Source organism: Lytechinus pictus, unplaced genomic scaffold (genome assembly GCF_037042905.1).
Source record: "Lytechinus pictus isolate F3 Inbred unplaced genomic scaffold, Lp3.0 scaffold_26, whole genome shotgun sequence".
Classification (NCBI taxonomy): domain Eukaryota; kingdom Metazoa; phylum Echinodermata; class Echinoidea; order Temnopleuroida; family Toxopneustidae; genus Lytechinus; species Lytechinus pictus.
In genome coordinates this window covers 353837-425925 of record NW_026974146.1, presented here as the reverse complement: position 1 = coordinate 425925, position 72089 = coordinate 353837, and the positions used below count along the sequence as shown (strand labels likewise).

Genomic DNA, 72089 nt, shown 5'->3' with positions numbered 1-72089 from the left:
CACTGTACATACTCCATGAATTGACCAGCATGACATATGACAAGTCCTGTGTATACCGGTAATGTCATAGAAATGAGGATCTGAGCTTTAGAATTAGATTGTGAATTGTGAATTTGATTGCTTGTCAGCTATACATGTAAATATACATGATGAAACCAGATGTAATGTAAATTGCTCATAAATATCACTTGCATATGTATGTACATCACATTTTTAGCCATATCTTCTTCATTAACCGACCCACTGTATGTTTTAAATGGGGTCAGGTAACTACCATGGTAATGCTGATCAACGGCCAATTTTAGAATAAAGGATTCCATGCAAGTTACCATTGGATGGCAAAGTTAACGTAATGGTAAATTTTTATGCAACGGGCCGAAATAGCTACAGTGTAAATGCCATAATGCGGGGTTGACTATAATCTATTGTTTATTATATTTTCCTCTCTCTGCCCCCTGAATTAGCATATTTGACAAAACATGTCTTCAATTTCTGAGGCAAAACATATCTTCAATTTCTGAGGCATTTAGAGCTCATTTCTATGATACTTTAGTTTATATACAGGCCTTGTTATATGTCATGGTGGTCAATGCATGGACATATGTATGCAATGTAGTATGTGTAGTACTTTGTATACTGTATAACCCCAATGGATAATTGACATTTTTTTTGTTTAATAAGATATTTTGCAAATATCTGAAACCCAAAGTATAGGAATAAAAACAATATACATGTAGCTACATGTACATGAAGCTGCTTGCTATTGTTGAATTTGTATCATCATTATATCCAAGAACTCCAGGACAATGAAACCTACTTAATTTTGCCTGAAAAAAGGCTTTAAAAATTGTCAAATTTAGGTAAAATTATCTTTTAGATCTACAATGGTTTAAAAGTACTAAGTATAGGAAAAACGAATTGTCTGCCCCCCCCCAAAAAAACCCAACATATTAATAGACACCAAAACCATAGAAAAAAGACCACCAAATAAAGAAGTTGTGGCCAAAACAGTGATTTTGGGGGGTTTTCGCTGCAATTTTGGCCCGGCACACTTTTTCTCGGACCCGAGACAAAAATTATTGTCATTTTTATGTTGAGATACATGACAAGGAATTAAAAAAAAACTGTTGCCATATTGAAATGACAAAAAAATAGGTTTGACCCATGTATAGCCCGCTCCTATTGGTATTATATTATTACCCTGGCTGAAGCTAAGCCGCCTATTTTAAACTAAACTTGACATACCAGAGGACCTTTATTTATCAAAATTTACTGTTGTCTTTCAAAGTTCTTTCTATTAAGCGTACATTCATACAAAATTATCTTCCAACTCCTTTTTAGAAAATACAAATTTTTCATTGTTAATGTCACAATCTTCATCTTATACAGATTTACTAGATGTACTAGATCTGTCTTATACTAAAATATCTTAAACCAAAATCTGAAAGAAAAACGAAATATCGTTATTATTTTCTCCATCTTTATGTTATGGGGGGGGGGGGTATATTTTTCAAAAATTCTATCATAATCATCATCAGATATTTTATCAAAAACGTAGCAGAAAAAAATCTGGTAACAAAATAAATTTTATTATGTACATGTATTTTATTGATTTTTTTTTTAATTTCTAAAGTATTTCTTTTTAAAAACCTTTTTGTTACAATTTCTGGAAAAATCATTGGGTACATTATTTCTCTTATAAATAGCGTCAAATTAAATGACTGTTGTCAATGAAAATGAGAATAACTGAAGATACATCTTGAGCAATTTGGTCTGACAAGAAGTTAATGTTGCATAATTTATTTTGTTACCGCATGCCCGCGCATCACAAATTTGGTCTACATGTATAAATCTGTGCGAGACTTAAAATTAAATAGTCGGTGAGCGGCATGGTAAAAATTTGTGCAGCTGATATAGCTCGAACAATTTTGAGGGTGCCTGAAAGCCCCCCCCCCCCTGCAGATAAGTTAGGGTTAAAAGGAGCACCAAACCTCATTCCTGCAGTGACATCATCAACTAAATGTTATAGAGTTAACAAAGGGACAGGGGTATTTAGATTTCTTAGAGCTGACCTGTATTATTAACAAAATATCAATGATGAACTAAGGAAATGTAAAGGAATTGAATGAAAGCAGATAATTTTATTGTCTGCAACCGCTTGGTTACATACCATTGTTGTCTCGCCTGCGTAGCGGAGCGAGACATACTGTAGGTATCACTATTTCCGGCGTCGTCGTCGTCAACAATTGTGTTGTACACCCAATAACTTTCTATAGCTTCGAGGTGGGATCACGAAATTCATACCAGAGGTCCATCTAGGGAAGGCACAGGTCAAGTTCGAATATGAGTCGAAATGTGAATAAGGTCAAAGGTCAATGAACTTTCCATGACTGGCACTATGCTACGTTGTACACCCAATAACTTTCTATAGCTTTGAGATGGGATCACCAAATTCATACCAGAGGTCCATCTCGGGAAGGCACATGTCAAGTTCGAATATGATTTGAAACGTGAATAAGGTCAAAGGTCAATGAACTTTCCATGACTGGCACTGTGCTACGTTGTACACCCAATAACTTTCTATAGCTTTGAGGTGGGATCACCAAATTCATACCAGAGGTCCATCTCCTGAAGGCACAGGTCAAGTTCGAATATGAGTCGAAATGTGAATAAGGTCAAAGGTCAATGAACTTTCCATGACTGGCACTGTGCTATGTTGTCCACATAATAACTTTCTATATCTTCGAGGTGGGATCGCCAAATTCATACCAGAGGTCCATCTCCTGAAGGCACAGGTCAAGTTCGAATATTAGTCGAATGTGAATAAGGTCAAAGGTCAATGAACTTTCCATGACTGGCACTGTGCTGTGTTGTACACACAATAACTTTCTATAGCTTCCAGGTGAGATTGCCAAATTCATAACAGAGGTCCATCTCTTGAAGGTGCAGGTCAAGTTCAAATGTGAGCCGAATTTGAATAAGGTCAAAGGTCAATGAACTTTCCATGACTGGCACTGTGCTGTGCTGTACACACAATAACTTTCTATATCTTCGAGGTAGGATTGCCAAATTCATACAAGAGGTCCATCTTTTGAAGGTGCAGGTCAAGTTCTAATGTGAGTTGAATTTGATTAAGGTCAAAGGTCAATGAACTTTCCATGACTGGCACTGTGCTGTGTTGTACACATAATAACTTTTTATATCTTCGAGGTAGGATTGCCAAATTCATACAAGAGGTCCATCTCTCGAAGGTGCAGATCAAGTTCGAATATGAGTCGAAATGTGAATAAGGTCAAAGGTCAATGAACTTTCCATGACTGGCACTGTGCTATTTTGTACACACAGTAACTTTCTATAGCTTCGAGGTGGGATCGCCAAACTCGTAACAGAGGTCCATCTCTTGAAGGTGCAGGTCAGGTTCGAATGTGAGTTAAATTTGATTAAGGTCAAAGGTCAATGAACTTTCACACTACTTTGTTCCTCTAGTGACATGAACTTTATGATTTTATACTTTTTAACACTAACATTTTACTTCAGAACTCAGTACTCTCTATACCTGAACCAGATTTTGTATTTTACTTGTTTATTCTTTAAAAACTGTTGTTATTTATTTAATGAGCTATAGTTCTTGGCACCATTTATAATATTCACACAAATTTGCCAATGGTACAATAGAAAAGCTGTCAAAGTTTCTTAAATGTTACGCTTCAGATTTGACATGCAGTCTCTTCATGACTGCAAGATGCAGGCGAGACAACGCTTGGCGTTTGCCTTGTCTATTTTAAAATACAGTCCGACCTCTCTTATCCGGACACGTTGGGACCAGCACCAATCCGGATAAGGGATTTATCCGGATCTGGGAGACCCAATATTAAATACATGCAGCTGCCTCCGCAATAGAAGCTACACGTAGTCTATTTAGTGGGCATACACAGACAGTATTCACTGCAGTGTCAGTGCAAATTATAGGCGGTATTTTTACGGAAATAAAATCGATTGCAGTGTCAGTGCAAATTATAGGCGGTATTTTTACGGAAATAAAATCGATTGGTGGCCAAAACTGTTGGATAATTTACCTGCTCAAATGATTGAGGTATAAATCGAGCATACTTCGAAAGAAAGAGAATGAAGGACTCGATGAAACTAAGTTTTACAAGAAGATCATCGCGGCGGCTATCGCAGCTTTGCAATGTCAGCCATTGTTACACTGACTGTAGGCTTAAACATGATAGATGGCGCTGTCCGTATTGAGGCCTAGCGTTAGCTAGTGAGACATGTGTTGTTTTTCCCGGGAAACAAAAAGAGAACGTGATGAAATGTTTACATTGCGCCCCATTTTCCTGGAAAATTATCCTGCCTAAGTTCTTTCTGTGATTTGGGTGAGATATTTTCATGAAAAATAATGTTGTTTTAGGTAGACTATATTGAAAAATATATGTAATCAAAGGGAGTTTGCCTATAGGATTGAGTTAAGATTGCCATCTCAATTTACTCACGTACTAAATCTCGGCAAATGTGCGTCCGGATAATAGAGAGATCCGGATAAGGGGAGGCCGGATAAGAGAGGTCGGACTGTACAGTACAAGTGACGCCGACTCAATTGATGATGTTACATCCAGCATGTGATCTCGAGCCTATTGGAGGGAATTGGGTCAAGTTTATTTGGCTGTCTGATACTATACTTTAAAAGTTATGATTATTTTTTTAAACAAAACATTTTGATATGTTTAGATACTATTATATTGAACTTGTATTGCAGGGGTCCACTAATAAGACGAGGGATCTGACCCCCCACCTACATTTTTTGTGATAATTCTGTAACGCAAAAATTCGGTGCTGCACCGTGTCATGCCTATTTTTTAAGCCTTGCTAAACTTTTGAGAATATTTGCGTCTCTTTCTGCACCCGCCTTAATCTATTACTGTGGTCTGGCATGATATTCCCCTATCCAGTCTATTACTGTCGTCTGGCATGATATTCCCTTATCCAATCATTACATGTAATACAAAGCTTGTCACAGCCTGATAAGCAGAGTAGAGAGGCAGTTACCACCCCCCCCCCAAAAAAAAAAAGAGAAATTAAATAAAATATTTATACTGAAAAATATTCACAAAATTAACCATAAGTGTGCACAAAATCCTTCAATTTCACTTTAGAAAATGCAAAAGCGCTCCAATGGCAAACTTGGTTAATTTGCTCCCTCGCTTTTGAGTTTCATCAGAAATGTTTACGCCCCCCCCCCTCCAGAAAAATTCTGTTTACGATCTTGTTCATCCCCTTCACATAAATCGACACCCATGGTAGTAGAAGTAGCAGAAGAAGAATGTTACCTGGAAATTATATTGGGCACTCAAACTACTGGAAAACAGAACAAGTCCCCCGACAGAGCCTTGGGGTACTCCACATTCAAGTGGCCTTCTCAAAATGGTTTTGCAGGAGTGACCGGAGAAGAATTGGAAATTTTCATTTAGTTTTCTCACCCACATTTTCATGCCTTTTTCTCATTTAATCTGCTTTTAATTGAAAAAAATCAGGCAAAAATCACCAAGTACCATGACGGAGACCTTAACAGAGGAAAAACTCATCGACCTAGCAGAGGCTGTGGGTGACCATAAGAACGTATTTAAGTTCGGGTTGAAACTGGGATTCAAGAAGTCCGAAGTCAGTACATACATCAGTACAAATAGACGAAATGACAGTTCCGAAGGAACCACCTCCATGCTCTTCGACTGGAAAAGAAAGACACGGAGAGCAAACCAAATACCTGATATCATCAAGGCACTTGAAGACGCTGGATTTGCGGAATTAGTAGATGATTTCTTCCCATCTGGAGAGGGTAAGGTGGCCTTACATATTCCTTTTAAAAATACATAAAAGCGAGATCCCCTTTAAAATGATGTAATATAATGAATTTTATTATAATAAAAATTCCTTGAACTGCTCTTTGCGAGTGGGTATGTCTCTTCGGGAGAGGGAAGGGTGATGTTCTCCTTTTTAAATATATATTCTTTATGGGCCTTCTCATTTAATTCTAATTTTAACTTCAAATATTTACGTACAACGTAATACTGGTACATGTAGTGTTCGATAATAAAAAATATCTAAAAATTAAAGATAACTTAGAAATTATCCTTTCGTTTAGTATAACGAAAATAGACCACAAGGGATCCCAAAATTTCAAACCATGCTAAGAGGTTCTATTAATTTTGTAAAAAATAGTTATTACACCAGTTTTTCATGTTACTTGATACGTTCTTTACTTCTTGATGAATCCTTTGAAGTCTTTGGGTAGACCTTTAAGAGCTTACAAATCATTTTGCACTATTTCATATTTTTCATTAATATTTGCTTTAGTTTCATTGTAAAATTAACTGTGCTATACATGTACTCTCCAAATGCGTTAGATAAAATATCAGTGTAAGCACATAATGTTATATGGACCAAACCAAGGTTAGATTAATAATTTGCAAACAATAACTTTGATTTCCCTTCTGTAAAATTTTTAACACATACATATTTTGGTTTTGTCCCTATAATTGCTCTCAAATTATTTGAGAGTATAGGTATATATTTTGACAGATTTCCTGCATTTCCTAAGCAAATGAAGTCAAATAAAAGTGAATAATCAATAAATCGTTAAAGGGATACTCCGGGCTGAAGATATTCATATCTAGATAAATGTAGTAGAATGCACACAGCAAAATGTTCAAAATTTCATCAAAATCTGAAGTTATTGAATTTTAAAGTTAAGCAATATTTTTTTTGTAAAGAGTTATATGTGTGGTAATATATTTGTTCATGTCTTTGGTTAAAGTGATCATTTCACTTTGTTCTGATTTAAAAAATTCTCCTTTTGGTTCCTGAAAATGGGCTAAACATTAGGCTTATAGTGTAAAAATACGTTCCCAAAAGTTTCAAAGTATTATATTAACAGGATCAATTTTAAAACATTGGAGATGTAAACCAAAGTTTGAAATAATTGAGAGTTGGTTTCAATGACTATGTGTATACAGGGAATCTGTGCACCACAACACATTAATCCTAGATGAACACAGCATGACCTACATACAGTGTGTACAAGGTATACACTGAATGTACAGTGCAGCTAATAGTGTGTGTATAGGAGATACACACAACAGAAGGCAGTCAAAATAGCCAACGGACTTTTTGAATTGGAGAAAACTGGTCATAAGCTGAACCCGTCTACTAGACGGTTCTCAAAATCAGGCTAATAAATTGCTACTTGTATCTAAATTAGAGTTTTCATCCTATAATTGCGGTCTGTTTCAGGGTTTTTGAGGACAAATACAGGCACTCATACGCACGTTTCAACTCAGTTTGAGAATTTTTTAAATCAGCTGCTTACAAAGTTAAACGATCCCTTTAAATGAAATCTATTAAACCTGTTTGAGATTAGTTTGTTAATGGCTTTGCTTGCAGAATGCCTTCCTGAGTGTTGTACATTAGGAATTCTCAGTGGTAGTACAGTATATAATTGATAAAGGTAAAGTCCTCCATAAGAACAAATTAATTTGAATAAAAAGATTCAAACAAGCATAATGCTGAAATGTTCTCAAAATTGAACAAGATGAGAAAGTTGTGATGCTTTTTTCAGTTATTCACATTTCAGTGTTTTGCAATGAGAGAGTTTATGGCTGATGTAGCTCACTCACTATTCATTTTTTTCAATTTTTAAAAATTTCAGTTGTTAAACATATGAGAATACAGATTTAACCACCAAAGGGTTAATTAAATGGCAATGCCAATAATAGAAAGAGTAAAACTTTCACATTACAATGAGGAAACAGTTTTGATATGTTATATTTCGTATTAAAAATAACATTTTTGATATATTATATTTCGTATAACATACAAAAGAAATCATGAGTGGGTGATCCCGATGGTTCCCTTACTTGCATACCAGGAGGCCCATTGCATAAAAGTAAATCAATCATAACTTGCATGGAATCCTTGATTCTGATTGGCTGTTGAGCAGTGTTACCATGGTAGTTATCATTAGATAGAAAAGTTTAAAACCACAATAGTATACGATGGGGTCCAGGATGTGAAATGATTCAACAGTTTTGCATTAATCCTCATTTGACCCAATCAACAAATTTCGTCACTATGCCGTCACGCGGAATTTTTTGACTGCGCCGTTCACTGACTTTTTACTTTCAAGTCTTGCGCATCTTTTGAGACCAAATTTGCGACGCCCGGATATGTGGTTTCGAAATTATGCAAAGTGCATGTCAGGCCCCAAATAGCTCAAAAACGTGATTCCGTGTACAAAAGTCAATGCAAGTTGTGTTTTTAAACCAAAAATTATATTTATAAATGTATGATTGTTTTTACTTTTGTTGGTTCATGATATTCATGACTTTTGGCAGCTTTTGTCTGTTAGAAATGTAAAAATTAATACTCTCTCAAAAAATAAGCATTCTACTAGCTATATTAAAAAGGCAAAAACCTACAATAAACAAATTTCGGGGAAATTTCATATAGATGCTTATTTGCATAATTAGATGATAAGAAATATAGACAATCAATATTTGGAAAATTTTACTAGATAGTCTTATAGTTTACATCTGGCTTTATGCACGTGTAAAATTACACGGTGATCGCGCAATCAGCGGCCAAGATCTGAACAGGGGTCAAATTGATCCCCCTCCCACCCCCACCCCCGTCTGAAATAACTCAGTTAAAATAGGGTTAATTGAAATATAATAATGTGATGCATTTACAATGTATTTTCCATTAAATATTTTCCTCTTTAAATTCAAATATTTTTTCCAGGGGGAGGGGGGAGGCAACTTCCAATTTCACATTGGTCATTGAACTGAGACTAAGAGGTTAACATATATTCAAATACAAGTATTTCTTTGTCATTATTTGATATCTAATGAAATAATAATAATGATAATATGGTGAAATTATATAGCATTTTATATTACCATATTTTGTCCCATTTTTTTCTTTCTTTAAAATGATAAAGATGTCTCACAAGAAACTGCATCTTCAAGAGCATCAACTTCAACAGGAGCAGCAGACATGTCAGTACCACCACAGTATGTAAACAAATCATTACTTAGTTTCTTTACAAATTGGGGGTGTGACCATATCGTTTGTATCTTTAAAGATCTCTCTGTCTTTAGTCTGCTTGAAAATAATGGATATAGAAAATATAAACCTATATCATCAGATATCATACTCTTGAATATTAAGATAAAGACATTTTGGTTTGTATTTTTTATATTTAAAAATTCAGTGGGAAAGGTCATTTAGCAAAAGATATATTTTTAGTAAAAGGGCAATTCCATAAAATAATCAACCTTTTTGTACCTCCGACCCCATTTTTCTCAAGTTTTACTTCACTTCATAAACTGACCAAGCCATGGTTATTTGAGAGCATTACAGACTGTCATAAGAACAAGAAATCAGAGACAGAAAATGCCATGAAGGTCCCACATACATGGTCGGGTGTATATATTTTATGGAAAAGAAACAAAGACACACTCTATAAAGTGTTGTACTTGTAGGGAATTATAGGCCAGGGAAGACTGTGAGAGTCATAGTAACACAGATTCCTATATTGCTGCATATTTCTGAAAAGATGGGAATACTAGTTTTCATTTGTGTTTTGCTACTTTGGTTAACAGTTTATGCTGCACCGTACCAAAAATTTTCTTCCACCTGTTCTAGTCTATTAATCCTGTCATGTAGTCCCTCTTTGTTCCCCATTTGTTTTGATAAACTGTGAAGATAGTGATGAACGATGCATGTCATGCATGAAAAATGTTTTTCTGACCTTTGGTCAGGTGCTGTATGCATACATGTATTGCCAGTAGTTAAACTAATGTGATTATTATAAACATTTTTAGAAGGGATTTTGTTAGACTTTGTGTCACTTAAGAGGGGATGAAACGATTTCTTCCATAAAGTTGTTAAATAATAATTAGAAAATTAAGGGATGGGGACTCGTCCCCCTTCCCATGGTATCACCACCCAGAGGAAGAAAAAAAATACATTTCAAATTGTATTATGGCTAAAGAGTCATGATGTAATACAATGCTGCCTGACAGTTTACCTCCAAGTGAAGTAAACTGGACAGTATTTGGAATAGGTGATTATAATATACTCATACTTGATGCTGAATAATGGTTCACAATAATTTTAACTCTTGATATTCATCATTCATTTTACAGTACCGTCAGTGAGGAAGAACTTTTGATGTTGTCAATGGAAATTGGATCTACTTACTACCAGAGGATTGGCGTTAACCTGAATATCTCGTTTGTGACTCTTGATAAAATAAAGAAAGACACACAAGATACTACTGATGCTTTGATGACAGTATTCACAAGATGGAGAGATAAACAGCTTCCAGACACAAACATCAGGGTTCTTCTTGCAGAGGCTTTACAAAAGAGTGGTCTGGTGTCGCTGTCTCAGAAACTGATTACTGGAAATCTATTGACAGAGTCGACAGGTAAGGGTAAGAAGGAAGCTAAGATGGCTGCCTTCAATAAATCAGATAAATTAGTTATTCTTAAAACAAAATGATACGTACCTTTTCAACTAGTGGCTCTATTTCATTGACCTGCTTGACCGGGTTCACATTTATTTATTTTATTAATCAAATATTGACAATAATACTTGCTTTTTATAGAGGTAGGCTATAAATGGTGATGTTTCAGTTTGCTTGAACATTTTGATACCTCATCAAAATCTTTCCTAAATTGATTTGGTGCTGCCCAGAAAATAGATTTTTGTCCCATGGGACTGTGCCCGATTGAAAATGCATGCATTATACAAATAAACTGACATTAATTGACCATGAATTTTTTTTTTTTAAATTTATGACTGAAATAATATCACCCACGATTTCCATCAAAAAATGAAGAAAAAAAGAAAACCAAAAGCCAATAAACAAAGAAATACATAATTTTTATGTACATGTCTATATGGACATCTGGTGATCTCTCACAGCTACCCTTTTCATGCTAAGGGGGGATGGGCTCCGATTTGACCGGAGCAAAGTTTGAGTTGTTGTGGATCACATTTGACACATTTACAACTATGCTCTACAACAATGAGCTGTTTAAGTTTCGAGGTCACATGACCTGTTGGCCTAGTAAATGACAAATTGATAAAAAGTGTACAATTTTCCTCAAAAGATCAAATCTGGCATTGATTTTATTGAATTACTTGTATTCAAAGTCAATTAATTACTAAAATGCACTCAGACACGCTCTTGTATGGTCTATTTAGGGCCACAGCCACTCAAATAACATTTTCAGGAGGCACGGTCAAATCTCAATAAAAACTGGTCTAAAATGCTATGGAGAAGACACTGCTTGAAATTTCCTGAGGTCACTTCGTGATTTTGACAAGAAACTGAATTACATGTATTGTTTACAGGCTCATGTTAATGTGTTGTTTTGCGATATCAGTACCGAATTAAAAAAGGGTGATGATTGTCGCTGAATTTCCATGAACTTCAGTTAATGCTTTGAAGCATACTTTTCTATTGAAAAGTTAAAGAGAATGAAATTAATTTTGGACGATAGAACCTTGTGCTTACAGAAATATGTCTATAATTGTTTCATGTGACTTTAAAGTTTAAGGATGTGACATTTTTTTCCTAGGTGCACCTGTGACAATTCCAGTATCAGAGACCAAACCACTTACCCCTGACCTGATTAAGAGATGTAAAGATGAGCTTCAATTCAAGTACAGGACTGATTTCTGTATGATAAGAGCTGATCCACTAGATCCTGATTCTATTGTGCCATTCCAAGATATGTACACAAACCTTTTCTTGGAAAAAGAAAAACGAAGGAAAAGGAGTCAACATGGTGTTTACTGTAAAACCTTTCAATATAGGAGTCAACTTGAGTATAAGGATCTCTTTAATCTCAAAGTCAACGGCATCTTCCCCAAACGGATAATGATCCAAGGAGAGGCAGGGGCTGGAAAGACCACATTCTTGGCTAAGATTGCATGGGATTGGATAAACGATAGTCCAGATCTCTCAAAGTTTGTGTGGGTACTCATTATCCCTCTGCGTGAAGCCAAGCGATACACAATTGGTCAGATTGTTAAGTCATATCTCTCAAAGGACAACCCAGCAAAAGCCTGTCAGATCACAGAGTACATCCGTTCAAATCCAGAAAAGGTATTCATTGCCTGTGATGGATTAGATGAGTTTAGTGGCAAGGTTGTACAGCATACTGAAAGCAAGCAAGGTTCAGAAGGTGCTCAGTCAGAGTTCAAAGTTGGATCAGAAACAAGTCCAGCAAGTGCATCTATGCACCAAAGAACTAACACCCAACCCAATGTAAGTTCTTTGGAGAGAGGTGATATCACAGTTGAAGATATTCTTGGCTCAGATGAACTTCGTACTTGCCCAGTAATGGTGACAAGCCGTCCATGGAAGGCCAATGAAATAAGATGGAATGATAGTTTAAGAAGACTATACACCTTCATCCACGTAAAAGGCTTTAGCAGGGAGAATGCAATGGTTTACATTCGCAATTACTTCAAAGACACTGAGGCTACAGCAGATGAATTCATCCAATTGTTTGAAAACAATGATATCATATCAGAGAATATGGTGCCATATCCTATCTACATATCTATGCTCTGTCACATGTGGATAAAACTTGATGACAACAAGAAAGAAGAGTTGAAGTCTTTTCAAACATTCTCTGAAATATTCAGTGAAGTGTTTGAATTCCTAAAGGTGCGTTATGTCCAGAAAGAGATCCAAGATTTAAGTAGCCCATTATTCAATACCTATCGCTCTGAAATTGAGAAAGCCCTGGAACCAATTGCCAAGGGTGCTTTTACTGGACTACAATCAAACAACCTTATTTTCAATGAGGAAGATCTTAAACAGTACTCAGACTCTGTGAAAACAGCATGCAAAGTAGGGGTGTTGTCACAGGAGAATAAGCTCTCATCCATTCATGATAAGAGCAGTCCATACCTGCAGTCAACATTCTTCTTTCCTCATAAACTATTCCAGGAGTACATGGCTGCAGTCTATCTTGCTTCTTTCTTTGATACAGATTGCACTAAATTTAAGAGGCTGATTGAGGAAGTAGTTATCCCTAGGAAGGAAGAGTTTAGGTATCTTCTGTACTTCACTGTGTCGCAGAACAAAAATATTGCTAAGTATATCACAAAATGTCTGTTACAACAGTACACCCAAAGCAAAGACTATGATGCACAAAAGAAGATGGATTTCTTGGTTGATGTAACCTTTGAGGGTCAAGATGAAGATACCAACGCCATGCTCAGGAATTCAGTGTCATCTCTGTCCATCATTCTTACAAACACACACACTATAGCTGGTTATGCATCCACTGGGATATATTCAAAGGCGGTAAGTTGGATATGCAGTATTTAAGTTAAGAAAGAAAAAGCACCCTGATATCATGCATGTATCTATTTTTTCAATACAGTAGCACACCTTCAGGAGTATAGCTGAAGTCATCCGAAAGATCTTATTAGTCTTTAAATGGAATTATGCATAAAAACAAAAACCATAAACCATTCAAACATCCAACTTTCAGTTTGTTTTTCATTTACTGAGTAAAATATCAGTAATACATATGGAATATTGTTCATCTTATGCATGCATTTTATTATTATTGTTATACTGGGTGAGTTCAATAAAAACTTAACATCTCAAATCCCAATTTATGGAAAAATATATCACAAACACATGATTATTAAAAATGGCATGAAAGAGGTTGTTCTTCCAAATAATTTGATACCATATCTATGGGGTATGTGTTAACGTTTGGATGATCAGTAGGTATTCTTTGCACTGATATAAATTTTTATCTGCGCCAAAGTAAAGCATGACTGCAATGAATGAATCCGGATGTCAATGATGTAATAATCCTACAAGGGTTACATTAAAATCAATTTAAAAACATGTTTTCAATAATTTTCATAATAATTGTTTAATAAACAATTTTAGTATCAATTCTCAAGTTAATTTCATTGACAAGGGATGTGCAAATATGTTTACTAACTCTGTAGGATTATGGCATCATGAAAATCTGGATTCATTCATTGCAGTCATGCCTTACTTTGGTGCAAATCAAAATTTACCTCACTGCAAAGTGTTACGATACTGCAACAAATAACAATAAATATTTTAAACTTTAAACTTGATTTTTTTTTTTATTACAGGAAATAAATCGTGTACTTAAACAAAATAAAACCAAACAATGATCTTACATCAATCTCTTGAAGTGTCCGATGTACAATCCAGGGTTATAATATATCCAAATAAAATCCCAGTTGGTTAGCGAAGATTCCGTTAATTAAAGTTCACAATGATGGCGATGATGAAACTGAAGTTGAAGCAAGATGAATAACAAGAGTCACTGTAACGAGTTGAAATGTCTGTGAAGACGATGTTGATGATGACAAACAGTCAATATCAGCAATCCATGGGTTGAAAAGCGTTCATTAAAACAGGTTGATGATCTCGATGAGAACTGAGAATTCCTCTCTCAAAATAACTGCAAACAGTTCATTGATGGCGAGCAAATAACTCCACAGAAGATAAATATTCCAGGTGGAAACAAAGTCTGCTCTGACATACAGTAAGGCCAATGAAGCTCAATGTTGAGTTTCCCGTCCCATTTTTTACAGCTCATAATGAGGAACTGATTTCATTATTCATTATTTTCCAGAAGATGAAAGTTTGACCTTTTGTAACCTTTTAACGCACTTTTATTTGTTTATTTGGACATTTTCTGCAATACACTCAATAAATATGTAATATCTCAACATATACACTGTTTATATCTTCATTTGAGTTTAATGCAACTATCAATATCGACACCGAGCTTGGACATTTTGAGAGATGACTCACCAACGTACACCGCGGTCATTTTTGTATTCTCATCTACATGATCTAAGTTTCCCTTCGCGAGGATCGCCCTAAAAATGTCACAAAAAGTTTCCGTCTGACCGATGTTTGTGATCGTGTATGGCAACAGGGTGTTGCCATTTTGATGATTTTGAATTGTCACTGACAAGAACATCGTCAAATATTGAAAATCCTAGGCCCTTGGCCTTGGCCGTGTCCTTGCTCAGCGATCAGATCATATCGAGATTCTGCCTGCACCATACACGTACTGTACATGTACGTACAAGTAAATGCGTACTATCGCTGTTGCATGCGTGATTTGTTCAAAACACTGACCACGTAAATCTTCGTGAATACTTGCTGGAGCGCAGCGCGGGCGCATTGTTGCATGGCCATGGCTGGGTTGATTCTACGAGTTTGACTATGGTTGAGCATGCAGCGTCATTCCATTCACAAGAAGAAAGAAAAAAAAAAGATTTGCAGGTATTTACAAGATATACAAGTAATTGTGTGAGTGAAAAGCTTATATAAATGTTTTATATCAGTTTTGAATCTAGATCTGTGTCAAAATAGTAAAATAATGAATTATTTTCAGAATTTGATTTTCAAACGCGGGCGGGCGACGGGAAACTCACCATCGAGTTTCAGCGGCCTAAAGTCTGGCGTGAAACTCTGAGTTCTGATCTGATATGATATGTGATGATGTCCTTGCTTATATACAAATTTCAACTATTCTAAAAACTTGTAGTATTCACTATTATAGAGGGTTCTAGTATTGTCTACATTAAGAACATTCTCCTTTCTGGAGCATTCAAATTCTAAAACATTCTCGAATGACCTCAGTGAAATCAACAAGATGTAAATAACATAGCTAATCCTATAGTTCTTTTCCACTGCCCAGGAAGCTCTATTGTCTGCCTTAAATAACAAAATTCCTCAGCCTATTGTGTAGACTTCTCTATCATATGTATCTTTGCAAATTGCAGAAATAACAGAATCACTTTTCATTAAATATAGTTCCTAATAAAGCTTTACTGCCAGGACATTCTGGAATATTCTTAAAGAGAAAATAACTAAGTAAATGAATGTAATTGCTCTTACATGTACAATTCTTATATATAACAAAAGAATTATCCACGAGTGAAGACATACCACATAAATGTATAGTGATTATGCCTCCATGCACGGCCGTACGAAGGAGGGTGCAGTTACCCCCCCCCCTCCCACAAATTTTGAAAACTTGCATTTTTTACTGAAAATGTTCACAAAATTCACCAAAAGTATGCACAAAATCCTTCAATTTCACTTGACAAAATGTAAAACGGCCCAATGCAAGCTCGGTCGTTTTTCTCCCTAACTTTTGATTTTTTTGTTTTAAGTTTACGCTTGCTGATCCCCTATAAATCGTGAAAAAAATTCACTTTTGTCTCACCTGCATAGCAGAGTAAGACTATAGGCGCTGCTTTTCCGATGGCGGCGGCAACGACGGCGTCAACACCAAATCTTAACCACAGGTTAAGTTTTTGAAATGACGGCATAACTTATAAAGTATATGAACCTAGTTCATGAAACTTAGTCATAAGGTTAATCAAGTATTACTGAAAATCCTGCCTGAGTTTCAGGTCACACAACCAAGGTCAAAGGTCATTTAGGGTCAATGAACTTAGACCATGTTGGGGGAATCAAGATCAAAATCTTAACCTAAGGTTGAGTTTATGAAATGTCATCATAACCTAGACAATATATGGACCTAGTTCATGAAACTGACATAAGTTTAATCAAGTATTACTGAACATCCTGCCTGAGTTTCATGTCACATGACCAAGGTCATAGGTCATTTAGGGCCAATGAACTATGCCCAAGTTGGGGGTATCTGTTGAATTACCATCATAACTTTGAAAGTTTATGATCTGATTCATGAAACTTGGACATAAGAGTAAACAAGTATCACTGAACATCCTGTGTAAATTTCAGGTCACATGACAAAGGTCAAAGGTCATTTAAGGTCAATGAACTTTGGCCATTTTGGAGGTAATTATTAGATTGCTTTCATAACCTTCAAAGTATATATAATAGATATAGTTTATAGAATGTGGATATAGGAGTAATCAAGCATCACTGACAAGTCTTAGGTCGCTTGATCAAGGTCAAATGTTATTTATTGTCAATGAAAGTAGTACATGTATTGTATCATTATATGAATGGTGTTTTTTTTAATTATTATTTTATAGTAGTTTACAAAGTCAGCACTGCTGCTATATTGAATCGCGTGATGCAGGTGAGACTGCCAGAGGCGTTTCACTTGTTGATTGTTTTTACCCTTCTGATCATGACCAGGTTAAATTATGAGCCCTGATACATGTAGATCACATAAATATCCCTGCTCAGATCCTGGATGGTTAAATGAGGGTTATCATGCTAATGCAGAAATACAGCAGTCTTGAAAACTTGGAATGGGCTGACATGCACTACTGTTTACAGGGTGTGTAACAAACTGCTGAAGCGAGACCAATGAAATTTTCATAGAAGTTGGATTATGAAATAAACTTTATACTCTACAATTGATTGAGAATACTACCACATTTTAAAATTAATTCAGCCCTTTGTCAGAGAGACATTTTTCGGGAGATGCGCTGTATAGTTATATTTTTCCTATTTTTGTCTAGCCTGCATAGCAGAGGGAGACTATAGCCATATACATGTAGGCGCTGCTTTTCCGACAGGGGGGGCCACTTCCATCCACAAGTGGATACCATGCGCGACCATGGGGTCTAGATAAGCACCCTAAACACGTATTTTCCATATTCTGAAAATGCACCCCTTAACAAGTTTTGGCGTGTGAAACCCTACCCTTAACAAGTATTGGAAACAAAACAATACTTTTGGTAAGTATTCCCTGAAATGAACCCCTAAACAAGTACTGCAATATTTTATTGTCATGTCATGGGTCCGTCGGTCGTCGGTTTTACCTTTACACATCTGATTTAGTACGGCCCCACCTTCCACACCTCGTGAAAATCGGACTCTAAACACGTAGTGTTGGGGCAAAAAGGACAACCTTATAAAACATTTTAATGTTGTTTTATCATCCCCGCAAATTTGACCCTAAACACGTAGCTCTCCTAGCGATATAGATACCCTTTTTTCATTATTTTTGTGTTTTTGACACCCTTATCACGTTATGTACGTAACATGCCTTATCTTGAAAAAGACATCCTTTTAACGTGTTTTTGGGGTCGCGCATGGTATCCACTCGTCAATGTAAGTGCACCCCCCCCCCCCCCGGGGGAATCAATATTGAAATTAATAACCAAGGTTAAGTCTTTGATATGGCAATAACTTGGAAAGTATATGGACCTAGTTCATAAAACTTTGACATTAGGGTAAAAGTGTAAACCTGAAGATCCTGTCTGACTTTCAGGTCACATGATTAATGTCAAAGGTCACATAGGGTCAACATACTTTGGCCATGTTGGATTTTTTTTTGTTGAGGAATTGTCATAACTTTGAAAGTTTATGGATCTAGTTCATGAAACTTGAGAACAGCAATATATCCCTAAATACCCTGTGGGCATATGGAAAATGACCAAGGCCAAAGGTCATTCAGGGTCAATAAACTTTGGTAATGTTTGGGGTATTTGAGGAATTCTCATAACTTTGAAATTTTATCTAGTTCATGAAACTTAGACATAAGAGCAATCACGTATCTTTGAGGATCCTGTGCGAGTTTCAGGTCACATGACCTAGGCCAAAGGTCATTCAGGGTCAAGAAACTTTGGTAATGTTGGGGGTATTGTTGGAATTGTCATCATAACTTTGAAACATCAGGTAATCAAGTATGAGTGATCATTTTGCACAGGTCTTTGGTCACATAATCGTGGTCAAAGGTCATTTTTAGTCAATCAGACATAATATTTTACCATATTTGTGTTTTCTTCTATGAATAATTATTTATTAGCTGTTTTCAAAGGTAGCACTGCTACTATCTGCATACTGCAGGCAAGACTGCCAGAGGCGTTACACTTGTTTAAAACTTAAAATTGCTATTGGAAATGAAATAAAAAAAATTATTTTGAATGAAAACAATAATTCTGACACCAATGACAATCAATTCATTAAAACAAGATAGAGACATGAGAGCATTGTCTGCTGAGTTTACCATCTCTAATAGGCCTACTATCAACTTGATTCTAACAATGTGTTAATTTGTCATTCATATGTAACAGATCATGTTTATATTTGAGTATAAGTCTTTAAAATTAATTTTTCAATTGAGATGAATACAGTATAGACATACTGAAATAGACTTCTTTAACTACATACAAAAATTGTAGATACCACTATACTAATTACATTTATACTCTTGCCGAATACAAAATTTTAAACAATTCAATGGGGCAATCTAATACCAAGTAATGCTATCAAATTAATGTAATTGTAAATTACATGTATGGCTCTACTTCCAGATCGGAATGCATATTATTGGAGATGTATCTTCCTACGGACCAGGAATATCAAATGAGGTTGCAGTGATGATATGCTCAGCACCATCACTAAGGGATGTTAGACTGGGTGCAAGCTTTCACCCTTCCTTCTATGAAACTCTTGCCAGAGAAGGAAGGAAAGCCAGAGTAAGTAGAAATTCATCTTAAAGAATAAGATGGTCATGTTGATGTTAGAATTTATTAGGAGGAAGAAGATGATGAGTGATGATAGTAATAATGAAAATGATGGTGCTAACAACAAAACAATACTAATAGTAATTTATAATTCTGGATTATGTAACACTGTAATTGTAATCCTGATATAATGCTGATGACTTATATGATTGCAATTTTAGTTGCCTACATTATAATGATTTATTATGCCAGTCTTGTACAGTGACATTCCTAGATACATGTAAGACAAATTAATGATTAAACAACCAATTTGGAAAAAACAAGATAGTAAAGTAATGAGAAGGGGGAGGAGGAGATGCTAACATGTGGTTTAACTAATTTTGTTATGATTTTTTTTTACATGAATTCATAATTGTACTAACATATTGAAATGACAAAAATATATGAATAATGCAAATACAAGTATATGAAGAAACAAGAATGGTTAGAATTGAGTATTCATATCTTAGAGAAGAAACTTGAAGGGCAAATGGAAGCTTGAAAAGAGATCAAGATGGGGAGAATGAGGAAGCAATGACTGATGGGAAGAAAGGATATCGAACATAGTAAGATAGAAAATAGGTTGAGGGGAATTAAGAGAAAGAAGAGAGGGAGAGGGACAGAGGGAGAGAGAGGGGAGAGAGCAAAGAGAAGGGAAAAGTAATCAGTCCTTATGCCGTAATAACCTTAACAGTGTAATAATGCCAGGAATATTAACAATCTATTATTTCTATATTAGGAAGCTAAAACAAAGCAAATGTAGCATATAATCACATTGATGGTTTGTGATGGAGCTTTGCTCGGACCAGACATATCAAATGAGGTACAGTGTAGTAGTACTAATGTGATTAGCACCAATCTGTAAATAATGTTTATAAAAAATGGGGCCAATCTTTCAACCTACATGTAGCTGCTTTTATGAGGCTCTTGGTAAAAAGAGAAAGAAAGAAACGTTTAAATAGATTACAATGGATAGTTGATGGACAAAGACATTGTACATGTACATTTAAGCGCCGTAGTGTAGCTGTTCTGACCTTTGCCTTGTAATCAGAGGGTCTTGTGTTCGAATACCACCATGGCCTAGCGTCCTTTGGCAAGGCGTCAATCCACAATTTGCCACTCTCCACCCAGGCATTAAATGGGTACCCGGTAGGATGCGCAAGCCTATAATTAGTATGCCTAGCAATTGAGTCTTTAAACTCTTGTTAGAATACTCCCCAGGGAGTGGAAAAGGTGCATACATTGTATATGGGCATGCAAGAATCCTATGACCAGGGTAATAATATCTCTGTAAAGCGCTTAGTCGTTCCGATGTTTTAAGCCATGTATAAATGCAGAATATTATTATTATCAAATATTATAGCATTCCCTCTAGATTGTTTTAAAATAACAAACAAAAGGTTTAGTGTCCAGCTAATTCTGTTATGAAGTTCTGGGGTGGTATTCTGAGATCCATTTTATCTCAGATAAAATAAAATATTTTATCTCCGTTAAAATCAGTGGGATAAAATATCCTTAAAATCTCTCCGAATTGGTATTCTGAGAAAAATTTTATCTTCATTTTATCTCTGTAAGACACACCTATTTTTTAATCAATATCCAATTAGAAACGTGCTTTTATAGCTCTCTCATATCACTCAACCAATGGAAATCCATTCTGCCAGGAGGTGTGTCAAAGAAGTCAGATTGCGTCAATTTATTGACTAAAAATACGCTTGCACTATACGCTTGCGCGTCTTTCAGAGATTTCTTTTTAACAAAAATGACAATACTCTTCTTTTTTTCTAAGTCTATTTCGCATCTTTTCAAGCATCATTTCATAGACAATATTAGTCAAGAAAATTATTATGAAATAATGATCCTGATTGTACAGGAATAACTTTAAGGTGTTGTTCTCAATGAATATATAATTTTTCTTCATTTTCTTGTCAACATTTGGAGTTCATTCACCTAGAAATATTGACGAAATCTACGTCTCGGAGATAAAATAGCCCCTTCCCTCTTTTAAGTTTATTTTATTTTTTCTTCAAAGTAATTAGGCGCAAGCACATCAACTGCGTTGCAATGTCCAGATACGCGATGGGTGTGTCTACGCAGCCACTGTTCTGTTGCGTATCATCATAAACGCAAGATAAAATTTATATGCAAGATAAAATTTTATCTGAGAGATAAAATGTCATCTCAGAATACCAATTTCATTTTAAGAGGTAAAATAAAATATTTTAAAGATAAAATGACCTCAGAATACCGCCCCTGGTTATATCGCTACACAGGTTTACATAATTAGGCCTATATATTAATTAATTGACTAATGCCGATTCATGATTCTTTTCACACATCTTTGATAAATACTGATGTACGGTATGTACAAGGAAGAACATAACAAATATGTTTAAAGGGGAAGTTCACCCCGACAAAAAGTTGATTAAAATAACAGAAAATATACAAAAAAATATTGAAGGTTCAAGAAAAATCCATCATAATGAATAAACAAAGTTGTTATTAAATATTTGATTGATGTTATATGCGAACAAATTTTTTCATATCGTTTGGTGAAAATAAATCATCGCAAACCATTAAAGTATACATCCAAAGAAAATTCACGAAAGTGATGATTATAGACAAATTATATATGAATGGAAAGGTCTTGTCTTTTTATACACAAATATGTCACTAAAAAGTCTTATTGATGTCGTGGAAATGCAAGAAATGAAATTATTAGAGACCCTTCTCAGCCCCCCAGCCGCCCCCAGACACACACTAACGCGATCAAATACAGTCGAGAATAATGTTGTCACATGATGATCGACTCACTCAGCCGCTCTCTAGCTCTAGCTCTGTGCAAGCCAGAAGTACACTGATAGCTGATTCACCTTCCTGGTCTCTATTTTTCTTCGAATTTACCGTTTTCTTCATGTATTGTGATATCCGAATTCTGTTTTCGACAACTTCAGACTATAAGGGAACCAGAACTGTGTTATTTTGCCCGGTTTTTATTGAATTGTGAACTGGAAAGATCGATTTTGTCCACTCGACAGTCTTCGTTGTGTTGCTCTACTAACTATTGAAAAACTCCAAGCTGCACGGTCCCATTCACTTGCTCCCGATGCATGTTGCAGGTTACGCTGTTTGATCCAGTCAAAAGTCAAGGTAAGCATGTTTGGAAACTGTACTTGTTCTGACGATGCATTCAGGTCAGATGACAGATACAGATCTGATATAAGTTTAGAATCATGCATTTTGGCGTATACTATTAAAATTAAAAAGTCTTTATTTTAGAAATAATGTTTTTGCACAATTCCAGCAGATTTTTTCTTCAGATTTCTAAAACTGGTCAGGACTCAGGCAGGCGATTAAATTATTTAGGAGCACTGGTATGGACCATGGCTGAAAATCTGCTGTTTCAGAGGAATGTTTAAGTTTTTATTATACACAGAAATATATCACCATGATGCCGATGTCATGAAGCCAGACAAATTTTCAGCAGTGATTACCCACCCAATGGTTCATTACATGCCGCCGCGCACAGAAAATTCAAGCCATAGAAGTCGTGTGTTGTGGACCCAAGAAGTGAGATCCCAGCACGCGCGACCCACTAGTTAGAAATCCACTGCCAAACGCGGTTCGTGGTGCGAGGTTAGTATACTAATACTAACCTCGCAATACGTGTGAGTGGTGATTACCCTGATTCCTGGCCAAAATCACTCACACGTATTGCGAGGTTAGTATTAGTATACTAACCTCGCACCACGAACCGCGTTTGGCAGTGGATTTCTAACTAGTGGGTCGCGCGTGCTTGGATCTCACTTCTTGGGTCCACAACACACGACTTCTATGGCTTGAATTTTCTTTGCGCGGCGGCATGTAATGAACCCTTGGGTGGGCCAAAATTAGAGTCTGGTGTTTCTTTCTGATTAGAGTGTTGCTGCATATATGCATGCGTAATGCCTTCAACAATGAAGATAAATGCAATCTTTGTAAATGACACAGAGACTCAGAGAGCACCGTACCTCAAGTGATGTTCGTGTAGTCTCCACTTCACTACTGCTACAGCCTACACTACGCTACACACCTACCCGGGTAGGTGTGGCGTACATGTACGGTAGTGTAGCGGTAGTGAAGTGGAGTGGGGCCTACACAAACATCACTTGAGGTAGAGCACCAGTGTTCTGAGTGGAACTTTTCAGGTGTCTTAACCTACTATCATTTGTTGTTGACCGGGAATTACATGCCACCGCACGTCATCAATCATCACGATAATTAAATTCATACTTTGATTTGATTATTTAAACTATTTCTTTTTTTCTCTCTTCTACACACAGATCTGCACAATTGCTGACTCTGGTGACTTCTGGTCTCTGCTTGCTACCTCAATCTGGGAGATTCCATCATGTCCTTTTACTATGATTTGGATATAGCCATTTTTTTCTTCACTCTTTCCAGGACCTACGGTTTGCAAGTTGTGGACTGATAATGATACAAAAGAAAAATTTTCTTTATCAATCTTGGAAACAATTTTGAGCACAGTTTTGGAGAGAACTAAGAAATTTGACTTGGACAGGAATACAGCTTGTCAAAAATAATAACACACAATTTAAAACGAAAGAACAATTTTAATGTTACTAGGGCATTTTGCGAGAAATGTTATACTCAATCACACGTCCCAAATCAAGGGTAAGTCCTTTGATTAAACATGTAGTTGAATTGCGATTGCAACTCGACCTTATTACGCTTGAATTTGAATTTAAGACTTACGCTTGATTTGCAATTGAACATAAGTTTCTTGCAGTGCCCCATAATTATGTTTTGTTATCAGATATTTAACGTGCTGATTTTTCTCGAAAGGTATAATATATTTGTCCTTTTAAACGGTATTTGAATATGGGTACGCCTTTTATTTGTTTTCCACAATATTTATTGCATGTATGAACAGAAGTTAAATATTTATTGTGAAGCACTGTGAATGTTGTGTGCTGTTGTGTGATGGTTCATCATTTTTATTATAAGACTGAAAGCCTGGTGGATGTGAGGAAGTGGCCTGGATGAAAGAAAAGTGAACATGTGTCCAATTACTGATTTGCATATTCTAAGACAATTTTGTTTCTGGATAAATTTTGCTATGCATTCCCTACATTAAGAGTAAAGGAGAAGTCCACGCAATCAAAAATTCATTTGAATTTAAAGAAAAATAACAAGATATTGCAGGAAATTTCATAAAAACTTTGATTCAAATTTATATAATTACTATTTTAACAGTTCCGTAAATATAACCTATTGTGATCAGTTGAAGAGTTTCCTATCGTCAAATATGCAAAGAATAAAAAACAAAATGCCACAAAAAATAGAAACGAATGTGATGTGAGTGACAACTCTAATTTGCATATCATTGTTTTGTGTATATGACTGTTTTGAGTAAAAACAACAAGGGAAATTACTCTATTCAAATAATTTTTAGTTGATGTGGACTTGACTTTTAACTCTACCCCTCCCATCCCAAATAAGAGTAGAAATAATCTAATCAAGAACTTGAAAATCAAAAGCAGCAATTAAGAAGCAAGATTTGATAAATACAGGTCTGAATAGAATTTCACAAGAAAATAAAAAGAGAAAAAAAGATGGGTAGGGACGGGGAAGGAATAAAAAAAAAATGCCCAGAAAAAAAAATCCGAGTTTCGAACCAGGGTCCTCGCACATGACAAAACAATGGCCAACGCATTTGGCCACAGACCATTGCCTTACCGGAAATGCATTTTTAGGATATATGAAATAAAGTCCGCTCGCCGCTGTTGCCTAATAATGCTTCGGCAATTCAACTGCAATTTCAGTCATTTTGCGATGGATATTGCCGTGTTTTTTTTTGTGGTTCCTGACTTTGCTACTTAATGAAATTTCATAATTTTTGTTCAGTCATAAAGAAGAATGTCTATGCTTTATATTGATTATAATATTAATGTGACGCAAGTGTGATTTCTACGTGAAAATATGCTTTGTTTATTCACATATATTTCTTGAAAAAAAAAAAAATTCTAAGCTAAATATCGGTTACCAAAATACGTTAAATGTGCACTTTTTTTCACTGTTCAGTAAATTCAAACTTTTATCTATATAACAAGACCAATATTAAGAGCAATAAACAATTCTAAGAGCAAAAAACGCTGATTGGAAAGATCGTCTCCAATGGGCTGCTGTCAGCTCAGCTGCTCACTGCTCATTGTGTGACGTCACTCAGCTGGAGCTCGCAAGAGGACCGGTGGAAGGCAGAAATATGGCATGAAAATAAATCATTTTTGAGAGCTGATTTCTGCAAACTCTGATCACTATTTTGAAAAGTGAAGTTATATATCTGATTAGTAATACTTCCCCTTTACAATGATGACCACATAAAGTCATTATGAAATACTTTTGATTCTTCGGATGTATACTTTAAGATATTTGAAATTTATGCATATATATTACATATTATTTTGGGCAGCTGCCCTTTTTATGACATTACCAATATGGAAAAATGTAATTGTACAGGGATAATACATTTAAAGGAGAATGAAACCCTTGAAACCAGCTGAATCAATATCAAAGAGAAAAATCAAAGAAACATATTGTTGAAAGTTTGAGGAAGATTGAATGAATGATAAGAAAGTTATGAGCATTTGAATATTGAGATCACTAGTGCCATGTAGATCCTCCCATCGGCAATGCGACCAAGATCTGTGATGTCACACACGTACAACTCCCTCATTACTTTAGTACTTATTTCACTTATATTCTCACCGTTTATATAGTCTATCACAAGGTGAGGTGTTCTTAATTATGAGATGACAATTAAGTACAGAGGTTTCACAACATTATATCATTGATTAATTATTTGTCATATGATTAGAATGAGCAAAAAGAGATGTTTTGGGGTATATTTTCAGTGTCCAAATGGGAGAGTTGTACGTGTGTGACATCACAGATCTTGGTTGCATTGCCAATGGGAGGATCTCCATAGCATTAGTGATCTCGACATTCAAATGCTCATAACTCTTTTATTGCTAGTCCTATTTTACTCAAACTTTTGTTGATCTTATTCTTTGATTTTTCTGCTTTCACAAAAGCTAACTTGCTCCAAGAGTTTCATTCTCCTTTAAGAACAAATTTTTGTGCTACTACATGTATGTAGACAATATTATTTGAGAGTGCTAATAAATAAATAAAGGAGACTAGATGAGATCTTTTTAATAATTGGGTTCTAATACAAAGGTATGCTGCAATTTAAAATGTGTTATACTTTCAAGTGTTATATTGATGCAGAAACATGGAATCGTTTTTTTTTTTTGGCTTTATCCATATCTTCCTAGACATATTTTAATTGATAATACTTCATAATCATGGAGGTTATAAAGGGAAATATTAGCTTTAAAATTTACATTTTCGGAGAGAAGGTAGATCATTGAATATCAGAGGTGTATCACAGTATGTGGTATTTGTATGAGAGTGATAACATTGATTGACAATGTCCATGATACACATGTGTAAACAATATAATTGTAATGAACAGTGACCAGGTGGTTTAGATTGAGATGTTATGCAGGGTGAAGGCTTGTGAAATGGAATACATCTATGTAGACATGCAGTAGCAGCACATGTTGATCTTGATAGAATGTTTGAAATTATTTTAGTTCTTTGCATTGAAAAGTGCTTATTCATGTGGAATAAGGGCACATGAATAACAGGCTTTGGGGAAACTTGAAAATCATCCAAATTTGTTTAGAGAATAATAATAATAATTTGCATATAGCGCTTTATTAATCTACGACTGCTCATAGAGCTTCACAATTATTATTACCCGGTCACTGAATGAATAGCTTTTAAGCAGCCTGTATCACGACGTTTTTTTTCCTACCGGTACCCAATGAATTAGCACCTGGGTGAGAGAGACAAAGTGTGGATTTGGACGCCTTGCCAAAGGACGCGAGGCCATTTTGGGATTCGAACACATGACCATTACAAGGCAAGAGTCAGAACTGCTACACCATATGGTGCTTCCACAAGAATACCGCAGTTTATATTATATAATGCCAACAGTACATAACCAAGATAATTGATTTTGAAAATAACCTGTAATATAAAATTCTTTCAATATTTAGAGGTTTTAATATTAACATAATGCATGCACTCAAACAGAAAAGCTTTATAACAAAATTATGCTATATACATGTACTGTACAAGCTGTTATTTTTGCGTACATAATTTTTTGCAAATCGCGGGGGTCCCGACATTTTCGCGGGTTGTTAAATTCGCGATCTGAAGATGTACAAAACACTTCCACAGCATTTCAAAGAAGCAAAACTAGTGCAAATCTATACTCGTCAAAGTTTTCATGTTGATGTGTCTTTTGTACATAAATATGTCCCTGTAAAAACAGTTACAAACTGTGGAAAAGGGTGGCTTAAATTTCCCTTTTTAACCTTTAGATCTGACAATTCGTCATGCCACACTTTGATCTGTAATCCACAGGGTTAAGCAATCTTTAGAATTTGTGTTTTGTTCGATTCATTTTTCAAAATATTGGTAAAAGACCAAAAATGTGGAATTTTGTGAACAGAATCTTCACCTTTAAAAGCTCTGGTCATGTGACTTATGAATATTAATGAGTATGCAAAAAGCTGCCAATACGTGTTCAATTTATTTATTTTCTCATCAATATAAAAAACAATATACAATATGTACAAGAATGAAAAGTACATGTAAAATTTGAGAAAAAAGGAAAACTACTTAAAAGTTCATGAGAACTTGTGAGTTGTAGCTTCCAAACAATAACAAAAAAAATACATATGAAAATCAAATGAGAAATATACACACAGCATCAGCAATCACTAGCATACATACAAGGGGGACGGGGGACAGTCAAGGGAAGTGTAAAATTAGGCATAAAAATTTATTTTGAATATTCACTTATATACACGTTTTTTAACTTGGCTTTAAATGAAGTTAATGTAGTTGAACACTTGATATTATTAGATAGATTGTTCCATATACGAGGGCCACGGTGCCTTAATGAATTAAGTAGAATTTGGGTTTTAACTTGGGGATAGTGAAATTTATTGCTTGACCGAGTATTATGAGAATGAACTGAACGATTTATGAGGAACATCTGGGAGATGTTAGAAGGGATTATGTTGTTAACTGTTCGGAACATCACAGATGCAATCTGAAATTTATGAATGTCATATATATTTTAAGTTTTAAGACGGAAAAATAAAGGTCGTGAATGAGATCTAAAAGGTGAATTCGTACATATTCTTAGAATTTTCTTTTGTAATTTATGAAAAGGTTCCAATTTTGTTGTTCCAGTATTTGCCCAAACAATATTGCAATAATGGAGATAAGGTAAGGTAAGACTATTATAAATCATAAACAACTCTTTCTGTGGCAAAAATCTACTAAGTTTAAAAAGAATACCAGCATTTTTTGCAATTTTATTGGATATAATAGTACGATGGTTGTTATAGGATAATGAATCATCTAAAGTAATTCCAAGAAATTTAGTGGTTTTCGAAGTTTTCAAAGGGATTCCATTCATGAATATATTTACATCTGAAATACAATGTTTTATATGATCTTTACTAAAATACATAAAGGTTGTCTTATCATAGTTTATTACTAATTCATTGGCTTGGAACCAATTTGTAATCTTAGTTAATTCTTCATTTGTATTTTTCACAAGATTATCAAAGTCAAAATTGGAAGCAATTAAGTTTGTGTCATCTGTAAAGATGACAAAATGAAAAAAATTAGTAACTTTGCATAGATCATTAGGGCATTTTCACGGTAACTGACATTACACGGCACAATGTTTTCACACCTTTCATTGTGTGTATCTCTAAAACAACAAATGATGGGAGTTTGCTTTTGATAGAGTTAATAAAGTGAACCTTGCTGTATACTCTGATACTAAGTTTTCCTATGTAACCACATTTTTTTACGCATCAGCAAGCAAAAATGTGTCGGTAACTGACATTACGCAAAAGGACATGCGATTTCAGGGTGTTCATTAAAATTGAAATATCTCATGTCCCTGAGTAGATAGAGTAATAATTTGAATATGTAAATATATATTTCCGTTACTAGGTTAAGATGTGTCAAAATATTAAACAATTCGTTTTTGTCTTTTGGGGACTATGATAATTTTTCCAAAACCATGCTGGTAACTGACATTACGGTAACTGACATTACACTTAATTTGCCATAGAGATACATGGAAGTCAAATGTGTGGAATCATTGCATTGTATCTTCTGTGCAGGGCTTCACATGAAAGTGAGCTTGATGTGGAAGTATACCCGAGTTTTTAGGAACATTTCAATGAAAAAACTTTTTCTTTTTCTTAATTCCTTTCTTTGATTTGAACATTTTTATCATTACTTGTCGGTAACTGACAATATACACATTAACATTTACCGGTGCTATATGATTTTCAAAGGCATAATTTTCTTGGTACTTATATGTAAGGCTTTTTAAAATCATAAAAGTCTCATAATACTTCACATTTTTAATTATCCAAAGATAAGAAATGTATGTTTTACTTACTCGGGGGGGGGGGGGGGGGGGTCATAGCAGCTACATGTTTTCCTATAGTAATTTAATATTGCATTGACTGTACACATGGATTTTTCTGATTCTACACCCATAGTATATTCATCAGTTTTATATTGATAATTGACTTTTTAAACCCTTTCCTTCTCCAACCTCCCCCTCCCCTCAAAAAAGGCAAAATTAATAAGGGTCTCCTCCCCTAGGCTACATGTACCCCTCCCCCGAATCTCATGCAGCCATGTAGTTTTATTGATTTCTATTCTGGTCAGTGCAAGCAATGCTTGTTCATATCTGTCCGATTTCAATTCTCTTCATAATTTGTAAAATCATTTTCTTTGCTAATTTCTTTTTATAAGCTGTCAACAAAAAATAAACTCCAGCTTCTAAACTGAAACTGAACTATTTGTAAATTTGAAAAACAAAAACAGTTTTAGTAGATCCATGCAACATTGATCAGAACTGTCAAATTTCACTTTTCATCTATACTTGTAAACCAAAAACAAAATTGTATCACACATCCACACTACTAACAGGTATAAAAACCAGGAATTTACTTTTAGCGAGGCAATGCTCAAAAGAATCCTAGAAACTAAAAAAGGGACCCTGGAAATCCCTTTCATCACAATGTTAAGCTTAAAAAATGTTGAAGATTTAGGCAATAGGTTGGGGAAAGTACCCCCTACCCCCCCCCCCCCGAAAACCAAACAAAAAATTGTCTGATACAAACAATTAGGTACTTGGTAAGTGCATGTACAAAACAATTTCATAGTAAAAATGGGAATGCAACTTCCTTCATAATTTCATATAGTATTCCTTGTGAACTATACCTTTTAAAAGTCAATAGCAAGCTCCTTCTGGTGTGACTTTTAAAGTGAAAGACTTAAATAACAAGTATACAACATTTCTTCACCATATAATTTACCACATATTTGCATTTCAATATTGGTAACCAACGTTTTATCATGGTAACTGACATTACATTTTCCACTTGGTAACTGACATTACATATATTTAATGGTACCCTATGGCTTCATTGTTAATTGGTAATCTTTAATTTTGGTGTAGAAGGGAGGGGTGTTACCTAAAGAGGAAATCTACCAAGTTTCATATAATATATCCTCTTTTCCAGGAAATGAGAAAAAAAGTTCATGTTTTCGGTAACTGACATTACATACCATATCACATACTTCATCAATGTTTTTTATCAGATGAATGAATTACTGGTGTTTCTTTCTGTGGGATTTTAAAAAGTGTTATAATAGCAAGCTAAATCACAGGCAAAAACATCATGATCAAACCTGTTCTTTAAAAATCTGTCAAAACAAAATATGTATCAATATACTATTTTCAACACTAATTTGTATCCATACTTTGGCAGCCATTTTGAAATAAAAAATGGCTGCCAGAGTCGGAAAAAAATTTTGTCTCAGAAACTTCAGGTCTTGTTTTATTAAAAAACATAAAGCATTTGACATGAATATCAACTTGATTTTTTTGCCTCTGTGTCCATCTGTGGTGAAAATGCCCATTAATATATATCAAAAACAAGAGAGGGCCCAGTGTGGAGCCCTGGGGGACTTCCCACTGGACCCTCTCATGACGAGAGACAGCATTATTATATACAGTATAATTGAAACGATCAGATAAATAATCCTTAAACCACTTAAACGCAACACCGCGTATACCAAAATGATGAAGTTTAGAAAGTAAAATATTGTGATTAATAACATCAAACGCCTTACTAAGATCAAGAAATATACCAAATGAATGTAAGTTTTTATCCATATTATTAAGGAGGTGATCGTGGAGGTCAGTAAGTGCCATATCACAAGATGAATTTGATCTGAAACCGTATTGGGAATCGTTTAAAAGCTTGTTTTTATTAATATGACTTACAAGTCAAATATACATTAACTTTTCTAAAATCTTGGAAAAACAAGAGAGTAATGTTATTGGCCTGTAATTAGAAAATGTATGAGGGTCTCCTTTTTTGAAGATCGGAATAATCTTGCCAATTTTCATGTCTTTGGGAAATTTACCAGAAGAAAATGAAAGATTTCTTATATGTACAAGAGGCTTTGTAATGAAATGTATGATATGTTTAATTACAGACTGACTAATGCCATCGAACCCTGAACTTTTACTTGCTTTTAAATGTTTTACAACTTCAATAATTTCAGTATCATTTGTAGGGTTAAAAAAGATGGAGTTGTGGCATTGTTCTGAAAGAAAAGAAGAAAAATGTTCAGTTGACTGTACTGCATTATGTTTTATAATGTTAGAAGCAATATTTGTAAAAAATGAATTAAATTCTTCGACGATGGCATGACTGTCAGTTATTTTTGTTCCATCTTTAATAAAGTAATTTGAAATATTTCGTTTTTTATTTCTGCCAAGTACATCATTAATCGTAATCCATAACTTAGGTAAATTATTTTTATGTTTATGTAACAAGTTGCAATAATATTGTTTTTTGGCCTTTTTGTGAACAAAATTTAATTTATTTAGATAAATTTGAAATGATTTTTCTGTTGATTGACTTCTATTTTTGCAAAACGTTTTGTACATTCTGTCGTTCTTATGTATACATTTCAATAAAGACTTTGTTATCCATGGCTTATGTATCAGATGTTTTTTATTTTTTCTTCCTTTTGATATACAATTTTTATCATAAGCAATCCTAAAACAGTTTATGAATTGACTATAGGCATTATTAATATCCTCAGAAGCTAGGACTTCATCCCAAACAATACCAGATTAAGTCATTTTTTAGGTTGTCAATAGAAGCTAAATCTGATTTATGTATTATTGGTGAAGGAACATGGGATGTAACGTGTTCACAATCTATGTCGGTAATTTGGAAGATAGGCAGATAATCTGTGATATCGCTATAGAAAATTCCAGACTGAATTGGGAAAGAATGTACATTGGTTTTAATATTGTCAATTAGAGTTGCAGATTTTGTGGTAATACGCGTTGGTTTATCAATGAGCGGGCGAAATGCATTATCATATAAAATGTTTACAAAATTACTAATGAGGTTGTTTGAGCTAATGTTTAGATAATTGATATTGAAATCGCCCATAATATAAACATTCTTATTTTCACAGGACAATTTTTCAAAACATTCTTCCAATATTATCATTAAAATTCTGTTAAGGTGTATGCAAGTCTCTATAAATAATACCAACAATTATATTCTTCTTATTACACAATACAATTTCTATAAATAGATATTCACATACATCATTTGAAAAACTTATATCATTTCTTATCTTAACATTAAATGAATTGTGAATAATAAGGAGGGCAACGCCACCACCTCTTCTGTCTGGTCTATCATTATGATAAAAACAGTAATCTTTTAAGTTGAAAAATGATGGGGTTTTATCATGCATCCAGCCAGTATTGTAAAGCAATGTCAAATGTATAGAAATTATCATCAGGGTCTAAATTATCGATATAGCTAAAACCATGATTCTCAAAGGGTTCAACAGGTGTAGTATCAGTTACATTGCCAAGTAGGGAGGGGTCATATGTTGACATTATCAATCACTCACACACACACACATTTACGATTATAAGAGATAAGGTTTAAGTATAGTAAAATATTATTTTATATTATATATTATGATGAATCTATATTCATGTATCTAAAAATGATAAAAGGAATGCGAGAGTTCACAAACTATAGGAGAAAATATTTTCCTCTGTTTCTGCAAGCTGGTACTCAATTACCGTGTGCACATGTGATCGGCTCTTGCATCGTCTCTTGAGCCGATGCAGAATCGGCTTTTTTGTTGCGTGTAAACGCGATTAACTTGCATCAGCTCTCAGTTCAGAATCGGCAATTTTGCACCATCAAACCGCGAGCCGATGCAGAATCAGCTTTTTTACTAAGTGTAAACAGAAGGCCGATCTGCATCGGCAATTGGCGCGCATTTCATTTACTTTTCCATTGTGACATACTTCAAAGTACACGGATCCAGCGTTGTCTTTATTATGACGTATATTGTTGGTGCTTGTATCATTTCAGGTTTTTGCCATGCGAGCCGATTCTGCACCGCGAGCTGTAACAGCGTGTAAACGCGGTGCAAGATAAACCCAAAAGCCGATCACATGTAAACACGGTAAATGTGACTCATGGTATATTTGCATGTTGATTTCTACAGACAAAATATCTTGATTTCTATGTTCAGAAACTGTGATTAGCTTCCATTTATCTGTATTGGCTGAGGTGTAGGAAACTGCTTACTAAAAAAAAAAATTTCTCTGTAATTTTGGATATAAGGTCTACACCCGGGGGGGGGGGGGGGGGGGGGGGGGGGCACACACATCGACGAGTGGATACCATGTGCGACCAAAAAAACACGTAAAATGATGTCTTTTTCACGATAGGGCACGTTACGTACGTAACATGATAAGGGTGTCAAAAACACAAAAATAATGAAAAAAGGGTATCTATTTCGCTAGGAAAATTACGTGTTTAGGGTCGAATTTGCGGGGATGATAAAACAAAATTAAAATGTTTTATAAACGATGTCCTTTTTGCCCCAACACTACGTGTTTAGGGTCCGATTTGTGCGAGGTGTAGAAGGTGGGGTCGTACTAAACCAAATAAGGTAAAGCCGACGACCGAAGGACCCGTAACAATAAATTCCTGTACTTGTTTAGGGGTTCATTTCAGGGAATATTTGCCAAGAGTATTGTTTTTTTTCCAATACTTGTTAGGGTAGGGTTTCACATGCCAATACTTGTTAAGGGGTGCATTTTCAGAATATGGAAATTACGTGTTTAGGGTGCTTTTCGAGACCCCATGGTCGCGCATGGTATCCACTCGTGAATGGAAGTGGCCCCCCCCCCCCCCCCGGGGGTCTACATGATATGCAAAAATTCTACAAATAAGTCTTTTTGAAAACTGATTAAACTAAAATACAAATCAAAGGACAGTTTACACTGAATTCTCCTGATTAGAGAAGATAACTTGGTAACAGCCAATGTTTTGATTAACTGTTTTGAGCATGGCTTTTAAAAGATTGTGCAAGTCTTTTGAAACTTACATTCTTTATTTTAAATTTCTTGCATTCTCCTTTATGTATGGGAATTGAGAGTTTGCCATTCTCATTTCTCTATTTATATCTATGTATCTAAAAATGATACAAGGAATTTGAGATTTATACAAACTAGAAGAATTAAAAAAAAAAAAATACTTAAAAAAAAAATACTTTAAAAAAAAAAATACTCTGATTAATAATGAATGTGACTCATAATAAATTTGCATGTCAACTTTTCCACATGAAATTTCTTGATTTTCATGTTCAGAAATTGTGATTAGTTTACATTGATCTGTATTGGCTTAGGCCAGAGAAAGTTATTTGCATAGAAAAGTGATGGTTCATGTAGAATGAATTACAGGATTTGGGGAAACTTGTAGTCATACATTACATGTGTTTTAAGAAAACTGTAGGTTATATATCATGATAGCCAACACTCCATAACTGAGATAATTGATTTTGAAAATAACCTATTATATTACATTCTTTCAACATTGAGAGGTATTAGAATTAACAAAATACATGCACTTAAACAGAAAAGCTATCTAACAAAATTATGCTATGTAATAAATCAATATTTATAATATGATGCATACATTAGGCCTTTTAACTCATATCTATGAACCAGTTTTACTGCATGATCATACCATCTGATATGTATGTTTATGTTTGTATATATGTAGGTCCATACTCTTAAGATTATGATTGATGAGTCTCTACCATCAGCCTCTTCACATCACCTAGTAGAAGCTTTATGCTTCCTACCTAACCTGACTCACCTGACACTAACAGTTATTCGCCAGGAGTTCTTTTCTCATCTGAACGAGAAGGCTTCAACCTTGAAGGTATGTTTGCTTCTACTTTATACATATAACATGTTTGAAAATATGGAACAATGCAGTGTTTTTTTATAGTGTTAAACACACTAGAGAACATATCTTTTAATACTATTTAGATGTATTGTTTGAGAGTTTATAAATATAGGAGACTAGATGATTTTTTTTTTATTTGGTTCTAATGCACATGTATGCTGTAATTGAGAAATTGTCATAGCTTCAAGTGTTTGGTTATGGTTGATGTCGAAACAAGGAAACCTTTTTAACTTTATCCATATGTGATTCTTCCTAGTCATCTCTTATGATAATACACATGGAAGGTATAAAGAGAAATATCAGCTTAAAAAAGGTGGGAGAGAAAGTAGATCATTGAATATCAGAGGTGCATGTGGTATGTGTATGAGAGTGATATTGACCATGATACATACAATGTATACAGTACAATGAGAGCTACATTAGGGCCGTCTGCACCATCCCGAGTTTTCAAATTAGCGCGCTATTTCTGATCGGGCAAATTATCTCGATCTGAAAAATCTCAAGATAGTTTGCAGTGGAGACACAATTATCGCGCTAGTTCGTAGGATTAATCTCGAGATTGCAATCCCAAGTCAACTCGGGTTTATTTGCAAAATAGCGCGCTATTTTATGAATTATCCCGCTAATTCGTAGGTGCAGACGCACTCGAGATTGGACTCGGGGTAATTTATTCATGACGTCAGTCCATAATGCAATTCGCGTTCCACTTCCGCCTTGGTCAAAACATAAACACGTGCGAAAGTCAACTTTATACATGCGAATAGATTTATCGCGAATAGCGTTCATCAATTGCCTAATCAGCAACGATGGTGTCCCACCAGTGAATGGATTTTGGGAGAGACCAGACCGAAGGGGGAGGCGCTCATCGACGATGGTCATATTCAATAACAACACTGACAGCAGTGTCGTCTTATTCCTTCGCAAAATGTGAGCAAATAGCATTTCTTTCCTCCTTCTATCCCTCTCTCTCCCTCTCTCTCCCTCTCTATCGTTGCCTCCTACTCCGCCATCATATTTAACGAAGAATACATCACTTCTTCACTCGCTGAGCTGAGAGGATTGTTGCATAACACCTGTCGAATTCGGCGAAGTGCTAGTGAAAGGAGTACATTGCTTGCATATCGCGGGAAGTTATTCAAAAGCGCGGGCCGTTGAAACTCCAAGATCCGAAAGTGCGCATGCTCGGAATATCGGGTTTGTTGCCTCGCTCGAGCAGGAATCGCTGTCTTGCGATGGTGCAGACTGGGTTTCTTGAATCTCGAGATTAATCGCGAAGTGGGCCGATCGGGCTAAAATCTCGAGATTGAGCAAACTTGGGATGGTGCAGCACCGCCTATTGAGTGTATACATGGAACATAACAATATGATGAAATAAACAATGACCAGGTGGTTTGGATTGAGATGGTATGCAGGGTAAAAGGTTACTGAAAATAGAATATAAATATGAAGTAACAAACATATCATAGAGTATCTGAGATTATTATGGTCTTCACATGTATACTCTTAAATTAATCATTTTCATGATATCTCATAATTGTTAAAAGTGATGCTGTAATGGAGAATAATGGTACATACATGTAGATTACCTGTAATAATTCATTCTTTCAAAATTTATAGGTATTAAAAATGTGTAGTCCTTTAACAAAATACACCTCAACAGAAAAGATGTGAAGCCTAAACATGTATGGATGCTAAAATGTTATGTTGTGAAATACATCTATGAATACATTAGCCTTATCAACACATTTTTGAACCAGTTTAACTTGAAGCATTACAGCATGATCATACCATCTGATATGTACTGTATGTTTGATGATCAATGTTTGTACACATGTAGGTCCATACTCTTGAGATTTGGAATGATAAGCCTCTATCATCAGCCTCTTCACATCACCTAGTAGAAGCTTTATGCTCCCTACCTAACCTTACTAACCTGATACTGAGCAGAGTTTATGACCAGGAGGAGTTCTGTTCTTATCTGAATGAGAAGGCTTCAACCTTGAAGGTATGTCTGCCTCTACTTTATTCTCACATCATGTTAGGAAAACTTGGAATAGTGAAAAAGTGTTTATATAATTTTATTGTGTTAAATACATTAAAGAACATATTTCATGCTACTTAGAAATATTGTTTGAGAGTGTTTATAAATAAAGGAGACTAGATGAGATTTCTTTTTCAAATTTGGTTCTAATGCACAGGTATGCTGTAATTGAGAAATTGTCATATCTTCAAGTGTTTGGTTATGGTTGATGTTGAAACATGGAAACCTTTTAAACTTTATCCATATGTAATTCTTCCTAGTCATCTCTAATATGATAATACACATGGAAGATATAAAGAGAAATATCAGCTTCAAAAATGTGGGAGAGAAAGTAGATCATTGAATATCAGAGGTACATGTGGTATGTGTATGAGAGTGATAATGACCATGATACATAGAATGTATACATTACAGTGAGAGCTACATCAGGGCCGTCTCCACCATCCCGAGTTTTTAAATTAGCGCGCTATTTCTGATCCGGCAAATTATCCCGATCTGAAAAATCTCGAGATTGTTTGCAGTGGAGACGCAATTATCGCGCTAGTTCGTAGGATTAATCTCGAGATTGCAATCCCAAGTCAACTCGGGTTTATTTGCAAAATAGCGTGCTATTTTACGAATTATCCCGCTAATTCGTAGGTGCAGACGCACTCGAGATTGGACTCGGGGTAATTTATTCATGACGTCAGTCCATAATGCAATTCGTGTTCCACTTCCGCCTTGGTCAAAACATAAACACGTGCGAAAGTCTATTGTATACACGCAAATAGACATTATCGCGAATAGCGTTTATCAATTCCCCAATCAACAACGATGGTGTCCCAACAGTGAATGGATTTTGGGAGAGACCAGACCTATGGATATGGGGCAGGCGCTCATTTATCGACGATGGTCATAGTCAATAACAACACTGACAGCAGTGTCATCGTATTGGCCTTCGCAAAATGTGAGCAAATAGCATTCTTTCCTCCTCCTTTTCTCTCTCCCTCTCTCTCTGTCGTTGCCTCCTTCTCCAACATCATATTTAACGAACAATACATCACTTCTTCACTCGCTGAGCGCGGCTGAGCTGAGAGGATTGTTGCATAATACTTGTCGAATTTGGCGAAAGTGCTAGAGAAAAGAGTAGCCTACATGTATTTGATTGCATATCGCGGGAAGTTATTCAAAAGCGCGGGCCGTTGAAACTCCAAGATCCGAAAGTGCGCATGCTCGGAATATTGGGCTTGTTGCCTCGCTCGAGCAGGAATCGCTCTTCTTGCGATGGTGGAGACGGGGTTTCTTGAATCTCGAGATTAATCGCGAAGAGGGCCGATCGGGCTAGAATCTCGAGATTGAGCAAACTCGGGATGGTGCAGCACCGCCTATTGAGTGTATACATGAAACATAACAATAGGATGAAATGAACAATGACCAGGTGGTTTAGATTGAGATGGTATGCAGGGTAAAAGGTTACTGAAAATAGAATACAAATTATATGGAGTAACAAACATATCACAGAGTATCTGAGATTATTATGGTCTTCACATGTATGATCTTTTAAATTAATAATTTTCATGATATCTCATAATTGTTAAAAGTGATGCTGTAATGGAGAATAAGGGTACAAAGATAACCTGTAATAATTCCTTCTTTCAAAATTTATAGGTATTAAAAATGTGTAGTCCTTTAACAAAATACACCTCAACATGCAGAAAAGATGTGAAGCCTAAACATGTATGGATGATAAAATGTTATGTTGTGAAATACATCTATGAATACATTAGCCTTATCAACACATTTTTGAACCAGTTTAACTTGAAGCATTACAGCATGATCATACCATCTGATATGTACTGTATGTTTGATGATCAATGTTTGTACACATGTAGGTCCATACTCTTCAGATTGAGAGTTATAAGCCTCTATCATCAGCCTCTTCACATCACCTAGTAGAAGCTTTATGCTCCCTACCTAATCTGACTAACCTGATACTGAGAGGAGTTTGGGACAAGGAGGAGTTCTGTTCTCTTCTGAATGAGAAGGCTTCAACCTTGAAGGTATGTCTGCCTCTACTTTATTCTCACATCATGTTAGGAAAACTTGGAATAGTGAAAAAGTGTTTATATAATTTTATTGTGTTAAATACATTAAAGAACATATTTCATGCTACTTAGAAATATTGTTTGAGAGTGTTTATATCACTCTCATACACATACCACATGCACCTCTGATTTTCAATGATCTACTTTCTCTCCCACCTTTTTGAAGCTGATATTTCTCTTTATATCTTCCATGTGTATTATCATATTAGAGATGACTAGGAAGAATCACGTACATGTAGGGATAAAGTTAAAAAGGTTTCCATGTTTCGACATCATAACCAAACACTTGAAGATAATGAATTGACAATTTCTCAATTACATGTAGAGCCAATTTTCCGAAACATTTACTCATCTAGTCTCCTTCATTTGTAAACACTCTCAAACAATATACATGTATCTAAGTAGCATAAAATATGTTCTTTAATGTATTTAACACAATAAAATTAGATAAACACTTTTTTCAATATTCCAAGTTTTCCTAACATGATGTGAGAATAAAGTAGAGGCAGACATACATGTACCTTCAAGGTTGAAGCCTTCTCATTCAGATGAGAACATAACTCCTCCTTGTCCCAAACTCCACTCAGTATCAGGTTAGTCAGGTTAGGTAGGGAGCATAAAGCTTCTACTAGGTGATGTGAAGAGGCTGATGATAGCGGCTTATAACTCTCAATATCAAGAGTATGGACCTACATGTGTACAAACATTGATCATTAAACATACATGTACATATCAGATGGTATGATCATGTTGTAATGCTTCAAGTTATACTGGTTCAAAAATGTGTTGATAAGGCTAATGTTTGCATCACAACATAACATTTTAGCATCCATACCTGATTAGGCTTTATAGCTTTTCTGTTGATGTGTATTTTGTTTACAAAAGACATTTCAATACCTATGAATTTTGAAAGAAGGAATTATTACAGGTTATCTCTGTACCCTTATTCAACATTATAGCATCACTTTCAACAATTTCTGAGATATCACAAAACTGATAAATTTAAGATCATACATAAGACCATAATAATCCCAGATACTCTGTGATAAGTTTGTTACTTCATATTTGTATTCTATTTTCAGTAACCTTTTACCCTGCATACCATCTCAATCTAAACCACCTGGTCATTGTTCATTTCATCCTATTGTTATGTTCCATGTATACACTCAATGTAGCTCTCACTGTACTGTATACATTGTATGTATCATGGTCAATATCACTCTCATACACATACCACATGCACCTCTGATATTCAATGATCTACTTTCTCTCCCACCTTTTTGAATCTGATATTTCTCTTTATATCTTCCATGTTTATTATCATATTAGAGATGACTAGGAAGAATTACATATGGATAAAGTTTAAAAGGATTCCATGTTTCAACATCAACCATAACCAAACACTTGAAGCTATGACAATTTCTCAATTACAGCATACCTGTGCATTAGAACCAAATTTGAAAAAGAAATCTCATCTAGTCTCCTTTATTTATAAACACTCTCAAACAATATTTCTAAGTAGCATGAAATATGTTCTTTAATGTATTTAACACAATAAAATTATATACATGATGTGAGAATAAAGTAGAGGCAGACATACCTTCAAGGTTGAAGCCTTCTCATTCAGATAAGAACAGAACTCCTCTTCACAAACTCCTATCAGTATCAGGTTAGTCAGGTTAGGTAGGGAGCATAAAGCTTCTACTAGGTGATGTGAAGAGGCTGATGATAGAGGCTTATTATTCAAAATCTTAAGAGTATGGACCTACATGTGTACAAACATTGATCATCAAACATACAGTACATATCAGATGGTATGATCATGCTGTAATGCTTCAAGTTAAACTGGTTCAAAAATGTGTTGATAAGGCTAATGTATTCATAGATGTATTTCACAACATAACATTTTATCATCCATACATGTTTAGGCTTCACATCTTTTCTGCATGTTGAGGTGTATTTTGTTAAAGGACTACACATTTTTAATACCTATAAATTTTGAAAGAAGGAATGATTACAGGTTATCTTTGTACCCTTATTCTCCATTACAGCATCACTTTTAACAATTATGAGATATCATGAAAATTATTAATTTAAAAGATCATACATGTGAAGACCATAATAATCTCAGATACTCTGTGATATGTTTGTTACTCCATATAATTTGTATTCTATTTTCAGTAACCTTTTACCCTGCATACCATCTCAATCTAAACCACCTGGTCATTGTTCATTTCATCCTATTGTTATGTTTCATGTATACACTCAATAGGCGGTGCTGCACCATCCCGAGTTTGCTCAATCTCGAGATTCTAGCCCGATCGGCCCTCTTCGCGATTAATCTCGAGATTCAAGAAACCCCGTCTCCACCATCGCAAGAAGAGCGATTCCTGCTCGAGCGAGGCAACAAGCCCAATATTCCGAGCATGCGCACTTTCGGATCTTGGAGTTTCAACGGCCCGCGCTTTTGAATAACTTCCCGCGATATGCAATCAAATACATGTAGGCTACTCTTTTCTCTAGCACTTTCGCCAAATTCGACAAGTATTATGCAACAATCCTCTCAGCTCAGCCGCGCTCAGCGAGTGAAGAAGTGATGTATTGTTCGTTAAATATGATGTTGGAGAAGGAGGCAACGACAGAGAGAGAGGGAGAGAGAAAAGGAGGAGGAAAGAATGCTATTTGCTCACATTTTGCGAAGGCCAATACGATGACACTGCTGTCAGTGTTGTTATTGACTATGACCATCGTCGATAAATGAGCGCCTCCCCCATATCCATAGGTCTGGTCTCTCCCAAAATCCATTCACTGTTGGGACACCATCGTTGTTGATTGGGGAATTGATAAACGCTATTCGCGATAATGTCTATTTGCGTGTATACAATAGACTTTCGCACGTGTTTATGTTTTGACCAAGGCGGAAGTGGAACACGAATTGCATTATGGACTGACGTCATGAATAAATTAACCCGAGTCCAATCTCGAGTGCGTCTGCACCTACGAATTAGCGGGATAATTCGTAAAATAGCACGCTATTTTGCAAATAAACCCGAGTTGACTTGGGATTGCAATCTCGAGATTAATCCTACGAACTAGCGCGATAATTGCGTCTCCACTGCAAACAATCTCGAGATTTTTCAGATCGGGATAATTTGCCGGATCAGAAATAGCGCGCTAATTTGAAAACTCGGGATGGTGGAGACGGCCCTAATGTAGCTCTCACTGTAATGTATACATTCTATGTATCATGGTCATTATCACTCTCATACACATACCACATGTACCTCTGATATTCAATGATCTACTTTCTCTCCCACATTTTTGAAGCTGATATTTCTCTTTATATCTTCCATGTGTATTATCATATTAGAGATGACTAGGAAGAATTACATATGGATAAAGTTTAAAAGGTTTCCATGTTTCAACATCAACCATCTCAGAAATTGTTGAAAGTGATGCTACATGTATAGGGGAAGGCGGGGTAAGTTGTGACACTTTTTGCATTTTGCATGATAGAATTGATATGACTAATAATATTGTAGAAATAAGTACCTTGCCTTTAAATATGATTATTGGGAAATCTTTTTCACCTATATTCAACTTTCTACCCCCACACTGAAAGTCGTTGTGACCTTTGAAAAAAACGATGTCAAGTGGCACAACTTGCCCCATCTGTGGGGTAAGTTGTGCCACCTTCGAGGGTAAGTTGAGCCACAAAAACTATGTACAAAATGTACGCGGGAAGAACCAGCATGTCAATTTTTTATTTAAAGTCTTTTCACTTGCTAATTCTCTAAAAATACTAACATTCTCTAAAAGTAAAAGAACTGTCATGTGAATTTGCTCTTTTTTGCCTGCATATCGATGGCTTTTTAAGGTTTGATTGTGTTTTCATTTACATTACCATAAGAATTACCATGGCTCAACTTGCCCCATGTTTGCTGGCTCAACTTACCCCAGTCCGAACTTAATGCGATAATTTCGCATCGACACATTTCTTATGTATCCATCATGTAAAAAACTGTGACAAGAATGAAGATCCATACCTGGACTGACAATGTTGTTCATATGCTTTATTATATGTAAAAAAGTGTGTGTGTAAAAAATACTTATCTATTTCACACCCTTTTTTACTTTTTTGGCTGAAATTTGTATTTTTCCCTCTAAAAAGTACTTTTTGTTTCAAAGTTGAAAACAATGTGGTGGGGTTAAGGGTTATGTAATGGGTCATCAATACATGACACCACCATAATGTCTAACTAATTCATTATTGGCCTGGGGGCGGTGGCTCAACTTGCCCCTATGCTCAACTTACCCCGTCTTCCCCTAATGTTGAATAAGGGTACAGATATTACCTGTACTAATTCCTTCTTTCAAGATTCATATACTATTAAAATTGTTTAGTCCTTAAACATAATACACCTCAACAGAAAGCTGTAAAGCCTAAACAGGTATGGATGCTAAAATGTTATGTTGTGAAATACATCAATGCATACATTTGCATTATCAACATATTTTTGAACCAGTTTAACTTGAAGCATTACAGCATTATCATACCATCTGATATGTACATGTATGTTTAATGATCAATGTTTGTACACATTTAGGTCCATACTCTTGTGATTAGGAATGATAAGCCTCTATCATCAGCCTCTTCACATCACCTAGTTGAAGCTTTATGCTTCCTACCTAACCTGACTGACCTGATACTGAGAGGAGTTTATGACCAGGAGTTCTGTTCTCATCTGAGTGAGAAGGCTTCAACCTTGAAGGTATATCCACCTCTACTTTATACCCACACCATGCTTGAAAACATGGAATAATGAAAAAAAAAATTATCTAATTTTATTATGTTAAATACATTAAAGAACATATTTTCATACTATTTAGGAGTGATTATTAATAAAGGAGACTAGATGAGTAAATGTTTTGGAAATTTGGCTCTAATGCACAGGTATGCTGTAATTGAGAAATTGTCATATCATCAAGTGTTTGGTTATCGTTGATGTTGAAACATGGAAACCTTTTAAACTTTATCCATATGTAATTCTTCCTAGTCATCTCTAATATGATAATACACATGGAAGATATAAAGAGAAATATCAGCTTCAAAAATGTGGGAGAGAAAGTAGATCATTGAATATCAGAGGTACATGTGGTATGTGTATGAGAATGATAATGACCATGATACATAGAATGTATACATTACAGTGAGAGCTACATTGAGTGTATACATGGAACATAACAATAGGATGAAATGAACAATGACCAGGTGGTTTAGATTGAGATGGTATGTAGGGTAAAAGGTTACTAAAAATAGAATACAAATATGAAGTAACAAACTTATCACAGAGTATCTGAGATTATTATGGTCTTATGTATGATCTTAAATTTATCAGTTTTGTGATATCTCAGAAATTGTTGAAAGTGATGCTATAATGTTGAATAAGGGTACAGAGATAACCTGTAATAATTCCTTCTTTCAAAATTCATAGGTATTGAAATGTCTTTTGTAAACAAAATACACATCAACAGAAAAAAGCTATAAAGCCTAATCAGGTATGGATGCTAAAATGTTATGTTGTGATGCAAACATTAGCCTTATCAACACATTTTTGAACCAGTATAACTTGAAGCATTACAACATGATCATACCATCTGATATGTACATGTATGTTTAATGATCAATGTTTGTACACATGTAGGTCCATACTCTTCAGATTGAGAGTTATAAGCCTCTATCATCAGCCTCTTCACATCACCTAGTAGAAGCTTTATGCTCCCTACCTAATCTGACTAACCTGATACTGAGAGGAGTTTGGGACAAGGAGGAGTTATGTTCTCTTCTGAATGAGAAGGCTTCAACCTTGAAGGTATGTCTGCCTCTACTTTATTCTCACATCATGTTAGGAAAACTTGGAATATTGAAAAAAGTGTTTATCTAATTTTATTGTGTTAAATACATTAAAGAACATATTTTATGCTACTTAGATACATGTATATTGTTTGAGAGTGTTTACAAATGAAGGAGACTAGATGAGTAAATGTTTCGGAAAATTGGCTCTACATGTAATTGAGAAATTGTCAATTCATTATCTTCAAGTGTTTGGTTATGATGTCGAAACATGGAAACCTTTTTAACTTTATCCCTACATGTACGTGATTCTTCCTAGTCATCTCTAATATGATAATACACATGGAAGATATAAAGAGAAATATCAGCTTCAAAAAGGTGGGAGAGAAAGTAAATCATTGAATATCAGAGGTGCATGTGGTATGTGTATGAGAGTGATATTGACCATGATACATACAATGTATACAGTACAGTGAGAGCTACATTGAGTGTATACATGGAACATAACAATAGGATGAAATGAACAATGACCAGGTGGTTTAGATTGAGATGGTATGCAGGGTAAAAGGTTACTGAAAATAGAATACAAATATGGAGTAACAAACATATAGAGTATCTGGGATTATTATGGTCTTATGTATGATCTTTTAAATTAATCATTTTCATGAAATCTCAGAAATTGTTGAAAGTGATGCTACATGTATAATGTTGAATAAGGGTACAGATACTACCTGTAATAATTCCTTCTTTCAAGATTCATATACTATTAAAATTGTTTAGTCCTTAAACATAATACACCTCAACAGAAAGCTGTAAAGCCTAAACAGGTATGGATGCTAAAATGTTATGTTGTGAAATACATCAATGCATACACTGTACATTTGCATTATCAACATATTTTTGAACCAGTTTAACTTGAAGCATTACAACATGATCATACCATCTGATATGTACATGTATGTTTGATGATCGATGTTTGTACACATGTAGGTCCATACTCTTGAGATTTGGAATTACGAGCCTCTATCATCAGCCTCTTCACATCACCTAGTAGAAGCTTTATGCTCCCTACCTAACCTGACTAACCTGACACTGAGAGGAGTTTGTGACAAGGAGGAGTTCTGTTCTCATCTGAATGAGAAGGCTTCAACCTTGAAGGTATGTCTGCCTTTACTTTATTCTCACATCATGTTTGGAAAACTTGGAATAGTGAAAAAGTGTTTATATAATTTTATTGTGTTAAATACATTAAAGAACATATTTCATGCTACTTAGAAATATTGTTTGAGAGTGTTTATAAATAAAGGAGACTAGATGAGATTTCTTTTTCAAATTTGGTTCTAATGCACAAGTATGCTGTAATTGACAAATTTGTCATATCTTCAAGTGTTTGGTTATGATTGATGTCGAAACATGGAAACCTTTTTAACTTTATCCATATGTGATTCTTCCTAGTCATCTCTAATATGATAATACACATGGAAGATATAAAGAGAAATATCAGCTTTAAAAAGGTGGGAGAGAAAGTAGATCATTGAATATCAGAGGTGCATGTGGTATGTGTATGAGAGTGATATTGACCATGATACATACAATGTATACAGTACAGTGAGAGCTACATTGAGTGTATACATGAAACATAACAATAGGATGAAATGAACAATGACCAGGTGGTTTAGATTGAGATGGTATGCAGGGTAAAAGGTTACTGAAAATAGAATACAAATATGAAGTAACAAACATATCACAGAGTATCTGAGATAATTATGGTCTTAACATGTATGATCTTAAATTGATCATTTTTGTGATATCTCAGAAATTGTTGAAAGTGATGCTACATGTATAATGTTGAATAAGGGTACAGATATTACCTGTACTAATTCCTTCTTTCAAGATTCATATACTATTAAAATTGTTTAGTCCTTAAACATAATACACCTCAACAGAAAGCTGTAAAGCCTAAACAGGTATGGATGCTAAAATGTTATGATGTGAAATACATCGATGCATACATTTGCATTATCAACATATTTTTGAACCAGTTTAACTTGAAGCATTACAGCATTATCATACCATCTGATATGTACATGTATGTTTAATGATCAATGTTTGTACACATGTAGGTCCATACTCTTCAGATTGAGAATTATAAGCCTCTATCATCAGCCTCTTCACATCACCTAGTAGAAGCTTTATGCTTCCTACCTAACCTGACTAACCTGATACTGAGAGGAGTTTATGACCAGGAGTTATGTTCTCATCTGAGTGAGAAGGCTTCAACCTTGAAGGTATATCCACCTCTACTTTATACCCACACCATGCTTGAAAACATGGAATAATGAAAAAAAAAATTATCTAATTTTATTATGTTAAATACATTAAAGAACATATTTTCATACTATTTAGGAGTGATTATTAATAAAGGAGACTAGATGAGTAAATGTTTTGGAAATTTGGCTCTAATGCACAGGTATGCTGTAATTGAGAAATTGTCATATCTTCAAGTGTTTGGTAATGGTTGATGTTGACATATGGAAACCTTTTTAACTTTATCCATATGTGATTCTTCCTAGTCATCTCTAATATGATAATACACATGGAAGATATAAAGAGAAATATCAGCTTCAAAAAGGTGGGAGAGAAAGTAGATCATTGAATATCAGAGGTGCATGTGGTATGTGTATGAGAGTGATATTGACCATGATACATACAATGTATACAGTACAGTGAGAGCTACATTGAGTGTATACATGGAACATAACAATAGGATGAAATGAACAATGACCAGGTGGTTTAGATTGAGATGGTATGTAGGGTAAAAGGTTACTGAAAATAGAATACAAATATGAAGTAACAAACATATCACAGAGTATCTGAGATAATTATGGTCTTAACATGTATGATCTTAAATTGATCATTTTTGTGATATCTCAGAAATTGTTGAAAGTGATGCTGTAATGTAGAATAAGGGTACAGAGATTACCTGTAATAATTCCTTCTTACAGCATGATTATACCATCTGATATGTACATGTATGTTTAATGATCAATGTTTGTACACATGTAGGTCCATACTCTTCAGATTGAGAGTTATGCGCCTCTATCATCAGCCTCTTCACATCACCTAGTAGAAGCTTTATGCTCCCTACCTAACCTGACTAACCTGATACTGAGAGGAGTTTATGACCAGGAGTTCTGTTCTCATCTGAATGAGAAGGCTTCAACCTTGAAGGTATGTCTGCCTTTACTTTATTCTCACATCATGTTTGGAAAACTTGGAATAGTGAAAAAGTGTTTATCTAATTTTATTGTGTTAAATACATTAAAGAACACATTTCAAGCTACTTAGAAATATTGTTTGAGAGTGTTTATGAATAAAGGAGACTAGATGAGATTTCTTTTTCAAATTTGGTTCTAATGCACAGGTATGCTGTAATTGAGAAATTGTCATATCTTCAAGTGTTTGGTTATGATTGATGTAGAAACATGGAAACCTTTTTAACTTTATCCATATGTGATTCTTCCTAGTCATCTCTAATATGATACTAAACATGGAAGATATAAAGAGAAATATCAGCTTCAAAAAGGTGGGAGAGAAAGTAGATAATTGAATATCAGAGGTACATGTGGTATGTGTATGAGAGTGATATTGACCATGATACATACAATGTATACAGTACATTGAGAGCTACATTGAGTGTATACATGGAACATAACAATAGGATGAAATGAACAATGACCAGGTGGTTTAGATTGAGATGGTATGCAGGGTAAAAGGTTACTGAACATTTACTTCAACAGAAAAGCTGTGAAACCTTATCAGGTATGGATGCTAAAATGTTATGTTGTGAAATACATATCCAAACATTAGCCTTATCAACACATTTTTGAACCAGTTTAACTTGAAGCATTACAGCATGATCATACCATCTGATATGTACATGTATGTTTAATGATCAATGTTTGTACACATGTAGGTCCATACTCTTCAGATTTGGAATGATAAGCCTCTATCATCAGCCTCTTCACATCACCTAGTAGAAGCTTTATGCTCCCTACCTAACCTGACTAACCTGATACTAGATGGAGTTTGTGACGAGGAGGTGTTCTGTTCTCATCTGAATGAGAAGGCTTCAACCTTGAAGGTATGCTTGCTTCTACTTTATTCTCACACCATGTTTGAAAACATGGAATAATGAAGAAAAAAAAGTCTAATTTTATTGTGTTAAATACATTATAAAAGAACATATTTTTTACTACTATTTAGGAGTGTTTATTAATAAAGGAGACTAGATGAGTAAATGTTTTGGAAATTTGGCTCTAATGCACAGGTATGCTGTAATTGAAAAATTGTCATATCCTCAAGTGTTTGGTTATCGTTGATGCAGAGATAAGGAATTGTTTTCAACTATGTCCGTCTGTGATTTTGACCAGACATTTCTTCATAAAATAGGTATACATGGAAGATAAAAAGAGAAATATCAGCTTTAACAAGTTAAGAGAGAAATTAGATAATTGAATATCAGAGGTGCATGTGGTATGTGTATGAGAGTGATATTGACCATGATACATACAATGTATACAGTACAGTGAGAGCTACATTGAGTGTATACATGGAACATAACAATAGGATGAAATGAACAATGACCAGGTGGTTTAGATTGAGATGGTATGCAGGGTAAAAGGTTACTGAAAATAGAATACAAATATGAAGTAACAAACATATCACAGAGTATATGAGATTATTATGGTCTTCACATGTATGATCTTAAATTGATCATTTTTGTGATATCTTAGAAATTGCTGAAAGTGATGCTATAATGTAGAATCAGGGTACAGAGATTACCTGTAATAATTCCTTCTTTCAAAATTCATAGGTATTAAAATGTCTTTTGTAAACAAAATACACATCAACAGAAAAGCTGTGAAGCCTAATCAGGTATGGATGCTAAAATGTTATGTTGTGATGCAAACATTAGCCTAATTATCAACACATTTTTGAACCAGTTTAACTTGAAGCATTACAGCATGATCATACCATCTGATATGTACATGTATGTTTAATGATCAATGTTTGTACACATGTAGGTCCATACTCTTCAGATTTGGGATGATGAGTCTCTATCATCAGCCTCTTCACATCACCTAGTAGAAGCTTTATGCTTCCTACCTAACCTGACTAACCTGATACTGAGAGGAGTTTGTTACCAGGAGTTCTGTTCTCAATTGAATGAGAAGGCTTCAACCTTGAAGGTATGCTTGCTTCTACTTTATACTCATAACATGTTTGAAAACATGGAATAATGAAAACATGTCTATCTAATTTTTTTATATTGTGTTAAATATGTTAAAGAACATATTTTTATACTATTTAGATAGATTGTTTGAGAGTGTTTATTAATAAAGGAGACTAGATGAGTAAATGTTTTGGAAATTTGGCTCTAATGCACAGGTATGCTGTAATTGAAAAATTGTCATATCATCAAGTGTTTGGTTATCGTTGATGCAGAAATAAGGAATTGTTTACATTTATGTCCGTCTGTGATTTTGACTAGACATCTCGTAATAAAATTGGTATACATGGACGATATAAAGAGAAATATCAGCTTCAAAAAGGTGGGAGAGAAAGTAGATCATTGAATATCAGAGGTGCATGTGGTATGTGTATGAGAGTGATATTGACCATGATACATACAATGTATACAGTACAGTGAGAGCTACATTGAATGTATACATGGAACATAACAATAGGATGAAATGAACAATGACCAGGTGGTTTAGATTGAGATGGTATGCAGGGTAAAAGCTGGAATGGAAAATGGATATGAATATGAACATACTGTTTTCTTGCTGACTCACATATTGTAGAAGATAAATACCTGCCTTTCAACTTGACATCAGTTTCAAATTAATGTTTATCAACCAACTTTACATATACATGTATCTGTTGGCAAGACAATAAATATGTTTTTGTCCTGCTCAACCTATGTTTAGTGAGTTGGTGTCTGATGACATATATCTGTAGAATATACATCTCAATGGCTCTATAGTACACATAATTAATAGATTTATATTAAAAATGAATAGTTGTAATGTTGTTTTGATTTTAAATCTTATGTGTGTAATGAAAGAAATATGTTTGTGTGTTGAATACATGAGACTTTTCAACAATCTCATCCAGTGACCTAGCAGAAGCACTGTGTATTATGCCAAATATTACTGACATTAATAACATTGAGTTATTATACTATGTTATGCATTGGTTATGGGTGTTTGTGTGTTTTGCTTGTTTGCTTTGTTTATTTTGCTTTATAGGATATAATGATTTATGAATGGTCATTCAATGAATTCTGTTTGAAATAGAATAGTGGATATTGACAGGCTGCTAATTGGATTGAAGTGTTAGTACAGGATAGTTTTCTACCTTTGTATTTGAATATCAATTTCAAATAGTTTATTAATTCTGTTTGGTAACTACGAGGAGCAAAATTTGTAGGTCTAGCAAAGAAATGGAAATTTACCCAGTATCAAATGTTGCAATGAACAGTCTGCAAAAATTACATGTAGTGCTTGTCTCTGATGGTTATATTAAGGTTAAACATAATTAAATATTGTATTCTAGATTAATTTAGTGCCCTAAATGAATCACAGTCCTACATGTACTTCCTGGATGTTATACACCATCGACTTCAATTAATAATGCTGAATAGAAATTAGAATGAAATCCAATATTTTTTAGAGAAAGGAACTATTTGTAGAATTTTCAAAATTGTGAACTTTGTAAAAGAAAAATATTCATTATTTTTCTACAAAAGACAATCACTATACATGATCTGTTTTAATGCATGGAGCTATTCATGTTGAACTAATGGTGCAATCAATTATGCTATACCAACCAGTAAACTCCAGAAAGTAAGTTACATTCCATTTGTCTAGATGTTTGCAATTATTGCGTACTTGACCTTCTAGTCTACCAAAGTCAGAAATAGTCGAGGGGAGCATTTACATGAATGTAATTAACATGATAACAAATGTGAATGGCTTGTACACATTTTAGGGAATCTCCCTGACACTTACATTTACATAGTGAATATAAACAATTGGGATGAAAAATAAAACTTAAGAAAGTGAGACTCTATCCTATATAATGCATAGTGGGTATGTGCCGCGGAGGGGACCCCCATTTTTACACTCAAATTTCCGTTCCACGGCATAGCATTTTTGTCTTATTAAGAAAAGGAACAAAGAAAGCCGCTCCAAGGCATAGCATTTCCTTCTTATCGAGAAAAAAGAAGCAAGAAATCCGCTCCAAAGCTTCGCATATTTTTCGTTACGCCGTTCCGGTCGCATTGATCTGCTACAATTTTGGTGAAAAGCGGCCGTAGAGCGCTTTTCGACCATCGCCTAAGCGCGAGCGCACCACGGCGGAGGCCGCGCTAGATGCGTCATGCACGATTGCCCGTTCATACGCACTCACAGAGATACAGAGATCCATTCCGAGGACCCCCGTTTTCACAAACATTTGTAGTTCCGAAGCCCGTTCCGAGGACCCTCCTTTTCACAATAAGCCCGCTCCAAGGCCCCCGTTTTTTGCCTCGCCCGCGGCACACCCCTACCACTTTTTTGGTCGAGTGCCCCCCCCCCCCCCCCCCCCCCCGGGGTTAAATGTTAGGAATTACTGTGTACATTTATTAAACATTGTTTATTTTCATATTAAAGATAGATTTGATATTTTATCAAATAAACCATCAAACCTTTAGAAACCTTTAGTTTAGAGAACATTGTGAGCTCTATTTACATTGCTTCAAGATATCAGGATTTTTTATTATTAATTGCTATTGCCCTCACTGACATCTAGGTGTCTTATTCAGATATTAATAAACATAATTTAAAGGACAAGACCACCCCAACCAAAACTTGATTTGAATAAAAACAGAAAAATCCAACAAGCATAACACTGAAGATTTCATCAAAATCGGATGTAAAATAAGAAAGTTATGACATTTTAAAGTTTCGCTTAATTTCACAAAACAGTTATATGCACATCCTGGTCAGTATGCAAATGAGGTGGCTGATGATGTCATCCACTCACTATTTCTTTTCATAAGGAACATAATTTAATCAGTTAGGGCATATTCTTCTTTAAGTGCATTTAGGGTCATTACTTATGAGTCTTAGAAAGGAAAACATATCGCAGTTAACTTTAAATTTATACTTTATAAAAGTTTACTATGGAAAAAAGGATTGATGATGCAAAGTTTATCTAATAATAGTTGAATAGAATGATAGAGGTGTAAAGAAAGAGAAGAGTCATAATATGAATTGGAGAGTATTAGATATTGAGAAAAAGAAAGATGGAGGAGTAAGGATAGGAAAGAGTGGTGGAATTTTTAAATCATCATGTTTGATGAAATGATGAGAATCATAAAAAGTGATTTAATAATTTAAATTACCATTACTATATTGTTAGATATTGTAATGCACTATGAATTGAAAAGATGTGCTCAAGTTTAATCTTGAATAGTTTAGTTGAACTACAGTCACACATTTGTCAAGTGATGTACCGGTAGTTACTCCACATGAAAGGCTCTGCACATCATGCTATGTATAGGCCTGTACCCCTCTTGATGTGAGATTCGGGTGCAAGAATACGTGTTGGGTACTTGGGATGCTTTTCCTTTTTTCTTGAATTGCTGAACGGTTGCAAATTCACATGCAAAAAATGTTGGGACCCCACCCATTCGCGGAAAATGCTGAATGTGAAAGGAAGAGTTTATATATATTTATCGACTAATTATCTAGAAAAGACAATTACATTTATCAAATATTTTTATACTGTGAATGGACTCATTGATGATGAATCTTGATTTTATTATGGTGTTTTCACTCATAAATAATTGGTGCAGTTCTTTAAGGACATAATGTATGAGGATTGTGTTGAGAAGGTAGGAAACCATGTGATAGCAACATTCTAATATTTGTCAAGAGGCATATAATGCCCTATTAGTTGAATTTGAGGCAGTGTGAGTAATGTATTATCGGAGTATTTCCCAAGTCAAGTTGTTATATCAAGGCATGAACAATCTTTTCCTCATTAGAAAGCAAGTAAGCAATGATATCATACATACATTTTGATTGGTGAGTAATGTATAACTCTATTTTAATTCTATAACAAATTACTTAAAATCCCATTTTCCTTACGTTTTATCAAAAATTTCAGCTTGCGATTTGTGCTCACATTAATTGTTAAAAATATATTAACCCAGGCATCCTATTCATAATTACAAAAGTGCTAAAATGTCCAGTTTTCAGGCCTTAATATCAACAAATTTTGCACTCTCATTAGGGTTATTAGATGAATGAATAAGATAACAACACTTTCATGAATTCTTAATAATCAAATTGTCCCTTTTTCAGAAAGGAATATCAACAAGTCTTATCTCGCGCTAAGGAAGAGGAGTAGGAAGATATGTGTTAGTCATAATTTTTGTATGATGACAAAATATCCTTAGATTGTCCCGTTTCTAGGTCAAAATGATAATTATAAAAATATAAGCTTCACTCTTGCATCATTTAAAGTGCGGTCCATATCCACCTCAGATTTTTCCTACACAGTGCTTGAAATAGTGCTAATTGATCCTTTTTCAGATCAGAGTATGAAATATTTTCAGCTTGCATTATTGATTTCCATGATAAAAAATGTATTTAGAATGCACAGATTTTTAGGTCTAAATCTAAAACATGCGCACGCATGTTTATATCACCCTCAATATATGTCTTTCGACGAAAGCTGAAACATCTTCTCAAGGACTATTCTTAGTATGAACACAGTTGTGTATCTATATATCAGTTATAGCCTCATTCCATTTGCTCTAGTAGTTTATCCTGAATTAATTTTATGTTTTATTTTCTCATTGCTCCTTTATCTCTGTTGCGCGTGGGTTGTCATATCCTTGGAAGTCATGCCCCCCGGCCCAGGTATCTTTGGTCATCTTGATCGGATGTGAATCTATTATGTGGTGGTACCTACTCTTACATATAGGTGGTTTGAATTAAAATTAATAAAACGGCTGTTTTCGACTCGCCATACGGCCGCGATAGAGCAAATGTGACCAAGGTATTACTTGAGTGCCCCCCTCCCTTGTTGCCCCCTTACCGTCCCAAGTTCCGCTCATTACTCCCTGATACCATTGATCATTGACTTCCATTATTATTATCATTACTACTACTGTTATTATCATTACTGTTTTGCCACTCTTAGCAATAGTTATTTTCATGCTCCTACAGGCTCTGATCAAATTTGTTGCTTTTACACTTATTATTTTACTCATTACTTATGTATTTGTGTATCCCCCACTTTTGTTTTATACTTTTTGTTGCTCTTTTATTCATTCCTCTATTTTTCTTGTCGTATTGATATTTTTATGGGACTTTCACTGCATATTCTTGGAGCCTTCAACCAACAAGCTCTGCTTTTACTTTTGGCTCCCTCTTATGATCTACATCTCTCAGTTTCTTTCGTCGTCATTTTTCTATTAGGTATACATTTCATATTTTATGATATTTATTTATGCTTTTCTATGATAATTTGTATTGTATAATACTACTGTTTGTATTGAGTTGTTGATTTTGTTGAAAATGTGAAATGTTCATATGAATAAACCTTGAACCTTATTGAGATATGCAGTTCTTTATAAAACATGAATAGAGCATCCCGCTAAATCTCAATTTTTCCGTACGCGCGCTCGCAATATTTGGTTTTATCCTGTTCCTGGTTACAAAAAGTGCTTCAAACGTCAATTTTTTAGGTCGGAATGTAAAAAAAATTTCTGCTCGCACCTGCAGTAATTATAGACCTATAGTTACATACTCATCTTGTTCAGGATCAAAAACATTGCACTCAGAATGTTCAATATTAAAGGAGAATGAAACTCTTGGAGCAAGTTAGCTTTTGTGAAAGCACAAAAATCAAAGAATAAGATCAACAAAAGTTTGAGTAAAATAGGACTAGCAATAGAAGAGTTATGAGCATTTGAATGTCGAGATCACTAATGCTATGGAGTTCCTCCAATTGGCAATGCGACCAAGATCTATGATGTCACAGATGAACAACTCTCCCCTTTTGGACACTGAAAATATACCCCAAAACATCTCTTTTTGCTCATTCTAATCATATGACAAACGATTCATCAATGATATAATGTTGTGAAATCTCTGTACTTGTCCTCTCATAAAGAGAACACCTCACCTTGTGATAGACTCTATAAAAGTGAGAATATAAGTGAAATAAGTACTAAAGTAATGAGGGGGTTGTACGTGTGTGACATCACAGATCTTGGCCGCATTGCCAATGGGAGGATCTACATGGCATTAGTGATCTCAATATTCAAGTGCTCATAACTTTCTTATTATTCATTCAATCTTCCTCAAACTTTCAACAATATGTTTCTTTGCTTTTTCTCTTTGATATGGATTCAGCTGGTTTCAAGGGTTTCATTCTCCTTTAAGGACATAATACATTAAATTTCAAAAATTTTAGCTCGCACTTCGCGCTCACTCTTTTTAAAATAGGGCTTATGAGATTATGATAGATTTATGTTGTTTTATAAGAATATAGCGAAGAAACTAACAAAAATCAATTTTGAGCCCGATCAGGAAAATGTTTCCCCCCCCCCCCATTGGTGAAAAGCTGGATCAGCTTCTGTTTATCATTATTAAAAGATGAAGGTAATTTGAAAATTTATGTGAATTTGCATCAGGCAAATTCCATGCATAAGCATTGGTTTGTTTTATTTATTGAGAAACAGAAAGTTCAATTTTAATGTAATTGCTGAATGCTCGAAACTTGCAGATTAAAACTTTCATTAAAAAAAACAAATAAATGTATTTATTATCAAGTTCAAAATGATTATAACTTGCAAAAGTTGATGCATTTAATTCCATCAGACCAATGGAGTACCGGGTTTTAAAGCAAGAAAATGATTGATACAGTATTAAAACAATGTGTCAAATAACACAGAAGGTCAATTCTTTTAATGATAAAGGATGTGAAGTGTCATGGCAAGTTCAGTTCTTGAAAGTAGGTCATAGGTTATACATGTAAATTGTATTTGTTTTCTACATGTACAATGAAAGCAAAGATTAATTGTTGAAAACTCAAGGCAAGGAAATACTGAAGTACTTTGATATAGTTTTCCATGAATTTCAGATGGTCAATTTTTAGACAAAAACAATCAAGAAATTTAAGAGGATACATAACAGTATAAAAGCAACACAAAACACTAGATTGTCATATTGGGTAATTTTATTGTGAAAAATACTTGTATATTTATGTTGCATTGTCTGTCTCTTCGCTCTCTCTCTCTCTCTACATGTATTTCTCTTTGTTCTCAGATCTTCCTCCTGTTCTCTTTCTCATCACTATTTTCAAAATTGGCCTCGTTTCAATTTTCTTCTAGAGACGCAAGAGACGTCTTCTGTTGATTTGAATTTGAGGATATATCAAAAACTTCGTGCTCGGCACACAAGGGGGGAAATTCCCCCTCCCTGCATCCTCCCCCCCTAGGGAGCACGCTTTGTAAGTGTTGGCAACCTTCGCTTGCATTAATCAGCCCCCTGTAAAAGTCCAACTCAGAATCCGCGCCTGATATGACCTATATAATATTTAAATAAAATAAGAAAGGTATATTCTATGCATGATTCAAATTTGAGCATTATGAAAATGAAAATAAAGAAATGATTTGGTGAATTATTATTTCCAATGATGCTTCTATTCTTTCAGGGTTCTTTCCCTCAGATCAGTGAAGGAAATTTCATGTTCAATGGAAAGCCTCAGAAGGATCTTCATTCATTCCAACAAGCACTCAGAGAGTACATATATGTATGGTAGGTGAATTATTAAACTTATTAAGGTAATTGTACCTAAATGGTCATGAAATGGCTTTTGTAGAAATATGCTCCAGGCATACGATAATTGTACCTAAACTGGTCATGTAAATGAAATAACTATTTACAGTACTAATTCATAATTATGAGGAACATAATGATTGTACTTAAACTGATCGCGTCGTGGTCTAGTGGTTCTGACTCTCGCCTTTCAAACAGGGTCGTGGGTTCGAATCCTAGCCATGGCGTGTTTTCCTTCAGCAAGAAATTTATCCACACTGTGCTGCACTCAACCCAGGTGAGGTAAATGGGTACTGGCAGGAAGTAATTCATCAAAAAGCTGTGTGCATCACAATCGGTAGACTAGCTTAGCCGGGGTAATATAGGAGTGCCTTGAGCACCTAGCAAGGTGGATACATGCGTTATACAAATCCTATGTTATTTTTATTTTATCATGAATCTGCTTCATCCAATAGTAATTAATTTATATAAGGTATACAATATGTACTTGAAAAGGTCTTGAACAGCTTTTTTACAATACTAAATTCATTTGAGGAATGCAATAGTTGTACCTAAATTGTTCATAAATTTTTTTTTAAAGATACTAGTTTAAATGTACAAGGAATACAATAGTTGTATTTAAATTGATCATAAAACAGCTTTTTGTGCAATACTAATTTATATGTATTAGTCAGGGGCCTTATAGGCCCATAATTTGTAGTTTTGGGGACAGAGTTTACAAAAGCACCAAACTTTCCCTATGTCACTATTACGTCAATAGCTTCATTTTTCCCCACATAACATGGTGTTGAAAATTGCATCTTCATGCAAAGATATGCTAATTTATGTAAATTAGCAGTAATTTATGCATGAAGCCATATGCCAATAGAAATTAATTAATAAAAGTTAATAAAAAGATACCAAACTATAGAAAAGTCTCTATCAGGTCAATAGCTTTAATGTTTCCCACAGAACAAATTGAAAATTTTGTTTTCATGCAAAAGTATGTTAATTTATGTAAATTAGCAGTTAATTTATGCATGAATAGTAAAAATTAGTATAAAGGAGTAAAAAGAAACCAAACTTAAAGAAAATCTCTTTCAGATCGATAGCTTTAATTTTCCCTATCAAACGTGCTATTGAAAATCCCGTCTTCATGCAAAATATGCTAATTTATGTAAATTAGCAATTATTTAAAAACTTATGCTATTTTGCTAATTATTTCTGCTAATGGAAATAATTCTGTATAAATAGTAAGTGCTGCTTATTGAAGCAAATTTGATGCAAATTTATCTTAAGAGAAACAGAGCCCTCTTTGAACGGGTGTCCATTTTAAATCCTGTCCCCCATTCTCACTCCCTACACACTGGCGTAAATCCAGTCGGAGCAAGGGGGGGTGAGCAATATATTGACAGGAAAATTCAAAACTTTGGAGACACCCCATGTATACGGAGATATATAGCCATGTACTATCTGTCAGTTAAAGTCTGATTTTCTCAATAGCTATAAAGTATATATGGATCACAGTTAAGCAAATTTTCAGTCGTTTGGGAAACAAAATGGTGTCCAAAAATCTCTTTCAAGTTGTGTAATAATCACATCATGGGCAATGTATACGTAGGCATATTCTATAAATCTGTACATTATTACTATCTCCTTTCGGCTAGAGACCTATCCTATATTGTAATTAATTTGTTGGGATGTAAAGTAATGATTTTCAGTAAATATAAAAATCTGCAGCTTCACCGTGAGGAGGGATTGTAAACCAAGATATAATTCAAGCAGCAAGCAATGAGTCTGATCGAGACTATACTTCAACCAGGGTTACATGAGAATCAAATTCTCCCTCATCAATTTGGACTGATTCTTCCCGAATATGGCCTGATTCGGATGAATTCGGTGGATGCGCAACCTATTCGTCTCTGATTCGGGTTGCTCACTGAATTAGAGACGATTAGGTCTAGAACAAGTCCCGTATCAGAGCAGAATCCCCAAGAATTTACCCGAATCAATATTGACTGTCCCGCATAAAGCTGTATGCAACCCCAACAGTTACAATTCGAGCTGAATTTAGCCCAAATCCTCTGATTATCGCCAAATGACGACCTGAATAATGACCCGAATCTTAACGATTATGCCCGAATTCGCCAAGTACGCCACCAAATTTCCAGAAAATACGCCAGATTCTTTCGAAATGGGCTATAATTTACCGATTCAACAGCTATTCGGATGCCATTTTTCTATTTTCTGGCCAATTCGTCTCACTCGTCTATATTCTTTTTTGTATTCGAGTAATGATTCGTACGATATGGGAAGGCAAGAGTCGGACCTTTACTCTACGACTGATACCAATAGGTCTTCCCAGAATACCCCAAATGCCTCCCAAAATCCAACCAAATTCCCTTGGAATACATCCCGAATGTGGCCCGAATGGAATTTGTCGTAGCCACATTCGGGAGTATTTTGGAGGTATTTGGCTGGTTTTGAACATTTTCATAACGTGCCGAATTCCTCCAAGAATGTTCCCTAATCCCTCCTGAATATTCCTGCATTCGGGAGGGTAGAACAGAGTGCTCGAGAATTCATCCTTATGTGTATTCGGATGGATTTGCAGCTGATTTGGTTCCGGTGTAACCCATGTTTTAAGTAGGAAATCCGTTTCTAGACGACAAACCAGAATAGGATGCAGCTGTGGTAAACACTCTGCAAAGCATTCTGATGATAACCAAAGTACAGTCTCTAGAATACATCACGTCAGTCCTGGTTTAAGCTAGGTTTACACCAAAACCAAATTCTCCCAAATAAATTCGGACTGATTCTGCCCGATTATGGCCTGATTCAGATGGATTAGAGGAGTTCCCCCAAATAGAGAAGAATGGGTCCGGAATATGTCCAGATTCAGCGCAGAATCGCCAAGAATTGACCAAATCAATTTTGGTCATCCCCAAAAAACAGAATGCCAACACGAATAGTGGCAAGAATCGACCCAAGCATGTCCAAAATCCACCCAAAATAATATGACCCGATATCTCTGATTACAGCCGAACGATGGCCTGAATGTGGACCCGAATCAGAACAAATGCACCGAGCTCGGATGGTTCGGGACAGTTGTGCCCAGAATGATACAAATAGGTCCGAAACTGCCCAGAAAACTCCAAATGCCTCCCCTAATCAAACCGAATGTCGCCCGATTACATCCCAAATGTGGCCCGAATGAAATTTGTTGTGGTCACATTCGGGAATATTCTGGAGGGTATTCGGCTGGTTTTGAACATTTCAAAATGAGCTGAATTTCTCAGCGAATGTTCCCGAATTTTCTCGCATTTACGAAGGCAATACAGAATATTCCTGAAACCACCCGAATACGTGTATATGGATGGATTCGCAGCTGATTCAGTTCCGTTCTAACCCTAGTTTTATGCAAGGGTTACACCAAAACCAAATTCTCCCAAACAAATTCGGACCACTTCTGCCCAAAATGGACTGGATTCGGTACTTATTCGTCTCCGATACGGGGAGCTCCTGGAATCAATTCGGAAGGATCCGGTTCTATTCTGTTCTCCCTCCCCATATACAAGAACACTCGTGGAGAGATTCTGCTTGTCTTGAAATGTTCAAAACGAATATCCTCCAAAATTTGGCCACGACAAATTTTATTCGAGCCACATTCGGGATGTATTCGGATGATGGAATTCGGTTGAATTTGGAGAGGCATTTGGACAATTATTTTGGGAAGTCAATAGCTCTGATTCGGGACCTGTTCCAGACCGATTCGACTCTGATTTGGTCTGAAATTGATTGGGAGAATTCAGTTTTGGTGTTACCCTAGTTTTAGTGATAGAGATCAATTCATAAGCCAATTAAGAAATATCACTAAAATTATTCAGGTCACCGTCAACCTAGGGACGACAGAAAAAGAAGGATCAGGTCTCTTTGCTCAAATCTGATGTGTCCCTGTTCTAAAAAAATGTACATAGTTGTCAGAGGGGCAGACATGGACAGCTTTTTCTGACATGAGAACCATCCATATACCCTCCTCTTTCTGACAGGGGAAAACTCTACTTGGGAAAGAAATCTGACCTCTTGAATTGCTTTGAAAAAAAGATGAAATACTAGTTTATCTTTTCCATATGATTTAGGTTTTTTAATTGTGAAAGGGGTATACACAGGATTTATAATTTGCATAAATTTGCATTTTAAACATGATACCCTCCTCTGGTCTCATGGAAAGTCACCATAATGAATGAATTGTGTAACAGTGCCTCATATGCATAGTGTTGTGCTCGTCCCTTGGTTTAAAACCTCGATATATGATAGTTGATGTGTTTAACACATACATGTATTTGCAGAAATTGTGCATAAATTTGCATTAATTAACATTGAAAATTGATTCCTTTTCGGGAACTGTACAGAAATCAATCTAGATTTGATGCCCCATCATAATAAATCCCAAATACCCCCCCCCAAAAAAAAAAATAGGTGAATAGTGTGATTTTGCATAAGTTGGCATAAATTAGCACTATGAAATTGAACTCCAGTCATTGATCTTATCAAGAATTAATGCTTTTGGTACCAGTGACACACGTGGAAAAGTAATTGTGATTTTGACAATTCTATATGTGGAGATATGATAAAATATGTGTTTTTACATATAATTTGCATGAAATTTGCATAAATTAACCTTAAGAATTGATTCATACTCACCAATTTTATAAAAATTGACCTGCAGTTGAATATTTAGTAAAAGAAGACCCAAATACACAAAAATTGGGCATTTGAAAATTATTTTTAGTGAGATATGGTGAATTAGGAGTTTTTTGCATAAAATTTGCATAAATTAGCATTTTAAAATAGGGTGCCCTTCACCGATTTCGAGGCACACTATCTAGAATTAATGCTTTTGATACCAGGGACCCACATGCAAAAAATTGTGCTTTTGTAAATTCTGTCCCCAAAATTTTGCTAAGGCCCCTGACTATATATGGAATACAGTAATTGTACCTAAATTGGTTGTGAAACTGCTTCGTACAATACTATACAAATTATACAATGATGGTCAAAGATTTGGCTTAAACTAGTCACATGGAAGGAACATCAATTGGACCCTTCCCCTGAGGGCCATCGGCCGAAAGGCCCCCTCACACTGAATTGCCTGAAATATGCCTTGCGATGGCTGGCGGAAGGCATTCTTAAAATCGTCTTCAATGGTAACTGATAGTAAATCATATTTACCCTTCGTGTTTGGGTTCGTACACCTTCTGAACTAACGGCTGCAATTATTCAAATTCGCGCAGAAATTTTGAACATGTTTAAAATTCCCTGACGAATTGAGAAATCGTTGGTCATCTTTTGAATTTGCATCTCTTATTTAGTCTGTGGTATTAAATCGTTTGTTTATCATGTGTATCGTTCGTTTGTTATTGTCGCGCATAGTCCCTCATCGCGCTTTTGCCAAAGTGGACTTCTCGAAAGAAGCCTTAACCATAGAGCTATTAGCTCTATGCCTTAACGAAGCAACACGATGACACAAATTTACAATATTGCCCGATCTATTCCCTCGTCTTCGTTTCTAATCGCACGCCATATCAAAACATTACTCCCTGTTAGTTTGTCTTATTGGGTTATATAAATCCTTCACTCGCCTTCGGCTGCAATTTACTCAAAGAGGTGAATCGAAAAATCTATATCCTTCGCATGTCATATTAATCCTTCGCTAACCGTTCGTTGATAAAATTTGACAATAGTTACTGATCGCATGATTTGACGGAAATTTTATTTTAATTCGTTGAATTTGCGTGCATTTCGTGCATTTTTTCCATTCGTCCGCCTACATTCGGTCAGGTGTGAGGGGGCTTTAAGTGAAAGTGGTACTATTGATGTTTCTGAATGTGAATAGATTTAGCCTGTTCAGAGAATGAGTCTTTGTATATATGTTGTATATCCCTTCCAGCTATATCATTCCTCATCATATGTAAAAAAAAAATAAAGAAAAGAGTTGATAACTTTCCTAAGGGGAAAAATGGACTATGCGTGACATTGACAAGGAAAATGAACTTTTTCACGGCAAACGTTTTTCCTAGTAAAATTATACGTCTTCTCCTTTTGTAAACTCTCAATGTAATGATCTCAAGCAAGGGATTTGATAATTTATATGTATGAGGAATAAAATTGGTAATGACACAGCTTTTTCCAAGGCTAATTTATATACCTGTACGAGGAATACAATAATTGTATTCAAACTGGCCATAAAACGGTAATATCTGTAAATAGTAGACCGGCCAAAAGTAAAAAAGTGCTCTAGATAAGGATTCGACGGCAAAATTTGTTAATGCTTGGCATCCCAGCTAAAAGTCTTGCAAAAATACCCAGGAATAGCGTATGGCCGGATGCCAAGCGCAATTTTGCGTGAAAGTGTCATTTTTTGCGTAAAAACTGAAAGCATGTCGAAAATCACGCATTTTGATATTTTGACGGATTATCATCATATTTTTAATTATCTTTGATATGAAATTATTTTTATTCAGAGTTTCAAATTATAAGTCTCATAAATATGCATTTCAAATTTGAATATTACACACACACATATGGCACAGGGAAACATAAAACAACGATTTCCTCCAAATAAATGTTTGTGAAAACTATCAATACTTTAAAGTTTCTTACGCAACTTAAATTCTTCGATTTAAAAGCGTTTCTCAATTGAATGTATAGTAAATGTCCTAATGCCACAAAAATTAAAAGAATTTTCAAGTAAGATGGAATATATCTCATTTTATGTTATCCGAAAGGAGACAATGTGCATTTTACCAGGCGCGCATTTTGAAAGAAAAATTGAAAATACCGTACATTATGTACATAATTACATGTATAAGTACATACTAAAGCGAGTTTTTAATTACATGTATAAGTACATACTAAAGCGAGTTTTTAATTGAATAGCACAATTTGTCAATTCTTTGCATCCCAGCTCAAATTCTTGCGGAAATACTGAGGAATAACGTACGGGCGGATGCCAAGTGCACTTTTGCGTGAAAGTATCATTTTTTGCGTGAAATCTGAAAGAATGTCGAAAATCACGCATTTTGATATTTTGACGGATTATCATCATATTTTTTTATTATCTTTGATATGGAATTATTTCTATTCAGAGTTTTAAATTATAAGTCTAGTAAATATGCATTTCAATTTGGAATATTACACACACATATATGGCAATATGACATAAAAATAGTGATTTTACTAAAAATAAAAGTTTGTGAACACTATCAATAGTTCTAAGTTTTTTACAATTTAAATTCTTCGATTTAAATTGGTTCATCTATTGAATAACGATCGTTTCTAATGTCACAAATATTAAATGAATTTTCAAGTAAGATGGAAGATATATTTTTTGAAAGGGGACATGCAAAATTCATCGGGAAATTGGAGGGGGTCATTTTGAATGTAAAATTGAAGATACTGTGAATTATAAACATAATTACATGAATAAGTACATACTTAAAACGAGTTACAAAATTTATGGCCGCAACTGCCTCTTCCCCCCGTCCCCCCCCCCCCCCCCCCCCCCGCTGCCTAAGGTCATGTATAGTGTCCGAAAGGATTACATGGAGCTGAAAGTGTCCCGTTTCAAGATAATATACCACTAGCGTAAAGGGGGGGGGGGCAGACTGCCCCCCGACGAGTCACAACTCATGCAGGGGATTTACCCCTGCCCTCCCTGGCTTATTTAGTCCTGCTCTGCTATGCATGCAGGCGAGACAAAAATAGGTATTGCCGTGGCAACGGCCATATTTATTTAGACTTTTATAATCCAATAATTGAAGTAAAATGTAGATTGACAGAGTAGTTTAAAAATGCTAATTCGATCGTTTTATTCATACATGTTTATTTTCTCTGCACTAGCGTACAGTACCTACGGGGGGGGGGCAGAGGGGGCAGTCTTCCCCCCTGACGAGTCCCAACCCATGCAAAAGACGTATCCATGCCCCCCCACCCGACGAGCTTGAAGACCTTTTTTGCCCTCCCCCCCCCCCCCCCCCTGACGAGCTTGAAGACCTTTTTTTTTTGTCAATTGTTTTGGCCGACGGTTTTGCCCCCCCCCCCCCCCTGTGGAAAATCCTAGGTACGCTACTGTTTCTATGATTTTGGATATAGATATTCCTACAAAATTAATATTACCATGGTAACGGCAAATTAAATATCAGACCTATTTATGAATATCGCCACAGGTAGATTTACGTTCAGCACCAATTAATTCGCGGAAATAGCAAGAAGATCGAACTCTGCAAAAGTAAACAAAATCCTATATATACACAACAAAAAAAGTAAGTCCCCCCTAAATCAATTTTCTGTAACTTTTGAACCGAATTATTTTGAGATATGATATTTCATAGGTGGTTTTCTACACTTATTACGCAACTCCTGGGGAAAAATGAGATTGCTCGGTTGAGTCATGCGTGAGTAATTAAAGATTGAATTAAAAAGTTCGGAAAGTGTGTGGTGATAGAAATGATGGATGATAAAAACAACAGCAATTAAAATCACATTTGAAACCGAATTTGCCCCCCAATATTCACTTTATAACCCTTTAAAGTGAGTCTGTGACATTGAAAATATCAATTTTCCCACTTTGATGCGTGCTCACTCATCCATGAATAAACAAATCGATTTCATTTTTGCACAGAATTCTGCCCATAGGTTGATAAACATTACTGCCAAACGACATTGCTAAAGACAGCCTTGAAAAAAGTTCCACCATATTGAATAAGAGGTTACTTATTCTTAAACATTATGCACCCATAATGTACACAAGTCTATGAGAGAGGAAGTCAAATTTTTAACAAATATGAATGAGGGTTTTTTTCATGGACGGTTTTTGTTACTTCTGCCAACAGTTATTTCATGAAACTTCGCACATGGCTTCAGAGTAACACTATCCAAAAGGCGCGCACACCAAAATAACCATTCGATACGGCACAGAGTGGGGCCAAGGCGTTGAACTTTCTTCTCATTTGCATAATTTTCGAATATTGTGTACTCACTGATGCATTAAACATCGGGATTTTCATAAAAATCAAATCAAATAAACTATGCAAGGAGATTTGTGACAGATATTCATAGTTACAAATTGGATTTGTTTTCCAATAACGTGAAAAAGAGCAAATCACATTCCACATGTTCATTCAAGGGTGAATGTTTAATTAAACGCCTTTGAATCATTGAAGCATGTTAATTGGTCATGAACATAACGAAAAAGTTGAGAAAAGATCATTTTCAGTTACCAAAATGAAACAATACTTGCCTATGATATTTGAAAATCGCATTTTTTGTCTTCAATAAATGTTCATTGAACCGTGAAACGATGAAAATTGTTGAAGATACTATTCCCAAAAATAAGTGTCATCATATTTTATCATTTTTATTAATAGAAATGTGTAAAAAAATCCAATTGTAGCAAATTTGGACTTGTGTTTATTCAACCGTGAAATTTATCCAAAAAAGTTGTATCGTCTTTTAGAAAGACCTTTTACAAGCCTTCTGACTATTTTTCATGATGAGAATGTGGAATTAGTTCCAATAGAATGGAATCAAAGTCATGATATTTGGCTTGTGACTTTTGAAAAGTGACATTTTTGCCTTTTGACGGTGCTCACTGAAGCATGACGTAAAATACGTCCATAAAATTTACTCAGAGGGTAGCTTATAAAATTACCTACACGCTCATGTAAAAATATATTAAAAACTCACATTGGTTCGGAAATTATTAATGTTTGTTTAAGGGGGGACTTACTTTTTTTGTTGTGTATATATACTATCACGACGAGTATCGCACTGATTAATATTAGTATGTGCAATATAGATTGTTTGTATTTTATCAGAAATGCGCATCCGATAAATGTACATTGTTATCTTTCGCATATATAACATAAAATGATATATCTTGCATCTTATTTCAACATTTGTTTTCACTGTATGTGCCATGACAACAATTATTATGTATTTATTCGGTTAGCGCTAAAATTGACGAAACTGAGATGCAGAACACAAACATTATACTATTGATAGTTTTCACAAACTATTATTTTTAGTAAATCACAATTTTATATTTCATATTGCCATATATGTGTGTGTAATATTCCAAATTGAAATGCATATTTACTAGACTTATAATCTAAAACTCTGAATAGAAATAATTCCATATCAAAGATAGTCAAAAATATGATGATAATCCGTCAAAATATCAAAATGCGTGATTTTCGACATTCTTTCAGATTTCACGCAAAAAATGATACTTTCACGCAAAAGTGCACTTGGCATCCGCCCGTACGTTATTCCTCAGTATTTCCGCAAGAATTTGAGCTGGGATGCAGAGAATTGACAAATTGTGCTATTCAATTAAAAACTCGCTTTAGTATGTACTTATACATGTAATTATGTACATAATGTACGGTATTTTCAATTTTTCTTTCAAAATGCGCGCCTGGTAAAATGCACATTGTCTCCTTTCGGATAACATAAAATGAGATATATTCCATCTTACTTGAAAATTCTTTTAATTTTTGTGGCATTAGGACATTTACTATACATTCGATTGAGAAACGCTTTTAAATCGAAGAATTTAAGTTGCGTAAGAAACTTTAAAGTATTGATAGTTTTCACAAACATTTATTTGGAGGAAATCGTTGTTTTATGTTTCCCTGTGCCATATGTGTGTGTGTAATATTCAAATTTGAAATGCATATTTATGAGACTTATAATTTGAAACTCTGAATAAAAATAATTGCATATCAAAGAAGATAAAAAATATTAAAATAATCCGTCAAAATATCAAAATGCGTGATTTTCGACATTCTTTCAGATTTTACGCTAAAAATGACAGTTTCACGCAAAATTGCGCTTGGCATCCGACCGTACGCTATTCCTGTGTATTTTTGCAAGACTATTAGCTGGGATGCCAAGCATTAGCAAGCATTAACAAATTTTGCCGTCCAAAGTATAAAAAATCGTTTTTGCCGGTCTACTAAAAGCACTTAGACACGTTGTTCCGATGAGCGCTATTTAAAAGCGGATTATTTTTATTTACATTACTAATTTTATATGTTTGAGGAATAAAATAATTACACCTATTGGTCATTAACAGATTTGTACAACAATAATTTTATTTTTGAGGAATACAATAGATTGTTCATGAATCAGCTCTTACAATCCTAATGTATGTTAAAGGGATGGTACGCGCTGAAATTATTTATATCTAAATAAACAAAGTAAAATTAACAAAGCAAAATTCTGAAAATTTCATCAAAATTGGATAACAAATAATAACAAGGTTATTGAATTCTTAAGTTTATCAATTTTTTTTAAACAGTTACGTGCACATCGCCATGAATATACATAAGTTTAATTGGCACACATTTGTAATTCCGAAGGTTCGTTAGTCCAAAGACAAAATGTGGTTCGTATTTCCAAAGGTTCGTTAGTCCAAAAACGAAGTGAGGTTCGTAATTCCGAAGGTTGGTTAGTCTGAAAACGAAATGATTAGCGAACCTTATTTCGTTTTCGGATTAACGAAGCTTCGGAACATCGAACATTATTTCGTTTTCAGATTATTGAACCTTCGGAATAACGCCACAAATGTTTGGATTAATGAACCCTTTTACGTTTTCGGATTAACGAACATCGAGGTATAGGCAATTTACGTGTTTCCGAATTACGAACCTTCGGAATTACGAAGTGTAACCGTTTAATTTTGTTCATACATGTGTAAATGATATGTCTCCATTATGATATAATAAGTTGCGGCAATGAATAACTAATGTACTTAATCAGTTGTCAATTCAATATTTTTAGTTCTTGGTTGAAAAATGTTGATTTTCATATAATAAAATACAAAAGAACATGTGGGTATATGACATCAGCCCACCTTATATTCATGAAGACATGCCTAAAACTTTTTCAACCGAATAATGGATATCTTTAAAATTCAATAACTTTGTTGAGATATAAATATCTCCAGCCTGGACCATCCCTTTGAAGTATTTGGCAGCTTTCGTTTTCTGTGACGTGCCATGTGAACGTACGAGATTAAGGAATTTTGGGAGCGCTGCGCATGCGCGAAGTAATCTGTGACGAGCCTTCTCGTTAACTGCCCAAATCTGTGACTCGTATTTGAGGGTTTTGACGTTCGGTGTCATGTCATAGTGCTCGAACGAGCGTTTGTTTGTACATGATGACGTCATCCAAGCTTAGCAAAAATGAACGAAGCCGCATCAACACTTGAGTTTCGTTGATTCAGCAGGGATGGTAAACTGCAAATTACTGCTTGTTACCTGCTTTTCCATTACATTTAGTGTGTCCTGTTTTCAGACACTACATATCCGATAGGTAACTGATGTTCTATTTCCAAACAACTGTGTTTTTTCGGCTTTTTGCGCAAGAGTGCAAGTGTTGCACCAACAGTCGCCCCACTGGTTCGTAGCATGATGCTACGCCTGATTTTCCGGCCGAGCATCGGCCCACGGCCCGCTCGCTATCACGCTGGTATATGCTGTGGCCTGGTACGGGTATACGTCGACTTAAATCGAAACTGTTTTCAACAATGTACGAACGTGATACTGAACGAGCTGTGTCACCACTTCCGGTGAACTAGGAATACGTTGCAGTCGCAGACAATCGAAAGCTATCTATTCAGGGCCAATAACCTATCAAATAAACATATATTTTGTCACCTTTTCTAAATATTTTATAGCGATATTGAAACTTCTTCTGAGTCTTCCTCAGACGAAATTGAAACTTCTTCTGAGTCTTCCTCAGATGAATATTTTGATGCATGATGTGACTCTGCAACAATTACAGTTAAGATCTATACAATGGCAATCCACAACCATCTAATTGATCTCCATGACGCGGTCATATCCTACAATGGTTTGTTTCAGAGCTGTGATATGTCTGAACCCATTTCATTTTTTATCCTTGGAATATTATTTTGATGTGAAACCAATTGTCACCAGAGGTAAATATGAATCATGATTTAAATCCTAAAATGACTGATAAGCTCTTTCCATCCTACTTTTAAGGTGATATTTAAGCATCAGAAGTAGGCCTGGGATGAATGTCATTGATACCATTTGGTTATTTCCTGAAAAAAAAACAAATGAATCATTCAATCAATCGATG

General features: G+C 35.1%; 2 protein-coding genes across 3 annotated transcripts; both read left to right on the top strand.

Annotated features, from left to right (window-relative positions):
* Positions 1-5537: 5537 nt before the first annotated feature.
* On the top strand, positions 5538-21981 carry LOC135158026 (uncharacterized). Of its 2 annotated transcripts, none has more exons than XM_064115269.1 (5): positions 5538-5836; positions 8996-9068; positions 10206-10489; positions 11649-13390; positions 19363-21981. In XM_064115269.1, the coding sequence occupies exons 1-5, from the start codon at positions 5554-5556 to the stop codon at positions 19546-19548; spliced, it is 2568 nt and encodes an 855-aa protein (XP_063971339.1). In that variant the 5' UTR covers positions 5538-5553; the 3' UTR covers positions 19549-21981. The 2 variants fall into 2 exon arrangements, with proteins under 2 accessions (XP_063971339.1, XP_063971340.1); XM_064115270.1 differs by lacking the exon at positions 19363-21981 and adding an exon at positions 14209-15344.
* Positions 21982-35882: 13901 nt separating this feature from the next.
* Positions 35883-63381, top strand: LOC129283249 (uncharacterized). Its single transcript, XM_064115314.1, has 11 exons — positions 35883-36026; positions 37891-38058; positions 39966-40133; positions 44786-44950; positions 45884-46051; positions 47023-47190; positions 48156-48320; positions 49099-49263; positions 50009-50176; positions 51120-51284; positions 58813-63381. The coding sequence occupies exons 1-11, from the start codon at positions 35883-35885 to the stop codon at positions 58918-58920; spliced, it is 1752 nt and encodes a 583-aa protein (XP_063971384.1). The 3' UTR covers positions 58921-63381.
* Positions 63382-72089: the final 8708 nt, after the last annotated feature.

Coding starts and splice junctions, on each gene's coding strand:
- LOC135158026 (XM_064115269.1), top strand. CDS start 5,554: ATGACGGAGACCTTAACAGAGGAAAAACTCATCGACCTAGCAGAGGCT. Junction 5,837..8,995: donor TTTCTTCCCATCTGGAGAGG/GTAAGGTGGCCT, acceptor AAAATGATAAAG/ATGTCTCACAAGAAACTGCA. Junction 10,490..11,648: donor TCTATTGACAGAGTCGACAG/GTAAGGGTAAGA, acceptor TTTTTTTCCTAG/GTGCACCTGTGACAATTCCA.
- LOC129283249 (XM_064115314.1), top strand. CDS start 35,883: ATGATTGATGAGTCTCTACCATCAGCCTCTTCACATCACCTAGTAGAA. Junction 47,191..48,155: donor AGAAGGCTTCAACCTTGAAG/GTATGTCTGCCT, acceptor GTACACATGTAG/GTCCATACTCTTCAGATTGA. Junction 51,285..58,812: donor AGAAGGCTTCAACCTTGAAG/GTATGCTTGCTT, acceptor CTATTCTTTCAG/GGTTCTTTCCCTCAGATCAG.